Source organism: Taurulus bubalis (assembly GCF_910589615.1).
Source record: "Taurulus bubalis genome assembly, chromosome: 2".
NCBI lineage: Eukaryota > Metazoa > Chordata > Actinopteri > Perciformes > Cottidae > Taurulus > Taurulus bubalis.
This window is the reverse complement of record NC_136590.1, coordinates 24,446,935-24,519,023: the sequence shown is the minus strand read 5'-3', so window position 1 is coordinate 24,519,023 and position 72,089 is coordinate 24,446,935. Positions and strand designations below refer to the sequence as shown.

At 42.4% G+C, this 72,089-nt stretch overlaps 1 protein-coding gene across 1 annotated transcript; it reads left to right on the top strand.

The window, feature by feature from the left end:
• Positions 1-17,989: 17,989 nt before the first annotated feature.
• On the top strand, positions 17,990-70,036 carry pdlim4 (PDZ and LIM domain 4; the record flags this gene model as incomplete). Its single annotated transcript, XM_079214553.1, has 7 exons — positions 17,990-18,082; positions 27,267-27,418; positions 35,824-35,905; positions 49,853-50,193; positions 51,751-51,908; positions 64,534-64,672; positions 67,707-70,036. 7 exons carry the CDS (start codon positions 17,990-17,992, stop codon positions 67,909-67,911), a joined length of 1,170 nt encoding a protein of 389 aa, XP_079070679.1. The 3' UTR covers positions 67,912-70,036.
• Between the last annotated feature and the right edge of the window lie 2,053 nt (positions 70,037-72,089).

The following is a 72,089-nucleotide window of genomic DNA, read 5'->3' as shown; positions in this document are numbered from 1 at the left end:
AACGCATCAACATAATGCAAACCTGCAGATCTGCAGACCTGCAGCTTTCAGGGACCTTGTTCCAGATATGTAGAGCAGATCTGTCTGAAATAGCCACATAAAGCCGTACAAAAGTTGTAAATAAAGTGAAAAAAGTCGTAGATAAAATCGTAGATAAGTCGTAGATAAAATCACACTTTCAACCTTATTGTTGACTTTTTAAGATGATTTCTCGACATAATCTCTAAATTTCTTTGTGTTGTTACTGTAGTTTGAACTCATTTATCAAAGAACAGCATTATCTTGAGTTTCTATACATTTCTCATTCCTGTGTTTCTTCCCCCCGCCCCCCTCCCCTTCTTCTTTGTGGTTTGTACAAGCACGTGAGTACATGAGAGTGTGTGTTTGTGCGGATGTGTGTCTGTTCGCACACCTCATTTGACTAAAGGCTCCTGTCACCAAAGCTTTATCTGACCATTCGACGTATCAGTGAGTTACGGCTTCACCAATATTGACTCAGCTCGAAAGAGCCGAGCAGCTCGAGCTCAGACACACAAACAGGTCAGAGCCGACTGTGGAAATACAGAAGGAAGGACGCACGGCGGAGGCCGGCCCCCCAGTCCCACCAGTCAGTCCCCATCGGTCACTGGTCTGAACTCCCGGCTTCCCCGAGCCACATAAAATGTCCTGTCAGCATTCAACGTGAATCATCGTGTAACTTGGCAGTCTCACGTTGGCTAACAATATGTTGCACATTGCAGATCATTTTGGGAAAATGTATGTAATTTTACAAAACAGTCAGAAATCTCCACTTCAGCAGCTCTAACATCCAACAAACTTTGTAAAAGGTTTTTACAGAGGGGTTTGCTCATATATCATTCATACCCTGATTTATACAACATCTTTTCACGAAAAACATGATGAGAATAGATTTTTTAATGGCTGTTGACAGTATTTTCTGATTTATGGAGGTATACAAAGAGACATCCATAACTCCCTCTGCAAAAACATTTTCCTGGCTTTTTTAACCTGCCTTTTTCTAATGTTCATATTTCTGTTCTTAGCACATATTTGATAAGATAATGTATCATTTGCATATGTAAACATAACATTGCAGAAAACTTGTAACACAAAAAAAGATTGTCTTATTGCCAGTAATCAACTGGGGAAGTTTCATGGTGATATCTGCTGGTTATCTTATATTTTCCACCTGTAGTGTGAGCTCTATTGTTCCACAATGAGAGAACCACAAAGTCCTGTGAGAACGCCGCTGTGATCTGAAGCCTCACAACTCAACCCGACTCACAGCTCGGCCGTCAGGAAGGAAGGCGATCGAATCATCTCCGCCGTGTAAATCATGAGCGCGGCCGACTCCACAAAATCATTTTTGCGTGACCTTTTGGGTTTTGCAGCGCTGCCGCTCACTGTCAAATCACATTGTCGTCCAGCACACTTTGTTCTCATTTGAATGGTAACGGCTCGGGGAGGAAAACACACACTCCCTCAGACATGTGCTGAAGCAATCAAGGAGCCGGGGGAGGACGCTAATGTTTCAAATAGGAGCTCAGACTGAGAGAGAGAGCGAGAGATTCCCATTGCATACTAAAATCCACTTTAAGCCAAAAAAACACATGCATCTCAAAACCACAGCCTGTTGAAGGACGTGAGGCTGATTCCTGGGAGGAAAACCTTTGAACCGCACCAATCAGATAAGATGGCACACATTCAGTCTGCTATACAGTCAAGGTACTTTCTATATATCTAATTCTGTGCATCTGCACCATTTCAAATCCAAACCAAACATCTATCTTTAGTTATTTTTCAGTGTCCAGACATGATGTCACTGGTATCAGCAGAGCCATCTAAAGTAGCGGGAAGGAAAAACAAAACCAAATGGCAAACATTAGTGCACCTGTAACAGAATTAGGTCTTCAAGGTGGAGGGAGCAGAGATTCAATTACATGATTAACGTCTCAGCAGAAGCCCGGTGAGCAACTCTAATGGGCCCACAGTGGCCCGATTGTTAAGGTTCAGCTACTGAGAGGTTCCCTGAGTATTTTCAGCATGTGTGGGCCATCTATTTCTGTTCTTGTTCTTGTGTGAAGCACGTTTGAGATGAACTTAAATTGTAGACAAAAAAGTCCTTTGACCTAAATGTGAGAGACTTTGTCTCTGCTGGGAGCCAAAACTCAAAACACTAACCTTTTCAGAGAGAAGGAAACAAAACCTGCACACCATACTTGATGTTGAAATTACCCCTCATATATTAAAATTATTTTAGCAGATGCTATGAGCACACTGGTGTCCATTTGCACATGTTAGATACTGTATGTATAAGTCAGGCAACTTTCGGTTCTGAAAAGTGAAGACAAAACTAAAGTGTCTTAAAGCTGCATTCTCTCTACTGTCCACCAGGGAGCGACTCCTCTGGTTGTATAGAAGTCTATGCTTCATGTCTTAAAGCTGCATTCTTTCTCCTGACCACCAGGGGATGACTCCTCTGGGTGTATAGAAGTATATAAAAAATGACTCTACTTCTCTCTTGATTTATTCCCTCAGTAAACATTGCAAACATGAGTTTATGTCTCAATCTCTAGCTTCAAGTCTTCTTCAATACAGCATGTTCATTTAGTAAATTATGGACCATTTATGGTTCAAACAGAACATGAAGCAGGGGATGCTTTAGGGCGGGGCTACAAGGTGATTGACAGGTCTCTACCACGGTTGTCGACTGAGATTTTTAAACCTTTCACAGTGTGTTTTCAGTTCATAAATGTTAATCGGACTTTTTTTTGCCTAATAATGTCTTATTCAGCGTTTGGTTGTATTTACGTAGCTACGCCCTCTCGTGTCAAGATGCTGGCGGCCGGACTAGAGGCTTCAAAATGGCAAATCACAAACAAATAGGTAGTTTATGGTAGATGTAGCCTTCCGTGGGCTGTAGGTGCAAATGTTTTAGATATATGAATAGTATCATCATTAAAAATATAAATAGATTCATTAGATATTTTAATCTGAAAACCATCCATCCATTACTTCATGTCTCAGAGATCTGATCAAATCCGTTTGTATAAACTTAAATCACACATCACATGTCCATTGACATCTTTTCCTCTGTTTTGTTGATCCAATACATTACATTTAGCTGATGCTTTTATCCAAAGCGACTTACAATAAGTGCATTCAACCATGAGTACAAACTCAGAATCAAGAAAGTACAATTTCTTCAATAAAGTCAAACTACAAAGTGCTATCAGTTAGTGCCATTTAAGTGCTACTAAAGTACTTCTACGGTGCTACTTTCCTTCATTCAAGGTACAGTCGAAAAAGATGTGTGAAACTGGTGGAAGCTAGTTATACGAATGTCTCATTTTGGCCCCGGTATTTTTTGTCTGTCTTAGAAATAAATCAGTCAAACCCTTTAATCCGTGCCATAAAAAGTCTGTTTCACAGAATGATGAACTCTAGGATGGACCCTGACAGGGGAATGCAGCACAAACGATGAGCAACACGCAATAGTCTGGAAGTCATCATGGAGAGAACGTAAAACTCTCCCTCTTTGAGTCTCTGAAGCCCCCCGAAGGCTGTAAACTGGTCCTAAAAGCATTCTTCAGGGACGTCCCAGAGATGTTCAGCTGCCCTCATGCACACAACGCAAACACACATCGATGCATCCGTGAGGAGTCGTGCGAACTCACAGCAGATTGGATGTAATCCACGAAAGAACTGCAAATAATCACACGAAAGAGTCTTTAACCCGCAGGACCGTTGTTTTTTGCTGCATGTGAAGTATTTCAAGGTCTTTTCCGTAACATAACTAAATATTTAACAATCTTTTACTAAACCTAACTAAGTAGTTTTGTTGCCTACTGTTTGGTAATTCCCCTTTTATGTGTCTTTCTCACAAGTGCTGTTTGACATTCAGGGCTAGACCAACGTATGTAGAAAAGAAACTGGAGGAAATAAAAAAAAAAAGAAATATGTAGAAATCTTTATGCAATCATATTTATATAAACCTTTTTAATTTCAACTTTTGTCTTCCAAAAGCTCACAAATGCTTTTTTTCCCTCCCCACATTTTTTTTTCTTCAGAGGAATATGGAATAGGTTTTATTGATTTTCACAGTTCTTATCCCACCAGACAAGAGGCTTCACACACGTCTGAGGACAATTACAAATTGAAATTGAAAACCTCATTCCCGACCCTACCCACACCACCCCACCCACTGTAGGGTTACAGGCTTTGGAATTTATACATTTGGGTAAATTCAGGTACATTCAGGTGATGAAGCTGTAGACATAATATCAAAATAATTGCATTAATCAATCATCAAATAATAAAGTGAGAAGTTACATGTAAAAAATTAAATGGTTAATAGCTAAAGAAAACAAGAAAACAAAATTAAAATTAATTAAAATTAATATTAAAAAAAGGGGGGTTGGGGGGGCTCACTGTTGCGATGGGACGGATAGGGGATCCACATTAGTCTTTGTCGAGAGGTTCTTGTAAGGAGTCGTAGTAGTCTAGAAAAGGTCTCCATACTTTACCAAAGGTTTGGAAGGAAGCTCTGAGAGTATATTTAATTTTTTCAAGTGTCAAGAAATACATGACATCTTTGACCCAGTGGGAGAACGATGGAGGGGCACGTTGCTTCCATCTCAGAAGAATCAAACGTCGAGCAAGGAGTGTTGTGAAGGCTACGATCACATTGGCTTCATTTGGTAAACGGGTACGAAGTTCCTCTGGTTTTAAGCCAAAGAGTGTGCAAATTGAGTCTGGGTCAAATTGAGTTGCAAACATCTCACTATAAGCTTTAAAAATACTTATCCAAAAGGTGGAGAGTTCCGGGCATAACCAAAACATGTGTAACAGGTCTGCTGGCTGGCCTTTACATCGAGGACATAATGGATCAGAATTAGGGTACATTTTTGCCAATCTAGCATTAGTGTAATGAGCCCTGTGGACCACTTTTAGCTGTATGATATATGATGTATATATCAAGTCTAAAATAGAGTGCCATTGGTCATTTGTTATAACCACTCCAAGATCTGAATCCCAGACCATTCTTACATTTTCCAAGGAGTGTGAGTTGATATTGTTAATGAGCTTGTAAGTTTGGGTTAATTCAAGGCTCTCAAGTGTCACGCATTTTGGTCACGCCCTCCCGCCACACATCGTATTTCTCACGCTGAAAAAAAACTCTAGGCTATTTAATGTGCCGCAAACATGACCTGGTTGCGCTGCCCTCACCATGGAAGCACGTCTCCCCGAATCCCCTGCCAATCAATAAAAATAAATGGGCTACACGAAAAGCCAATCAGAAAAACGTATCTGTTGTATCTGGGTGAAATGTAATCCCGGCCCTGTTAATTAATCCTCTACTGTTTGGGTCCAGTTCTAGGAGGCTGTCAACATGAGATTTGATGGGCTTGTTCGGAAATGAGTCAAAGGTTTTTTGTACAAAGCTCCTGATCTGCAAGTAGCGGAAAAAAATGTTCTTTGGAAGATCATAGATTTATGTTAATTGAGAGAATGAAGCAAATGTGTCTTTTATGTATACATTATGGATTGACCTGATCCCTTTATCAAACCACAGAGTAAATGCGTTATCTGTACAGGAAGGAATAAACATATGATTATATACGGGGAGCGGGTGGAGGTTCCTTGTAGCCCAAAATGTCTCCTAAACTGAGCCCATATTCCTATTGTGTGATTTACTATTATGTTTGCACTCAAGCTATTGCTAAGAAGGGGCAGGGCTGCACAGACCACTGAGCCGAGGTGGTGCCGGCAGGAGGGGAATTCTATTTGTACCCAGTCCGCCTTTCCTAAAATTGGCCTGTCTTCAAACCAGTGAAGTAGCTTCTGGATATTGCATGCCCAGTAGTATAAGAGAAAATTGGGTAAGGCTAAGTCTCCTGCACGCTTTGGTCTTTGGAGTTGAGTCTTGCTAATCCGACTAGGTTTGGTCCCCCATATGAAAGAAGTTATATTTTTATCAAGATTAAAAAAAAAATGTTTTTTATCAGGATAGGAATATTTAGTTAGTTAAAACTAGAAGTGCATGCCCAGATCATTGAAACATATTCTCTTCAGCTGAATATTCACCATTTCCTCGTATGACTGAAATTAACTCAGATGGACTTCCTCTTTGGTTTACGATGTGTGTAATCTTTTAGCTCCGCTTCACGACACCTGTTGCTCCTTGTGTGAGGCTTCGGCCTTTTGAAGCGAGGCAACATGAAACACTGATGTGGTTTTTTGTACTAAGACGACACACTTTTTCACAGCAGAAACAAACCGTAACACCCCCACTTTCCTTTATTTCAAAAGGTAAACACTGCACAACGCTGTGTACTTATTTAGCATTCAGCAGTTGCACTGTCCCGTGAGAATCCGCAGTGTAGAGTTCAAAGCTACAGAGTAACATTCCTATAACCAACAAAAGAAGTTTCCAATGACTAACCACAATTAACAGACAGAGGGATCACAGAGTATTGAGCATGTTAAATCCCCGAAAACCCATTTACTACCGAGGGCCGTGAGCACACAGCTACTGTTTTATGCGCTATGACACACTACAGCATGAAGGCGAAGGAGGAAGTGTTCAAGAGAGGACGGCAAAACTAAAATAAGTAGTCCTGCATTTAAAGTCTGGTCAGCTCACTGAAAATATTAATTCATAACATATTTTCTTACTAAACCGTGGTGGTCTCTGGCCACGTGGTTTGGTACATTGGTCGAGGTTTCAGATTTCTGCCTCCATTTCGCTTCAATTATTACACGACTAGCTTTTGTTCCCAATCAAAGCTATAAATTACCCAGATCACCTGTTGTATTTGGGTGGAGGCAGAAAGAGATCTCAGAGACTGACATCCTGAAAACTTGACAAATAAAACCGAAACCAGATGCGCGGATGGATATCACAAAAGGTCACAGAGAAAATTGTCTTTTGGTTTGTTGTTTTTTGGGATGTGAACAATCACTGGAAAAAAAAAATGGACATTGGGCGAATCCTCCAGTTGCAAAAAGAAGTCTGGTTGTATAGAAGTAAAGCTGCATTCTCTCTACTGACCACCAGGGGGTGACTCCTCTGGTTGTATAGAAGTCTACAGTAAATTACTCTACTTCTCTCTTGATTTATTCCCTCAGTAAACATTATAAACATGAGTTTATGTCTCAATCTCTAGTTTCAAGTCTTCAATACAGCATGCTGTTCATTTAGTAAATTATGGTAATTTAGAGTCAAACAGATCATAAAGTAGGGGATGCTTTAGGGCGGGGCAACTACGTGATTGACAGGTCTCTACCACAGCGATGTCCTGTCTGGGACATACAAGTTAATTGTAATGTGTCGGCAAAAAAAAAGGGCTTCACCCTCTAATCTCACTCTAATCTCATCTTCAAAACTGTAGTCCATGAACCAACGGTGGTGTCACGGTGACTACGTCTACTTTTTTAATACAGTAAACCTGGAGCCCATCATCTACTGGTCTGACGACGGATAAGCGCTGTATTTCTGTGGTTCCGGTGTTTACAGCGGACATCGAGCCAAGACTTCCTTTTTCTTGTTTTGATTATGAACTTTAGATGATGTAGTCGGAGTTGAGAGACATTGCGTAAGGCCAGTTTGTTTCACAGCTAACCTTATGCTAATACAGAGCTAAACCTTCGCGAGCCATTAGCAGACAATACGTTCCGACTCTTTTGTTCTCCACACAAACTGTTCACCTGCATTCTAAACAAAGCTCAGACTGCAAACATAGCCATCTTCCCATTGACTACAATGTTTTTGAATGCATAATCTGTTTAGTGATATATATATCAAATATATATATATATATATATATATATATATATATATATATATAGCATTATTAATGTATAAATATACAGAGTATACTATATATTTACAATATTGGCGTACCTTGCATAACTGCATGAACTCTTATGACAATACAATTCTGTACATTTTTGGTCATTACATTTTACTCTGATGACTTCACTGAATGGAACCAGCAGGGTTGCATAGTCCGGACAGTAGTTGCTGCTAGCCAGCCTCAGGCAGACCAAATGGTCATCAGTCATGGCGAAACGGTGTTGGACTTAATATTTTTCATGTGGAAAAGGCTGATTCGCATAAATAAACTCTGACAGACACTTGTCAAGCTGCTCTGTCAAGTTGCGCACACGCCTTCCGTTGCGTCTTCAGCTCTGACGCCAGGTTTTGGAAGTTTCCCAAATCATGGTGCTGCAGCTTTGAGGACAGATGTTACATTTTTCGTTTGAATTCATTAACTGAGCTGATCATATCAACCACGGTTTTGTCTTTCCCTAGCAGCTCGAAATTAAGTTCATTCAACAGATCGGTTAAAATGCCAAGTCTAGCAGCCACTGATCGTCATTTAGTTGGTTGTATTCTGCATGTTTAATAACATGGAGAAACTCCTTTATCTCCGGACAGAGCTCTACTAAGCCATCTCACATCAGTGTGCAGCAGGAAGTCAAAGTGGCAGCAGTCCTTCTCCAGATGCGCACGGAACAGCCGTCTTTGAAGAGCTCTCGCTCGAATAGGCGATCTTCGTTGCCACATCCGTGATCTCTTTCATGTTTATCATTTTAGTGCATAATGCTTGTTGGCGTATTATGCAATGGGAATTAAGGAAGTCGGGGAAAACATCGTCCTCCCTGCACTTGGCAGACCATTGCGGGCGGAGTGTCTGTGGTGATTAACATTAATTTGCACACTGGGAGCTGGGTTTTGTCACTATTTTTTGTTTTGTTTTTAATGCCATGCGATCTACCCGATCGACATATTGGGCACCCCTGATATACAGTGTATGATTATAATGCTTGCAACAAAACACAACTGGGTCCTTGATTTTAATTCATGGTTTTGGACTGTATATGTTGTTTATGAAGTTATTATAATGTCACATATGTGTTGTATTTATACATTATGTTTATTTATGTACCGTATGTATCAACAATTGAAGGTTTACCAAATATGGACATCGACAGAGAGGCGATCCCGGACCAAAGCCTGCCAGCTGGCATGAACACATCGACTGTAAACACAAATGAAGCAGCTTATGTGCTGAACTCGATTGTCAACAGCTGGCATGTGTGCACGCGGGGGGACATTTGTTTGTCCTTCCCGGGTCAGAAACATCCAGCACGTCGGGACAAAGACTGCATTGTGACTGTGTTGATCTGGTTTCCCTTTATTTGTATTCTCTCTATGTTCACCAGACGCGGTTCAGATCCTGGTTTTAATGTATCGGTTTCTTATTACCTCCACCAGCGAGGTTGTGTTTTCACTTTGGTTTCTTTGTCTGTCTACACTGTTTATACACGTTTACGTTTTTGTTCACATTGGAGATGAGTCATTCGGCCTCAATGGAGGTCTGCGCTCCTTCTAGTTTTATTCTGTAAAGAAGACGAGGATCACACAGTTGTAATCAGCCATTTGACGAGCAAATACAACCGTGTCATGTGCCAAGTTTGTGAATCAACATTTTGGAAACCGTGCCCCGTTGTGTTTTAAAAACGGCACCTTGCATATCTCCGCAACCACATACTCGATTAAATTCATTTGAACTGCTAAAATACCGTAACTCTTGAAAAAATTCAATCAATTATCAATTATTTACGTAAACTCCCTAACATGCCGTGGCGATTTTAATGTTTCACTAAAACCTTTATAAGTACCCCTTACATCGTTGGATTTCAGTGAAAGACACATCCCATAGCATCCCAAAGACAAAACCCATAGCTAACCCCTATTACTATCTCTACATTTACAAACAAGGCCAGAGCTGTCATACGGCACATGCGGAAACAGCTTATCATTTTGATATGAGGGTCGACTGGATTAGACACTGTCTTGGCACAAAGTATGTAATTTTTCAATTTTTGAACAAAAAAACATGTTTTTTGGCTGAATATGCTTCATAACATGCCAATGCTTTCCTGGATTGTGTTTATCGTTGCAGATTTCGATGCTTTAGGACACTGTGCCCCCCAAGCCATATGAAAAGAATGTAGTTGATATTATGTTGAACAGGCAAACTATATTAAAATATATTAACATTTGTGTAACTTGGAACTGATTTAAACATAATAAAAGTAATAAAACCTTATTTTAAATACAAAACAGTATTCTGCACCAAATAAATAATAATAAATAATTAAATAAATAAATAAACGTTCTGCTAAAATGCCAATATACAGTAACAGTATATTATATATCCAAAAAATATATAACAAATTTAAAATAAATCTACTCTGCAGCATTAATTTTCTTTTGATGTCTTATTTAAAGCCTTCGTCACAACCTCAGATCGTCTCATTCTCAGCATAACGAATGGGCTTGGTGTCAATTAGGGTTTTTGTTTGTGACTGTGGGGAGGAGTTTTCTCTAGCTCGATTAGGTTTAAATGGATGGTTTGGTGGTATTGGTTTGATGAATCATCCTGGTGAGCTAAATTACATGCTCTGTGACAGAGAGGGAATCAGAGAGGGAATCAGAGAGAGAATCAGTGTGCTGCTGTGAAGCACTGGGGCTTCAGTGTCTTGCTCAAGGACACTTCAACATGGAACTATGGGGAGAACAGGGATCGAACTGGCTACCTTGTGGTTTCAGGACAACCACTCTCCCCATGAACATGATAACTTTACATAGTACAAAATTACAAAGTACACGGACATAAAACGTCATTAATAAATACATGGTGAAATGCCTGTACTTTCGTGGAAATGTTTATGTGTAATACTGATGCCTCTATGTATGACCTACAAAACAAAACCATCAGCAAGTAGACTATTTCTTTAGAAACTATTTCTAAACAGTTATTATTGTAGAAATCTGATGAAATATTGGCCACGGCCACCGCTGACAGATCCAGATCCGGCTTTGCTGCAGCCATCAACCTGCAGCCTGAGCCCCGGAGGGAGGAGGAAGAGGACCCCGCCGAGAGCCGACACCACGCCGCCGGAGGGAAGGGAGGCCCAGGAACCAGAACCAGGAGCGACCGGGCAGAATGTCAGACCCTGCTGTACTAAAATTTAACTAGATAAAAAAAAACAACCTTGAACTTGATTCATGGCTTCATTAAATGAAGCAAATTACACACTGCGTTCAAATAAGAAGGTAAACACGTCTCACAGAATAGCAACCTTCCTGCAGGTTCAGAGATACAGGATCACTCTGAACGTAAACACACAAACACGGACTACTCTGAACCCTCTCAAGAGTTTTGCACGAGATGGATTCTCTCCAGACATTTCTGTCTACAACGCTACAAAGTCACACGACTTCCTCCTTTTCGTAAAGGCCCTCGAGGGCCTTGACACTTGATTTTAAACACATTTGGGCATTTTGCTGATGCGACTGATGCTGCTGTTTCACTCGGGAGCTCAGTCTTGTAAAAAAAGGATACAAGTCTGGCACCGCTCACCCAATATGGATGAAACACCCTTCAGGCCGAAGGTCAGCATTCGAAACCCAGTCACTGTTTCATTACACGAGAACAGAACATGTGAACGAATTCTTTTTCAGGTGTGTAACACGTAGCAGGTTTAAGATGCATGTAAAGGAGCTGAGAACACACACTACCCACAATATACTGTACGTAGTCATGGTTCTTTATGAAAAGCATATGCCGGGATCATTTTATACTGCAACTGTAAAAAAAAATCTGTTCTCCAAAATGCTAACAGCAGATCTGGTTCCTGTTCTTCTGGCCAAACATGAGCGATCAGTCCATGATTGTTTGTGATTCTCTCCTGCGGTCAGTTAATAATCCATATGCAGTTATGACGATGCTTCAGTCAACTGTCGGATGCGGAATAGAAAGCTCTCTCTCATAGTGAAACTTGGCGGCAAAAGTGCAAATTCAATCAAAGAAGAATAAATCACATCCATGCATTGTGTCATAATAATATTATGTATTTTATCATTTAACTCAAGGGTGGTTTGTTCTGCCTCAAAGATGAATGGATACGTTATTCTCATATTTACGGTCGTGCACATCTGTTTGTTATTCCAACAACGGGAACGTTTTCAGCGGCACATTCACGTATTCACAGCCGGAAAACTCAGCCGTTCAATTACCAGTTTGACGATGGATTGATATGTAAAGGTGGATGTTTTTAATGCTTGGCAAACTTCATGTGTAGAAGCTGCTGTGTGCAAAGAATGGAGTGTTTTAGGGGCTAACACTCTGATTGAGAGATACTTGAAAGGGAAGTGGGCACGCACACACACACACACACACACACACACACACACACACACACACACACACACACACACACACTCCAGATAAAGATAAGTATTTCCTCCGGTATCAGTTGTTCTCTATCAATTATTTATAATCACATCCACTTGCGGATGGCTGGCGTGTAAAAGTCTGCAGCATTCTTATGAGATATCTTTGGGCCGTTAGTGGGGTTTTTTGTGCTATGAAATCATCTGTTTTTCATTTCTGACTCAGCAATATTGCGACCACATAAATTAAGCTTCATGATTTACCTCCAACTGTTTGCTTCCCCACGGGGCGCTCCAGGCACAGCGCTCTAAGTGGCACCATTGTTTCCAGCTTGTGCCGCTACACACACACCAAACGTTTTCAAAGAAGGGGACATGAAGGTATCAAATGTTGTGGGATCCTTGCATTTTTTTTACAAAAAAAAAGGGAAAAAAAGGTCTTTGTTAATGCGGCAAAGATGTTCCCAACATCTGTAACATCTGCTGCTAGGTCGGCCTGCAGCAGACTTTTGGACGTCACTCGAAATCATGGTATTGAATCGAAACCCCGCACCAACTGGGATTCTGAACCGGACGCGAGTGTTGGAGCAAAAGTTTATTTACTGTTATATCAGTCACTTATTTGGAGTTGTATTTCTGGTCACCTGTCAATTTTAAGTCCAATAGACAACGAGGATGCTTGTGATCGAGCATAGTGAAACAAATCAGTCCCCATTTATTGATTAGAATTATTTAGTTTAGGAGTTGTTTGTTTCTAATAGTTCAGAACCATATCTTTTCAAAATAACATTGTTCTTGCACAAATCATGCAGCCAATAATTAATGCACTTTTTCAGTGGGACGAAATAAGTAATGCTTGTTTTTTGCTTTCCGAGATAATCCTGAAAGACATGACACAATCCCACCTCATAACTCTAACACAAAAGCAAGGAGGAAGTTAATGTTTCTTCTTATGCGTTACGGTATGTGGTGGGGGACCCAAACGCAGACAAGAGAGTTGAAGGAGGAAATGGTTTATTTCCAGGGAAACAGCTATGGAGGACAGTCAGGGGATGACAGACAGACTGGTGAACCGGGAGAACGGATGACTGCGAACAAAAAGACAGGGTGAAAGGCAAGGCAAAAACTGTTAGGTTCGAGCTCAGACGTAATCTGCCAGGCGCAGTCTCTACCAGGTTAGTCGGGACAACAATCTGGCGACGAGTGGATGAAGAACCGCGGTAGATATACTGCAGGGTGATTAGTGGATTGAAGGCAGCTTGGTTGCTTGAGCAAGTGAGGTTAGTGTAATCAGGGAGCCACGCCCCTACCACACACAGTGCAGGCAGGCAGGAGGCACGGCTTGGCCGTGACATTATGGCCGTTTCTCAATCAGCGTTCTTCTCTGTACTTGTGTTCTCGTGGACTCGTGAAACGTCATCAGTCGCGGCCCAAGTACTGTTCCAATTCAAAAGTCTGCTTCTCGCCAAGAACGGTGAAAATGCCCGGATGTGACTTGATCCGCCCATTTTACCAGGGACGCATCAGAGCAGACTTGAGCGTTCTTGAGAGAGCCAATATCCCAGAATGCATTTCGGACCAGCAAACGGGGAACAATGACGGATGAGAAAACTCATAACTGAAAGTTGACATTCTCTGAATACTACCGTTGTTGAGTCACAACATGTAATTTTAGGATGTTTTCAGGCGAGAAGTTAAAGCATCAAATCTGTGGTCGCTTTCTCAAGAATCGGCCGACTTAAAAAGATACGCCGACGAGTTGAGGTCCTGCTCGCGGGACCGTGAGCCCCGCAGCACCGGGCCGTCAGCGCTCTGCTGCCCGCCGAGAGCAGCCTGATCTCGTCTGGACTTTTTGAAATGATCCGCTGGCTCCGATGTCTACGTATCGATTAAACATGAGATATAATTCTGTTTCGAGGATTTAACAAGCAATCATTATTATTTATTCACAGTCACATTAAATCAGTTTGACTGAGGGAAAGGTTAAGGTTTATAACTTAAGATTTTAATGTAACTTTTACTTTGAACTACAGCGGTGTCTTAGTACTTTTGACCGAATTGTTTGCAATTATATGTATATATATATATATATATATATATATATGTATATGTATATATATATATATATATATATATATATATATATATATATATATATATATATATATATATACAATTATATGTGTATCTATATAAATATATAAGTATATATAAAACACATTTATAAACATATTATATCTACATTTATATGTGTATCTATATAAGTATTTATATAAAATACATATTTATAAACACAATATATATACAATGAGATGTGTATCTGTGTATATATATATATATATATATATATATATATATATATATATATATATATATATAATATATATATATTTATAAACACAATAATATATATACACACAATATATATATATATATATATATATATATATATATATATATATATATATATATATATATATATATATATACAATGATATGTGTATGTCTGTGAAACCAGTACAAAAAAAGCAGGGTTGTCATATTTTGTTTGAATGTAAAAATACTTTACAGTGAAGAATCAGAGTAACCATGACAACAACAGCTGAGGTGGTGACGTCATCAAGTCAGCTGCTGTTCCAATTGCAGAAAGACCGTCCTGCGTTCTCCCGTCCTTGAGTCTGGACTCCCAAGTCCAGACTCTCAAGACCAGGCTCCAGAAGTTCACAAGCCAAGACCTGTGTACTTGGTATTGAGAAACGGCCTATGCTTCTTTCTTCTTCTTCTTTCTTCCTTCTTCCAAACGTCTCTTAAAGAGGAACAAGCTTGTCAAGCCGGAGTCAATCCAGACGCTCCGGACTCTCGTTCAACGCGCAACTTATGTTCGGCGTTTTGTTCAGCGCGACTCTCTCGTTCTCTTGAACCCTGACCCGGTCAACGAGTCCTAAATATCACAAACCCTCTGAGCAGAGGACCGTTCAAGGTTCCGGGTTACCTCGAAGAACCGTCCTTCTCATCACTATAATGAGGCCCCTCAAAGAAAGTCCAGTCCTCTGCCAATAATACTGGGTATTTCCTGACAACGTTAGTTATTATTAAACTCTTTTCACTACCGGCGACAACACTAAGGAATCAGTTATTGCGCAACAGTGGAGCTGACGTCACCCTGCCAGACAGCAGAGGTGATGCAGACGGCGGCAGACGGGTCATGATTACGACTCGTCTCACCTGCTTCCCCTCGGCTTGTTGTTGTCTGCGCATCACAGAGGCAGAACCACAGAGTGGATATAGATTTGTAGGGGTTTTAAAAAGACTTCTTAGATGCTGCTCCCGGGGTACGTCACATGATGACCATTCGGGGGGAAAGAACAGAACGATGGGGCCTCTCTGTAGTTAGACTCAGATTTATTGGGAGCGGGCTTTGAAGAAGACATATCCGAGACGGCTCGAGTCGGCCCGCTCAATAAATCTCCAGAGTGAACGACAGCCCTCTCGTCCTCTCTTAGTCACCCTCTGATGTGCGCAGGGTAAAGGAGCTGTAAATACAGTTCATGACACCTTCTAAAACATGATTATTGGCTTCATTTACTTATTTACTTAATACATATTACGTGTGGACATGTCTTTTTGTTTGGCTATAAAAACTCTAAAAAATGTTCTTTATAGAAAATCTTCTTGTGGAAATGTATTGTTGTATGTGTTGAATCTTGACATTTCGGAGGAAAAAAACATGTGTTTCACATCAACACAGAAATAAAATAGAAGGTACATACCCGTTTAAATCAAAGTAGCAGGATGGCCAAAGCGGCGGCCATTCCTATGGCCATCCCCCTACTCCCTACGCAGAGTTACACTAACTTTGATTAAATGTATTTTGAAGTATAATATAAACATAATTCGGACAAAAGAGTTTTGTTGTGCAGAAATGTAATTATTAGGAGACCAGGCTGTGTGTTTATGCGTCAGGTAATTTCGCCTTTTCGTCTTATTAATGGGTCATCTTCTCTTTCTCTCTTGTCCGTCTTCTTCGGTTGAAGCGATCACGCAGTCTGCATCATGACACATGACAATCACCTTCATTGACTTGTTGCGTCACAGCAAAATCAAGTTCACACAAGTGAAGATGATGATGATGATGATGATGATGATGATGATGATGATGATGATGTTGAGCTCCAGCCGGTGTGACATCAGTGCCACTGTTTTTTACACAGTGACCAGAACGGGATTGGAAGTCTGACTCAAATTGACTCAGACCTGTAGACGGAGCTCCAAATGCCAGCAGTTTGTCTGAAGGGCAGAGTCCCAGGAATGCCAGTGAGATCATTCCCTCTGCAGCAGAAGAGTCGTACTCAAGCTCAGTGACTCACTCTGCAAATTGGCCGGGGAAATGAAAGACTGGAGAAGTGGGGCAGAGATGATGCGAGGATATTTACCGACAAATGGGAGAGGTCTCTTCTGCCAGCGGGCGTCCTCGTTACAGCGTGACGTCTTCATCATTGGAGCGGATTCTCAAGGTTTTACAACTTTTTGCTTAAGTCAGTGAGTTATTGACTGGCCTTAGTTTAAAGTGCATGTCCAGATTAATCTACAAACCCCAAAGGCCAGCATGCTTATGTTTTCATATATTTATATATACATATATATATATATTTATATATATATATATATGTATATATACATATATATATTTATATATATATATATAGTCACGCCAGCATTAGCGTATAGATAGTGTGCTACAGGGATGAGCCGGGTTTTTTGGGGCCAATACCAAAAGTTTGCATCGCGCCAGCTGCTTGTACGAAAAGCCAACGGGATTACTTTATTGAATTTTGGACTATTGCAGAAAATAAGATATGTGTCAATCATACTTACATGTTTTGTTCAGCAAGATAATCTTCAAAAATGAAAACAACAAAAAAAGAGCTAACATAAGGCTATAAACGAACTACACCACGATTGCATGAGCGAGCTGCGAAGGTGTAGTCGTCGGCGTGACGGCGTTTTGTGTCTTATTTAGCAACTTGTGATGAACCGCCTTTTTAAAGCATAGATAAAGAAAGTCGTTAAACTGTTGAAGTATGAAATACTGTTGTAATTCCATCCAATTTAAAAGCTTTCTAACTTGTCAACATGGCGATAAATTGAATGGAATTACAACAATATTTCATGGGGGGGAAAAGGTAATACATTGGATTTATTGTTTTCACAGTCTTTAACTTTCTTGACTTTTAAAACATAATTTGTGTAACTCATGGCTTAAGAGAAAATATCTCTCATTGATATATACATAAATCGGATAGAAAGGAGCCCATGTTTCCTGTGTTTTCACTGACGTGCAGCACAATGAAATGAACAAGACAAGGAAAACAACTTGGAAACACAGAAGTTGATGGTGGAATAAAGGTTCTAGTTGCCCCCCATTTTTATGACGCTGCAACCTGCAGCATGAACAACAACGTGATTAGTGTGCCTCCCCCAGGCGCCGACCCCTCCCACTCCGTGTGACCGGCTGGAGGCGGAGGCGGGCAGCATGGAGGCGGGCAGCACGTCCCGTCATCCGCGCGTCAAAGGCGGCTTCGTTATTTAAACTTGCATCAAAGACGGGGAGCGGAGATCCAGCAGCCGGGCGCAGAGGACTCGCGCTACTTCACCGTTTCTTCTCGCCGTTCTGTCGATAAGGGACCGCGGATATATACATTCACCCCGCTGCTGCCCGGTAGACCTGCCGTAACAAACATGACCCAGACCGTGACGCTGAAGGGACCCTCTCCGTGGGGCTTTCGGCTGGTGGGAGGACGGGACTTCAGCACGCCGTTAACCGTCTCCAGGGTAGGTAAACCCCGCGCGCGTGTCTATTCATTGAGCCAAAACAGATCATCCAGGATGCGATTGATTTCAGTGAATGCATGAAGGGGAACGTTTTTAATGAACGCTTTCTTATTAATTCATCTTCAATTTAAATTGTCTATTATTCCGAATGGCAGTTTACAAAGTATTTTAACTGGAGTGTTGCTTTTAACAGCTGGCTGACGGTGCAGTCTAATCCCTGGCAGCCTGCAAATGGGCAACCATTAATAATAAGACAACAACAACAACAACAACAAAAGCAGTGTTATTTTCATACAACTATATTACGGCTGCAACTACCTATTTTTATTGCAGATTAATCTGTCAATTATTTTCTCGATTAATTGATTGATTAGTTGTTTGGTCTATAACATTTAAGAAATAGGTTTTTTTCGTGCACAACTCAAAGATATTCCGTCTACTGTAAAGGAGGAGTAAATATAACGTTTAATATTTATTAAGGAGCTCGAATCAGATTATTTGGATTACTCAAACTGATCAAAATAACTGACAATTAATGTAATAGCTGACAACCAATCAACTAAACTGCTCTAAACTATATTAAAATCAAATACATTTAAAAGCCATTTTTTTTGGTGTGCCAGTAAGTGACCTTAGGTGTGGTGATCTTTCTAAATAGATGCTTGTAATGAAATATTATTGTGTGCGTTATTTAATTAGTCATTGGTAACACTGACTGGTAGTAAAAAGCAGTGGGATATTGTGCATGAACTTTCCTGACCCACATAATGTGGGTCAAGAGTCAGTGTGCTGGCAGTGGATCTGGCAGTAGCCACCAGTTCTTTGCGGCCAGGATAAACAACACAGCCCGGTTCTGCTGGAGGGCTTGCAGAAGGGAGGGGGGGTGCTGACATTTGTTTTTCATCAGAGCTCTCTGGTGCTGCTGAGGGATACCAGGTGTCGCGCTCAGCTGTATCACCAGCCCCCAAACCAACCCTTTAACTACAGGGCCCTCGCACTTCAAGCTAGAGGTGTAATTTTTAGATTTACGGCGGCCGAGTAACAACTCTGAGAGGAGCAGACGAACTGCCAAAGGTCACCTGAAGCGTTCTGTTTTCCTAAACTGACCGCTGAGTCCCTTTTTTAAAAGAGTTGTGAAGCGACTGCGACGCTGAAGGCGTACTTTGACTCTTGAGCATGTGCAGAAATCAAAAGTCTCGCCGGTTGTGGTTTCAGCATGAAAGGGTCCCCTCGCTCGCTCGGCGCCTTTTGCTCCTCCAAAGGCGATGGAATTTAACAAATTAAGAAATGTCTGTGGTTAAGAGCTCTCTAACTTCATGCTTGATGTTCATGTTTGTCTCTTATGTGTTGACTCTCGAGTCCGTATCATGAAATGCAGTCCGTTGGCTTTGTATCCAGCGACACGAAATGTGAGTTTCTTTAGTGTTGTGTTGTTCAGAACGACTTCTCTTTCGGGACGACCTTGCGTTACAAAACAAATGTCAGACTTGGGCAACAAAACCACTTGTTTAGGTTTAAGAAAAACATTATGTTTGGCCTTAAAATAACTATGTACAATAAGATATAGGCAACAAAACCACTTGGTTAGGTTTAAGAAAAACATTATGGTTGGCCTTAAAATAACTACCCACAGTTAGGTTGAAGCTACAAAACAAACGTTAGCTTGAGGCTACAAAAGGAACGTCATCATGAATGTTTTTTGTTGATATTCAATACTATGTTATTAGCTCCGACCGTTGCATAGTCATGCGTGTAATTCATGTGTCCACCACACACACAAAAGCACCCTAATTGGCTTTCCATTATCATTGTGTTCGTGCTGAGCGACATCAAAAACATACAGACAATTCGTGTCCATGTACACAAAACCAATGGATTACATTTCGTGACTATTTCACTATTTATGAGAGTTTCCAGCGCAGACCATTCCGAAGAACAGCGTTAATGTGAAAAAAAAAAATAATAATCTACACTACACGTCATTTCATCTTTCTTGTGTTGGTTTCATGCTGCATTTAAAGTCTAAATGTTGTGTTGTTTTGTGCAGCTTCATCACATCTTTAGACCTTCCTGACTTCTTTAATTATTACAGTTGGCAAGTTGCAGTTTCAATATCAGGAATTTAACAATTTCTGTATTTTGCCACTTCAGTCTGTGCAGACTTTCATGACTGCCAGTGCATAAAAACCACGGCATCCGTGCATGGGGATGACTTTGCACTGTGAGCATTGCGTAACTAAGTGATGATGGCGTCAGTGAAGATAATTGCAGGTTACACTGAACAGACAGTTGCACAGGGAAGACGGCAATAAAAAACAACGCTGACATGGAATAGCTGCTCGAGGGAGTAAAAGGGAGTTTTGGCTAATTCCTAAATCTTGGCTTTAAAATTAGAGAAGGAAACAGCTGGTGAGATGCAAGCATATTTATCAAAATATGTAATGTCAGAGGCATAAATACACACAGTCTGTTTGGTAGTAGGAGCGTGTATTGCACTACCTCCTGAAGCTTTCTACTGATCTTAAGTCACATGCTCTGAAACATCAGCTGACAACACAACATGTTACTAACTAATTGTTTTTAGGCTGGTGTCTAATACGCTGGTGAATAAATCACAATCAAATTTAGGGAGAAGTAAGGTAACATATAGAATGATGGTGGGAAATGATCCTCTCTCCTCACCTCATGGGAGCTGGTCACATTCTGAACGCAGCGTGATTCATTGCTGCTGGAGTATCTCCTCCACTCGCTATTTATTACATGAGTGCAACATTCTCGCCGTAGAGTGCATGCCCAGGACGGCCATCACAATGTCTTCAATGGTGACACTGAGAGAGATGCATGGAGGGAGAGAGCGGGCGTCTCAGAAGAATGGTTTATGTCTTGCAGTATTCAAAATGCCTCTTTTTTTGGGGGGGTGGAGGGGGGGGGGGGCATTTAAGTATCATTTATGTTATATCGTTGTCCCTGCTGGAGTCCCCTGTTTATTTGGTCCCGTGCAGCCTCGTGCAGAATTCCTCAGCCATGAGTCACAGTTCCTTGAGTCAATGTGAGAGAGAAGAGGCCGATCCTCCAGAGCTCGGGCGACAGGTCTTTTCTCTAAATCCTGCGGAAGCCTCTTGCCCTGTGATTTGCTTTGATTTTGCTCTCCTGATCCTGAGCATTCATTCCAGGCTCAGAGATGCACCGACTCCACACATCACACACCAGCTAAACCTCTCATCCTATCAAACCCCTCACTGCTGCAGGTCTAACCTTAAAAAGGGACAGTTCACCTTTTACCGGTAGCGCTAATTACCAATCTAGATCTAGATAGAGTTTTGACCTCACAAAAAACTTTTTTCTTTTTTTTTAACCTGCATTCTCTGTACTGACCACCAGGGGGTGACTCCTCTGGTTGTATAGAAGTCTATAGAAAATGACTACTTCTCTCTTGCTTTATTCCCTCAGTAAACACTGTAAACATGAGTTTATGTCTTAATTTCTAGTTTTGAGTCTTCTTCTATACAGCATGATGTTCATTTTCTAAATTATAGCCATTTAGAGGCAAACAGTTCATAGATGTTAATTGTAATGTTTTGGTCATCTAAAACTGTCTTATTCAGCGTTCAGTTGTACTTAGCTCCACCCTCTTTTGTATACTTCCGGTTGCAAAAACCAAAATGGTGATGGCCGAGATTCCAAACTCTACGTTCTACAGTCCACAAACCAATGGGTGCATCACGATGACTACATCTATCTTAGTCAATGGTTTTAAGACTGGACCTAAATGCTCAACCTAATAGTTGTTTTTAAGTTTTCCTGTATTTTACGCAATCCCGTCTACTTCTCATGACTGACACACCTCCGCCCTTCTTCCTCCATTTTCTTCTGCATGAATATAAGTGAAAGCCTGAAAAACACCTGCACTTGGAGACAGTGAACGTTGTAAAAACCAGTTGTGATGGCGGCAGCTGTTTTTTCAAGGTGATAATGTCCCAGGATAAGCCCATTAGTCTCCTGCCAGTCCGCTAAGACTCCAGCCAGTTAATGACGTGTGTGTGTGTGTGTGTGTGTGTGTGTGTGTGTGTGTGTGTGTGTGTGTGTGTGTGTGTGTGTGTGTGTGTGTGTGTGCGCGCGCGCGTCAGAGAAGCAGAAACATAATAAAATCGCTAACTGCTGAAGCATTTAGCAAGGAAACGTTGAATATGGCAGCTGCGGTGTAATCGGTGTCAAACCGACATGTCGGCAGGAGGCAAGCTTGTCGGTCGTCTTCTGGACGGGAATTCACAACTGAGTGTCAGGTAAATAACTCCGACACATTTTTTTTTTTACCGTCTGTGCAGCTCTCAGACAAACTGCTGTTTGTTTCGCACACAGCGCTTTTTGAAAAATGACTTTAAAGATCTAGTCAGGATGCCTCCTGGACGCCTCCCATTAGAGGTTTTCCAGGCACGTCCAACTGGTAGGAGACCCCGGGGAAGACCGAGGACACGCTGGAGGGATTATATCTCCCGGCTGGCCTTGGAACGCCTCGGGATCCCCCAGAATGAGCTGGAAAGTGTTGCGGGTGAGAGGGAAGCCTGGGTCGGCCTGCTGAACCTGCTGCCACCGCGACCCGACCCCGGATAAGCGGCTGATAATGGATGGATGGATGGACTTTAAAGATCACAGTTTATGGACGCACCGATAGGACTTCTGCAGTGCCAATGGGGATACTTTGGGTCTCGACCGAACATCGCTTTCCTAATTTTGTAAATGTAACCAGTAATTACATAGATATAACTTTACTTTAGTTGTTGTTGACGTTTACGGTGCCGTTCAGGAAATAAATGGCACCATGGTTCTTCTGTTGCGGATGGATTTTGTTACGTCTTATTTGTGTATCAGCCATCAAATCCACCGTCAAACTGTTAAAAATACATGACAATATAGAAACAATATGCACGAAGAAACAAACCACAAACATGCCGTGAGGGAAGAAGTCCAGTTAAACACCATTAAATCTTAAAAAAAACGGGCAATGTAACATCATTTTAAACTTAAATTTACAAGCGGACTATGCTGTGTTACAAAATAAATATGCATGCCGTTTAAATAATATGTAAACAAACATATCAAATAATAGTTATAGTTATTATATAGCAGCAGTAGAATGAACTGGAATGCTAAGATGTACATGGGGCTATTGGACGTTCCACGAGATCCCGTCCCGGTCTCGATGTCAGTGATGATGATGATGATGATGGGATGTCTTCATGGCCGGCATGGTCAGGAGGAACGATTCCCCCACAAAAAACCTTTTCCATCTAAGCTTTTTATGAAAACTGTGAGGAACATGTGAAGCTGTCACGAAGAATCATCTGTCACGCTTTTTATGGAACGGCTGGTTTTCCAGTTAAGAGAAGAAAAAAACTCTATTCACATCAAGGTCGTTTCATGTTGGTTGAGCTGAAGGACATTGGAGTGTTCTCAAGAACACGTATATCTTAGATTGCATCAGCGGTTACACATCCAGTGAACTGTGTGTCCTTTGTACCCTTTAATCTCTCGTCGCACGCATTCCTGAGACGGGACATGTGACCCAAAGCCACACTGCCGGTCCTCTGCTGGTTATAATTGTCGGCTGCTCTCGTCTCCAGTAAGAATCGATTAATCAGTTGATTTATTTTTCTAAACTTATTCTACACATAACACTCCAAGCGTCAGCTGATGGTGGCACGCAAACGGCGACAATAATGGCGGACATGAACTCCCTCGACAAATAATACGGAAGCATCCCCACGGCTAACATTTCAATGTTTGGGCTACAGAAACGCTCCTTCACACACGGTCGGGATTGCACCACCTCTCGTTCACATACACTGCAGTCCCGCCACCTCTCTTCTCACTGCTCAGTATAACGTCTCTGTCCGCTGAACAGTCCTGAAGTCGGGCACAGACGCGCTGTAGTCCGGGAAATCCGCGTGCAGCCATGCTTCTGTGAAACACATGAGGCCGCCCATGTCAACAGATTAAAGAGCAGTGTGATTTGTACTTTGCTTTTATTTCTTGGAAAATACTTAAAAAAATAAATAAAATTAAGACAAACTGTTGTGACATGATTCCCTTCCTCTAAATCATGAGAATTTGTGGCAACGTTCAGAACCATTTTACTGCCATTTCAGCCTCATTTGACAATATCTCGACTAGATAAACCAGTCACATATGAAATAACAAAACACCAAGTACATTTACACTATTGGGCAGACTTCTGAAAAAACTTACATTTTTATTCGGAGCCAATAAGCACATCCAGGGCTTTTATTGTGAAAGGTAAGAATGTAAAGAGTTGATCTTTTTTTAATCTCTTGTCATGAAAGCTACTAAATACACTCATAAAGCCATACACTCAACTGTGTGTTATGATGATTTATTTTGATTACATGCAAGGTGTTTTTTTTAAGAATAGAGGAATTCTATGACAATATCTTTACTTAAGTTTTAAGGGGTAGCATAGTTTGTGCTGCTCTATACAAATAAATATCCTACAGTGTGTCAAAATGAACTTGAAACGATATGTTCATTTAGATTTTCTGGAGGTAAATCAATCGTTTGGATTATTTAACTAACTGGTAAAAACTCATTCTTTCATTCTTCGCATTTAATTGAATTATTTTGATAGTTTAAGTCAGATTTTGAGCCAATTTGGATCATTTTGTTGAATTTATTCTCTTTTTCTTCCCTTCCACCAGAGACTTCATTAGAAACCACTTCACGTTCGTTCCCATCAGCTTCTGCCCGAGATAAATCTTAATTATCTATAATTGCGGAAGTGTTTTTTAAGGCGATCGTCATCTCCTTATTCTAACTTTAGCGTCGACAACGTGAAGCGAGTAAAAGTGGATCGGTCTGATTTGGTTACTACATGTGGTTTCATGTGAGTGGGAAGGCAAAAATACAAATGTTTGTAATGCCGCGGAGTAAAACATAATTAGAGTTGAGCCATGACATCACACAACATCCGCAGTGTAAATATAGCACTTTGTGATTATGTCTGAACCACGTTACTCTGCTGTGTGTGTGTGTGTGTGTGTGTGTGTGTGTGTGTGTGTGTGTGTGTGTGTGTGAGAGACATACCCTGCTATTCATGGTCCGACCCTGAGGTGATATAAATCATTTTGTTTGGGGCGGGGGGGAATCCCTCTGATTCACTGACACACATTTCCCACAATGCCTTACCTCTCAGTTTACAGGAACTGAGTCAGGGTCATTGGGGCGATCAGAGGCCGTAAATTAGGAATTCCACATCTGAACCACACGATTCAGCTATTGGCGCTTCATGGAGCGTGAACTTGTGTGCCTTTGCTCTTAAAAACGCTCTTCCCGGTTAGCAAGGCTGCTGCTCTTGCACAAGCAGATCTCTCTGTTGGTTATTTCCTGATGATAAAATCTTAATTTATCTTGGCTTAAACTACGGCTATATGTGAGAGAACGGAATATTATTTAAACACAAGGTTTAAAAAACAATACATCTCAATGTGGTTTCAGAGGAGGCTTTCCGAGCTGTTGCGGGGTCGGGCAGTGGGTGCTCATAGGATGGTATCCACTTAAAAACCTGGACGATAGGACAACGATTAATCACCAACACTTGACATGCGAGTGCCATTAACGGGAACATCATCTTAACTCTTCTGTTCTCTGAGTGCTCATGGTTACCGGTGGTCATTCTAGCCTTTTTAGCTCTCAGGTATGTCACACAGTACTTGGCTAGCATGCTCCGCCAAGCTTTCATGTGACACAGGCAACAGAAATGATCCAAACAATGTAGTCAATGCAGTCAAAAGGAAGAGACTAGCTAGCTAACTAGCAAGCCGTCCTCTCCAAAGCTCCTGGTTCCCGGCGAAATAGCCGGCCAACGAACGTCGGGGTCGGCTAATATGGTCCGGTTGGTCCATGTCGTTCCCAGAGAGCGAGTGAACTAACATATTGAGAGAAACTCCTATCTTCTTCTGCTCCCAACAATTTGTCATGATGTTATGTCAAAAAGGGGTCTACAAATGAAATGATTCTTGGTAAAATAATCAGCACATTAATCATTTGTTGCAGCTCTAGTCTCTTGTCAGTTGCCAACAGCTGCTGCTAGATTTATATACTTTACTATAGGCACCGTGTTTAGAACGGTTAATAATATTATTGTCAAATCAAACCCTTATTAAAATGCCACAGATTGTACTTCAAATTCCTCCAAACACATTATGACAAACGGCGATTGCACCCAGCTGCTGAAAATGTCCTCACATTTAAATGGTTGGGTGGGGGGGGGAATGCAGTCAAACTAATACTCATGCGTGTCATAGTTCGACAGCACATGGAAGACCAGAGACATTATGGCAAGCGTTCACATTTTATTAAATCTTTTGATTCATTGCTAGTAAAGTTTTATTTATTTATATATATATATAATTTTTTTTCTCTCTTCAGCTTGCTTGTGTTTTACTGTGGATGTCTCGGTCTGATGATTTGACTGGTAGTTTATTCTTATGTATTTCTGCCAAAACCGACCCGGCCTGCAAGCAACAGGGACATTTGTGTGTGTGTAATAATGGATAATTGTTGTCATATGGCGCTTAGTGTGTCTGTGAAGGTGAAACCCACCCATTGGGTAATCCCTCCTCCTCCTCCTCCTCCTCCCCCACTGCCTCCCTTTATTCAGACCGGTGTGTTTCTGGAATAAATGGACCACAGAGAGGAAACCTGCTCACTGTCCAACGGCTCAAACATAATCTCCCAAATGAAAGAGATGTGGACATGTTTTGCAAGATCAAAGCGAATCAAATCGGGGGGGAGGGGGGGCTTTTAGAACATATTGAGCAGATGTTTTGCAAATTAATCTTACATTACACAGAGACAGTTTAGGTTCAAGGTTCATATGCAAACACAAGCTCATAAGGGGTTCAGTCTGATGCAATTGCTGAGCGATCGTTAGTTTTTATCTGAATTTCTAAGGCGAGGTGTGTTAAAGAAAATGTTCCTCCAAAAACAAACTTGCTCCTTTTTACGTTCTCAAGCGCCAGCAACAACGACAAAGTGCCGCCCAAGGCAATATTTCATTAATCAAAAAGAGAGCTGCCTTTGTTGAACTTGGCCTCTGCGGTGACGCTCCCACACTAATACTCCTTTTCTTTCTTTCTTTCTTTTTTTCTTTCTTTTTGTCTTTCTGCAGGTGACACCAGGCAGCAAGGCGGCCCAGGGGGACCTGTGTCCGGGCGACACCATCCTGGCCATCAATGGCGACAGCACGGAGCTCATGACGCATTTGGAGGCTCAGAACCGGATCAAGACCTGCACCCAGCAGCTCGCGCTCAACATCAGCAGGTACGGAGACACGAGAGCCGTCTGAGCGAAGCCTTTCTTACTACATCATTAGGATGCAGTTTACTGTATTTCTACTGTAATTGCTTGCAGACTTATAATTTATATGCACGTCTCAGCTCATTTTTATTTCCAACAGGATGAATGATGGGAATTGTGACGTTCAGAATAAGTGGATGTCGGGATGTAGTACCGTCGTCACGGCTTTGACCTCAGCAGAGGCTGCTTTTATGCTCATTAAGTGCCCTTTTTCCCCGGCTCTTTTACTGCCAGGAGCACACACTGTTTCTATTTCTGGTTCCGCACAGTCGAGCCAGGTCCAAGCGATCGTCTCTCTGCTACGAGGCTCGAACTCGCAGCGAGTCGGACGGCGACCTTTTTAGAAATGTACTCAGCGGCTCGCCGTTGTCACCGATTCAGTTCATGGGGCGGAAAATTTGCTTCAACTGCTCTGCGTCATTTTTAGACCCGAGCATGCAAGGATGGATGACTCGGCCTTTCGCGGAGGACAGAAGCAACGTGTTTCTGTCAACATAGCCAAGTGGAAACCATCCATCTCAAGAGATAATGACAGGGAGGAAGAGAAAGGAGGTGGGGGGGGAATAACCAAGGAAAATCTGAAATGTCAGTTGCTTCCCACATTTATATTAGACGGCTGCTCGGGGTTGCCAGAGCGCTGGAGAAGTGCCGAGCGAATCTGGCAACCTCAGATGAGGAACACTGTGCGGTTTCAGCCTCTGTTACAAGTGACAACTGCCAACTGGGTTTCTTCAGCTCCTTTTTTTTTTTAGGGCAGCAGTCTCGCTCCCGTCATGGTTTGCAGTGTGAAGTTGACGTGCAGACGCAGTGGAAAGAAGAACCACGGAGAGTAATCGGAGAAGCGAAGATTCACACATGCAGGGACTCCATAATTGGATGGAGAAGCACTTATCTCTCTGCACTGTATTTGTGTGTTTTTATAGTACGTTCTATTGGGACCAGTCCCATTAACCCCCACCTGAAGCTGTCTGTATCCTCCCAGCATGCACAGTGTTGCATTATTCTACGAAACAAAGTAAATTAACTATTGACTCATATCTCATATTCTTGACTCGTATCTCATATCCTTGAACCCTGAACCCTCCGGGACTCGACTGACATCACCTGGTGGAGTGAATAAAGCAGCACGTTGCAGCTGATGAAGTAAAACAGAAATATTTTGGTGATTGACTAACGCTCTATTCGTGGACTAGGATTACCAGAAATTATCCCCCACGTCTGTTTTTGTCAGATAAAACATATTATTATCCAGGACTTTCTGTGTTTATATAATACTCACAAATACCTCTTTCTCCGGTACGAAAGAGTCTCAATGCCTTCCTCACTCTCGACCAGGAAAGAGACAGAAAAAAACATGCAAAAGAATTGTAATTTGCGGTGACAGTTTTGACAAATGAAGGACGTGTCGGAGTGCACGGGGCCTATTTAAAAAAACTAGAGGTTCTTGATGCTTTATTCTGGGGAAAAAAAAAAAATATTCATCAAATGACCACAAATAATCCACCAAACACACCATTGTCCTGCTGCTCATCAACCGTCCTTTGTTTGCCACAGAAACCGACCAGATTGCGGCCCAGCGGGGCGGGCCGAGGCCAGCTGCTGGCATGTGACCTTTCTGCAGTTTATTGCTGAGTAATTACGGTCTGAACCGCCCCGCTACTGGACCGGATGAGGGTCAGAGAGGAGCCATGACCCTCTGGCCCCAGAGCGTAAAATGAGCTGCTGAAGAAGGGCAGGGAAGGCAGAACAACAAGCAGATGAAAGGGGGGAAAAAGATAATTTAAAAGATGAATATGATGGTTTAGGATTATTTAGAGAGGGAGAGTGGGGGGAGGGGAGGGGGAGGAACGTCGAAGCCAAGTAGAGGAGCGGTGAATCGGAGCGACCTGTTGAGGAATCCACATGGGCTTTTTTAACAGCCAACGTTTTCTGCTGGGTGCATTGCTGGAAATCCAATTACACGGTGAAGCTCAGAGTTGAATTTCTGCCCCTGAGTTAGAGGACATGAGTCACAGCAAGATTTTTTTATTTTTATAATCTTTGAATATTCCTGCTCGGTATTGTGGAAAAAGGGACACTCTTCCAAGTCAAATATAAACCAAGGCTGGTTATGAGTAAAGTCTCATGGTTTCCAATTATTTGCAACCCGTAGCACAGCGATTTTAAAGCGTGGCGTTTGGCGTCCTGGACATCGAGTGATAGGTAGATTTTTTTTCTTTTCTCCCCCACAGGACAAATGCAGCACAGGAAGTTGTGTTAATAAACAGCAACGGTCACTATGACTGAGCACACAAACAACGTGCATGAGCTCTAACTTCCATCAGGATCTAGTATGTCACAGTTTTGGCTGCTACTCATCAACCACCAAAATAAAATGGGAATCGTAAAAAATGCATAAATGGGGAAAAAGATGCACTGCAAAGCAACTGTTGTGCAGGCTTCTTGCATAATCTTTAGTTTTAGTTGATGGTTTGGTTACTCCAAATTATTGTGATTAATTATTACAATTGTCTATTTCTGTTCAGTTTTTGACACGCAGCGTCCATGTTGTTATTTTAATCGGCAAAAGCATGACTGGAGCTGCACACCAATGATTTTACTCTTTGTTTGAAAATGATTGTAGAATCTGACATTTACGGAAAAAACGGTCGCGGTTCAGCTCAAAGAATCCTTATCAGGCAGTTATGTCATAGGCATACAAGAATAACTGATGATTATTTAATTGCAGCCACAGATTCTGGAGTCCAAAAAATTGTGACTCAAAAGAAATCACGCTGAATCACTACAATATATAATATTTCTGAGGACACCAAACTTCGCCGTAAAATATTTCAAAGTGTCACAGAGGGAGAAACGAGTCGTAAAATTGTAAATATACGAGTCTACACGTCTGCTGTGAACCAAAATTACAGAACATTGGATTCCTCTGAGCCTGAAGGTTTGTATAACGCAAGAATGTCTCTTTGCAACTTCTCCGCATTTATTACTTTCATTACCCCATTTTTTTTTTTTTTTTAAATAATTCCTATTCAAAAGCAGCTCGTGAAAGCTGAGTAAGAAATAAAAGAGGCTTCAAGAAAATTCGGGCCGGCAGCTGTAGTTGAGTCATTAAAGTAGGTGTCATTAGTCTTGTTCGTCCAGTACAATCTTGTGAACATATTATCTCGGGAACGTCTTGACGTAATTTCTTCAAATTTGACACAAATGTCCACTTTTACTTAAGGATGATCTGATTCGAATTTGGTAACCTCAAAAAACGCGTTCTTTTTTTAAACCTGCGACCACCGGTGTTTCATGATGGAGGTGGGAAGCTCTGAGACTATGAGGGCCACTCCAAATTAAATTCACAACATTTCAATGCTCATCATTCGTAAGTAAAAGGAAAGATTGAAATAGAAACTGAGAAAAAAAAACTTGCTCTGAGGTCACCATTTCACCGCAGCGTTTCATTTTCCTTCAGGCCTCCGTGCTGATGTGACCTGTCGACGCTACTCTGTGAGGTGAAACGCCCACGCTACTTTCTGTTAGTTCCTGGCGTCGGTGATCTAACCGAGCAGTATCGTCTCGCTGAGGTGGAAAAATGGCCGCCGCTCCTGCCACGCACACTGTCCAAGTTCACTGTAATGTCAGAGGACCGTTGACGGACTCACAGGGCCCACATTGGAGTGTGTCACGTCTGCTTTGCTTGGCTTTTATATCTTAAGACCTTAACAGTCTCTTAATATGTGGACCAGCTGTGGAGGAAACCTCCTCGTTCCTCTTTTCATCCATCATTCTTTTGACCTTTTCAATGTCCCTGACCTCCATGTACCACCTTTCTCCTTATCCAAGCCGAATTCCCACTCCACTCATTCACTTTTTCTTCTTTTTATATCGCCTCTTCTTCCAACCTGCTTTCACCTCCCTGCAGTTTCCCTTTTTTTCTGCCAGAGCGTATTGGAGAAAGCCATGTGGTCGCAGAGGCCCGGCAGCGGTTTGGATGCGTTTCCTCCCTGGTCAGGTCGTTCGGAAAGAGTCCTGCTGGGGTGGCGAGTTGCATGGTCTGAGAAATGAGTCATGATTACTGACTTGTGTGCGTTTCTCTGACTGCGTGTCTTGTTCTTGTGAAGTAATGATGCGGCAGATGGTTTAGAGTGTAATAGGTCAGTTCACCCCAAATAACCCCAAATATACATTTAGTTTAAGTTTTGTTTGCTATGGGATTGTTTATTCTAATCATAGACTGTTTATAGATGGACGTAGTCATCGTGACGTCACCCGTTGGTTTGCGGACTGAAGTCTTGAGTTTGGGGATTTTGCCGTCGCCACCTTGGCAACCAATGGACCATAATTGAGTAAATGAACATCATGCTGTATTGAACAAGACTTGAAACTAGAGATTGAGACATAAACTCATGTTTACAATGTTTACTGAGGGAATAAAGCAAGAGAGAAGTAGAGTCATTTTCTACAGACTTCTATACAACCAGAGGAGTCACCCCCTGGTGGTCAGGAGAGAGAATGCAGGTAAAAAAAAGAAAAGTGTTTTGTGAGGTCAAAACTCTAGATCTAGATTGATAATTAGCGCTACCAGTAACAGGTGAACTGTCCCTTTTCAAGGTTAGACCTGCAGCAGTGAGGGGTTTGATAGGATGAGAGGTTTAGCTGGTGTGTGATGTGTGGAGTCGGTGCATCTCTGAGCCTGGAATGAATGCTCAGGATCAGGAGAGCAAAATCAAAGCAAATCACAGGGCAAGGGGCTTCCGCAGGATTTAAGAGAAAAGACCTGTCGCCCGAGCTCTGACTCGCATTGACTCAAGGACCTGTGACTCATGGCTTAGGAATTATGCACGAGGCTGCACGGGACCAAATGAACGGGGGACTCCAGCAGGGACAACGATATAAAAGAAACCTCCAAAGAAACCTAACCCTAACAACCTTTTCCTAAACCTAATTACGTATTTCACGATCTTTTCCTAAACCTAACCAACAGGTTTTGTTGCCTGAACCTAACCAAGTTGTTTCCTGCATAGAAAAGACTGCATGTAACAAGCGGAAACTGACTTGTGTTGCTTGATTTCATAGGAAAACCCTTAAATAATGAGGAGTACCTTTTTATTGTATGATATCATACTAACCGCTGTATGACAATACGTCGCCCAGATGCAGAGTTTTCCCCCTCAGGTTTGCTGACGAGACCCTCATTTATGTTCTTTATATTGTGATTGTCTCCCTTTGCTCACTGTGGAAACGGCTCCCGTGGTGTCTGGCGTATATGAAGAGGCCTGAAAACTGGTTTCTAATGAGTTTGACGGAGCATAGCAAGACTTCCCAGTGAACCCCGAAATTATCCGTGATCTGCCACATCTTAATTTGAGGGTACTTGCTTGTTTTTTCCAGCCGTCCGTCTCATGCTCCTCCTCGAACACGATGATGCTGCGCAGCCAAAGTAAACTCAGCCTCCTGCTCCGAAAAACCAGATCCCCCCCCCCCCCATCAGGAAATGAAACCAGGCAGGGGGAGGTCAGGCACGGGAAAATATGACCAGAGGAAAGAATAGGAAATTCATCGTGATGACTGGAGACTTTCTTCCTTTCTCCTCTTTTTCTTTCTTTCCATTCGTCTTTATTCAATCGTGACATTGATGTGTGCAGTTAAGACCAGAAGGAGAGCTGGTGGGTGAAAAACCAAAGATGAAGTTTGAAAACAAAAGAGCCTGGAACTATTCCCCTGTGTCGTATTTATCATTGTGAATCTGTATTTAGAATGTGCACAGATCTGGTCTCTCGCAGTACTTCTGGCAAAGTATCGAGACAGAGGAGGGAGGAGAAAAGACGAGATAAAGCCACTCAGTCTGCAAATGGATGATCTGGTTCATATATCATCACAAGGTATTTCCAGGCTGGGAAAGGAGGGATCGGGCAGGAAAACAGACGAACAATGAGACGAGGGCGAGAGATCCCTCACTGATTACTGGAAGACATGCTAAAGTGTCAAAGGGAATATATAACAACCCAGTTCATTGTGACCGACCCGACTGGTCTCCGTCTGCTGCGCTGCTACTTATGTTACATCACATTTAAGATCCTCGAAAACAGTTTCATCAAGTACACTTTCATTTTTTCAAAACACTGTGACAAAGTGCTCTCAAATAACACCGAACATGTTTAAAACACACGGAGAATGAAATACACGAAGAGCCAAAAGTAAACGTATAAAAACAGAGATTCAAACAAAATAAAATGATGTAAAAAAAAAAAAATAGTTTGTTTTTTAAAATGTAACACAGATTTCAGTTTACGTTATTTATTATTAACGTCTGTGTTTGAATCTGGACCTTGGTACAACAAGGAACAACGCATCCGAGGCTCCTAGGGCAATAAGAGGTCCGATAGATAACTTGAGGCCTCTCAGAACCTTTTACATAATCAATAATATCAAGCAACGGGTTCCAGCTGCTGACACCAGAGGGCCCGGAGTAACAGGAATCAAATCGATGTGTTATGAAGACGTGGAGAACGTTTTTTTTTTTTTTCTAGATATAAACTGGATTACGTCCACCGATCAATATTTGAAGTGTGAGATTACATCCAGTTGTGAGCATGAAGCCGTTTCACCGAAATACACAGCCTTACAGTTGCGTTTCAAGTGGAATGGATTAAAAAAGTTCAGACTGACCGTCAGCGTAACAATTGCAGAAGTGTGACGTAACTCAGTTTCCACCCTCGTCTCCGTTATTCTGAACGGATGCTATCAGAATGGGCCTCTTCAGACTCGTTTCAATGAGCTGTTTGTTTGTGTCGTCGCCATCGAAACCAAACAATCTGAAAATACAAAGGCTTTCTGGTGGAGGGTGGGGGTGGGTCGTCCTACACAGCCCACCAGACACTCGCCACCTCATAAGAGCATCTTTGATAGCAACACCTCCGCGGTTCTTATCAACCGGATGACATCACCGCTCTGGACCTAGAGTCTGCCGTGTTGTGGGGTCGACAGATCTGTGCACGCTTGCCATTTAATGGTCTGTGTGGAAAGGGGTGTGAAAGAAGATATATATATATATATATATATATATATACACACACACACACACACACACACACACACACACACACACACACACACACACACACACACACACACACACAGCGTGTCCTTTAGTTACCCCGCATGATGCCCTGGTGTTACCCATCCTGCAAGCTGGATGCTTTCCCACTGAACTGCCAACGCCATGGCGACAGAAACCTCCCGACCCGAGGAACCAAAGAATTCCCTTCAGATCTTTTCATTTTTTTGTGTGTGATACGACAAGCAAACTGCCACCACTTCAACTCACAACTCAAAAGTAAAAGAGGAATGCAAGCGGAGCGTTGAGCGATGCCATTGGAGATTAATCGCAATGTTTTTATCAGCCTGAGAAAAAAGTTGCACGCCATTATCTTCTCTAAAGCGTTTAATTCTCTGGAAATGCTCATGCACGCACAGTAGGAACTAAATTATGTATTTAATCATTGCTGCCAGTCAGTAAATCAGTCTTTTTTTGTAAGGAAATGTCCATTACAGGAGGGGGAGAAGGCTCAGATAGCACTAATTCAGTTATCACTACTTTTTGATAAATCCTCGGCCCAAAATGAAACAGGTTTTTCTTTTTCCTCATCGTGGAGTTATGATGTGATGATGACTTTATCTTCGTACCAGTGAGAGGAGACCAGAGCTATGCTGTATCCCATTCCTGACGTGAATACCTGCCAAATTTACAAAACCTTTTATGACCTAATGGTTTTAAAAGAGGGTTTCGTACTGGGAAGTTGACTTGTAATTGTAATTCCACAGTTTTGCTAAAATGTGCCTTGACGGCACTGCCAGTAGCCACCAACTTTCTTCTTTATTTTTTTATTTTTTCAGCCCAGTAAATATTTTCCTGTTTTGGTCAAATTCTTAAATTAATTCCCAATTATTTGTTTCTTTTTGATAAAACATATGGGGCAAGCTAAGTAAATACCTGCTTATTGTTACATCAACACAAGTAATTTGTCCCAACGCGGTCCTCACTAAGCTCAACTGGAATAACAGCCAGAACCAGCTGTACATTAAGAAAGTACAGAAGAAGAAAAAGTGGGCGTGGTCGTAGCCCCACTTTGCCAATCAAAGCTGTGGTTAACGGCATTTCATGTGACTCTAAAGTCTTCATCTTTCCGAGCTGACAGTAACTATAAGAGGATTCAGGGGAAATTCGTTGCTTTCCTCAAACATTCTCACTCAGAAATAATGAAGAATAATAATAAAGACCTGTCGGCAAAGAAAAGCAGAAACAAATGGGCGCTTCAACACTCGGGCGTTCGATGGAGCGAGACTGATCTGACTCTGTTCTCATGGGTATTGTCTTTCAGGTCGGGACCAGGAGACAGAGTGTGGTCGCCGACGGTTAGTGAAGACGGCAAGACAAGCCCTTACATGGAGCCCGACTCACAGGTAACCAATGTTTACTCTGGATTTACCCGAGCAACAAGCAACAAGGCTTTTCTTTACTTCTACACTCACACCCACTGGGAAGCTGTCAGGGCGGATCCGCTTGCATTTCTCATGCTGAAACACACACACATGCTTTTTGTTTTTAACTTTCAGTTCATACTTTCGGCGCCTTTACAAAGTATGCACTGTTGTGTGCAGTTTGCATTCAACTGCTACTTTATCACAACACTGCACATTGAACTTTGACCCTGTCGCTCATTTATCTGCTGTGCAGGGGATTGTGGGTAAGAATAACCCAAAAAGTATGCTGCAAAATGTAACCAGATGTAGTAGAACATACACAACACAGTATTGTTGGTAAACTGCATTTGACATTCTTTGTATTGGGACAAACTAAATATTTTTCTGGCATACTCCCTAGTATCGTAGTACTGGAACGCACACTAAGTCTAGCATGCATATATATATATATATATATATATATATATATATATATATATATATATATATATATATATATATATATATATATATATATATATATATATATATATATATTAACCATCAAAATGTGAAATTAAGTTTTACTGCCGATCACTATATTCAGTAAAAATATGCAAAATAGAGATCGCTACCAATGCTTTCTATTCAGTTATATTTGCTTCCTTTTTTAATTCTGCAGAACAGATCCGTGACTTAAAACCGCGTTACGATCCGAACCCTAAATCTTGTGAGCCGACCAGTGGCAGTAAATACTTCAAAGTGGCTGCTGGTGCTGACCCCCATTTCTCTAATCTGATTTATGTCATATTTGGTTCGTACTTTTGAAATGTGCTGCTTTGGAGCCGGGTCCTTTGCCACCCACCACATCAGCCACAAGAGAGGATCATTCACATCTGGGGTCATAACTCAGAAGTTCAGTTCTCTGGGTGTGAGACCCGAGTCTTCTCGCTCTGTTTACATCATAAACAGGATCCATGGAAACCGGCACAACACTTGATCCGTAAATTGCATGTACGCTATCATTCACGTGGTCATAAATGAGATAATGCCTCCAACTGTTCACTGGAAAGGTTTGTAAATAGTATCTTGATTGTTCTCGGCTCGTACGAGCTGCCAGAAGGATATTCAAGGCATGATGAACTCCGGCAGATGATCTTTTCCAAGTTTTCCAGTGCTGGCAAGCCAACAGGTTTCTGCTGTGATTATTGAGGCCGTGTGACTGAAGGAGACAGACAATGAGCATATTGTGGCTCAGACATGTGAGGGTCCATTCGTCGAGTGGTGCATTGTGGTAGTTATGTCTTTCAGCCCTCGCTGTGGAAGGGTCTCCTTGTCTAAAAAAAAAAAAAGAAAAGAAAAAGGGTGGAGCACACAAGTTTTTCGATTTCTTTACAGGAAAGTATTGTTTTCCCTGTCAGAGAAGAAAGTGAAAGAGACTTTGGCTCATGTAATTCATCTGCGTTGTTTGTGGACGGAGGATCACATTAATTCTCTCTCTGACATGATCAGCAGCTTCCCAGGAGACTTTTATTCTGAAATTACCAATCAGTAAATTGAGCTGCCAAGTAGAAACACCTGATACCAACACTGATCCATCTTGGTTTTTGGCGATCACTATCATGGTTAAGACGCACTTCTATGGTTTGAAATTCTAAGACAAAAAACACTGACCACTCCAAGACCGGACAACGCCGTGGTTGCAACCTGTCAATCACCTTGTAGCCCCGCCCCTAAAGCATCCCCTGCTTTATCTCCTTGACTCTAAATGGATCATAATTTACTAAATGAACATCATGCTGCATTGAAGAAGACTTGAAACTAGAGATTGAGAAATACACTCATGTTTACAATGTTTACTGAGGGAATAAATCAAGAGAGAAGTAGTCATTTTCTATAGACTTCTATACAACCAGAGGAGTCGTCCCCTGGTGGTCAGGAGAGAGAATGCAGCTTTAACACATGAAGCATATACTTCTATACAACCAGAGGGGTCACCCCCTGGTGGTCAGTAGAGAGAAGCCAACATTGGCTTCAGTTTTCTGACCCCGAGGTTTTCGCCTGGTAACTGCAAAGTATTTTATAAAAAACATGGAATTTGAAAGAAATAACTTGTTTCTCATTGGCTGTACTGCCAGTAAAATTGTATAACAGGACATTGGAAAGAAAGATTGAGTGTACAGTTTAACCCAGGGGTGTCAAACTCATTTTAGTTAAGAGGCCACATACTGCCCATTTGGATCTCAAGTGGGCCAGACCAGTAAAATCATAGCATAATAACGACAATATTTCTCTGTTTAAATCATTGGTGAAGGTTTTTGGATGATAAACCCTATTCTAAGGTCTTTCTACAATAAACTAAAAACATAAAGACCCAAAATTCAGACATCAGCCCACTGTTCATCTGCCTGCGCTCTCCTCTGCAGATTCCCTTGCTTTGTGATGCGTTTGTGGCGCCACTTTCATGATGTGATCCATTTTTAACGACTTGCAACACAATGCCTCGCAGGGAAAAATACAGTGGAATGTCCAAAAACTTCATCCTCCATTAGCAGCTTGTACTTTCTCCCTGAATTTCGTCACAACTCCTGTTTTTCTCCCGATCATTGATGCTGCACCGTCTGTAGCCACACTGACAGCACGGGTCCAGTCCACTCCGACACAGTCCAGCGCTTCTACGAGAGCGCTAACAATGTAATTGGCTGTAGTGGTGTCTGTCATGGGTATCAACTCAAGGAACTCCTCGGGTACCGCCAAAATCTCAACACCATGAATGCATATGGCTAGTTGAGCAACATCTTTAGTGATGTCAGTGCTCTCATCGATTGCAACTGAAAATGCTACAAATTACTTTACCTTTATGCTTCTTTTGGCTATCCAAATCTGCTGAAAGATCAGAAATCATATCCATCACAATATTCCTCGTTAGGCTAATGTTGGCAATAGCCTGTCACTTAAAAAAACCAGACATTCAAACAATAATTTCATGCCAACTGCAGCACAATACTGTGCACATAAAGACTATCTGCACTGCCATAAGTTTGATGTGAGAGAGGAACATCATCATACATCAGCAACAACTGATTATTCAAACCGTAATTCGAGAGGAGCAAATCTGTCTCTCTCAGCTCTTTTCTCCCCCATTTGTCTCTCTCTGTATCTCCGTAAAATCTTATCCAGTCCGTCCTTCCTCCCTCACTGAAGCATAAAAATGTTCCCTGGCGTCTCTTTTAATGAAGCGAACCTGGACGGCTCAGTCGGGGCCACTTCATCATCACACTCAGGTGGATTCCTCTGAGCAAAAAAAGAGGAAGCATCCACTCCCCTGGGTCACATAAAAGACAGAGGCTCTCAGTTTCTTTCCCTATTCTGACACACGGCAATGCCGATTGTTCCTCAATGGAAACACTATTTGCACCGGGACATTCCACCATACCATTTGAACCAAATCCAGACTGAACTGCCGTCCAAACTGGGTAAGTGAATCAAATCGCTGGATGAGGATGACTACACAATATTTTATTTTGCTGGCAAAGATTTGAAGCCGCCATCCAAAACCTACCAATGCTGATCCGTACCAGGACACAAAGAAAACAATTACTCTGGGAAATGGCTGCACATTTTTACGGCCTACATTGGTGTTTTTACTCTGCAGACTGACGCCAAAGAATATTGTACGATTTCTACCACTTGAGCCCAAGAAACTCTCCCGAATAGTTATGAGTCCAATGACGGCATTCTGTATTCAACGTTTCTCTTGGTTTTTAATTCATGGCCTCCTTGTTCTTGACCAACCGTCTATGTTGTAAATTCCAGTCTGGCTTGTAGGCAGCAGACAGGAAGTGAGACATGGCAGCTATGAGGTGTTTCCTTTCACCTTGGAAACACGGGAGATTCTCATAAAAGTGGATGAGGAAATGCTCTATTGTTGGTTATAAGTAAGTGTTTGTGTTTTTGCAGTCCGGTGGAACTACACGATGTGCTTCCAAAGAAATGCGCTCATGTCTTTTGGCAAGACTTTCCCACAGGCGACTGGACGTCACACACCGCCTCCTGAAAGGGAAATGATTTTGATAATGAGCGGTGGCAGGGATGAGATTATGACCAGGTGTCATACAGTAAGTAAAACAGCAAGTGCATGTGTTGGTTTGACAGGCAAATTTTAACTGTAGCTCCACTGTGTTGTTCGGGGAAGACTATTTAGTTGTGATCAGACGCTTTGCACAGTTTCCAAATTTCATGCAAAAGAATAGGGCGCACTTGAGAGACGGAGAGGCTTTTAAGGCAATATCAAGCTGAAAGTACTGAACAACCTGATCAACGAGCGAATCATTAGCTTTTTGCATCAAATACTCTTGTATTGAAGACAGAAGCTGACCTACTGAACACCTTTGGTCCTCAAACCTTCTTTTTCAGTCCCACCTTTTAGACAAAGGACTGATTATGGTATTTTAAAAACAATTCAGTTTTAGTGTTTCCTGCTTTGATTTTTAAGCTATATCTCCCCATGTTTTACTTTCACTGTCTCTGAGTGTCTGCACCACCCTCATTAGCTTCACCTGTCTCTCCAGCCCTGTAGTCACCTGTTCCCACTAACCCCATTACTCCCCATTTAAACCAGTCCAGTTCCCTTCTGGTTTGTCTTAGTGGTGGTGAGGTCAAGCTTCATGAGGCATTGAAGCTTTCTAGTAAAATGTTCCTCAAAATGCTTCATGTGCTCACAAAACCACCTGTTGGAAAGAGTGTAAAATTGGCCCATCTATTACAGATTGAGGTGGCTGTATTCGGCGCCAGTTGGCCAATGTGTGTCAATCAGTCCTTTTTTGTCAATAATTCAAAATCCGAATGGCAGGAGGGTCACTATGTGTTCAAAGTGGCAGTGAATATGATGGTGTAACTACGAAAATCATGTAGACGGGGACTTCATTCGCTTTTAGTCAGGAGCAATAATTTCTTACCGCATCGGTCCTTAACAATAGGCCCGTTTCACAGCAGCCATTTTGTAATTGCAGGGTAAACACAGGTGTAATTGATAATACTGATAACAGTTACATTTAATGTCACAGCCATTACAGTGAGCCAGCATGCACAATACCAGGGGCCCAACCCACCGAAATGGAACAGGGGCCATAATTAGATTTTTTTTTTTTACAATCACACCTGTGTTTACCCTGCAATTACATGTCAGAATCGCTGCTGTGAAAAGGGCCCAGACAAGCCTCGATGCACGCTTCACAGTGACCCTCCTAGATTCCTAGATTCCTGGATTCCTTGACACATGCCTTCGACAGCGCTCGTGACATCACTACCAAACGCCCACGAGATCAACGGCTGAATACGGCTTCTGACCTCATCTGATTTAGAGAGTTTCATCAGCGGAGATAAAGTGATCGCGGCCCAATTTTGCAAATCATCATTTCAAGATGGAAACTGCATCATGTTTTTTTTTGCACGATGTCCTTCGATGAAATAACGTCTGGTTTTCACGTTTTATTTTCCAGTGAGAAACATTTTCACTGTTTATCTCATTGTACATCTGTCGGTCCTACTCTTGGAAGAGATTGAATTCAGAGGTAAAGCGATACCACCAGTTGCTGGTTCTCAAAAGTCCTTCCCTCGAAATGTAGTCGGTGGCAGCTTCAAATAGGTGGGAATGGTCTGTCGGTCAGCGTTGAAGCCAAATGGTCTTTTTTTTTTTTTTGGCAAATAATATCAGAATGCCAAAATCAGGCGATCCTGTTACTATAGGGACGGCCTTGCTGGAAAGAATGAGGAAGCCAATCTGGATCGCGCGTCGCAGAGGCTTCCAGGAGCCGGTGGCTGAGGGCCAGTTTCTCAACGGTTAACGTTAATGGGAGCTGGCAGGCTGCGTTCCTCGCGTGATTTGCAGACCAAAATGCCTTCATGGCTTGGAATTTAATTTGAGTAATGTAAAAGAAAATGCAAAAAAAAGTCCAATATGTGTCATTAAGAGCAATTTGCCTTCAAAAAAATAAAAATAAAACAAAAGATAGTTGTAAACTTAATTTGTCAAAGCTGCACATTTATGCTGACTGATGGTGTGGCCAGTTTTCGTGCAAAGACTTAAGATAAACATGTACACCATAAAGATGCTGAATACGAAAACAATAAGGGGCCATTAAAGGGTTTAGAGTGTTCTTATTGGTTGCCAAAATATGTTTACTGGTTCCACTGCTACTTAATCCTCTGCCAGAGACCAGTTTAGCATAGCTGGGAAGTCTTTTTGAGCCGCTCCACATTCATTCACACAGTAGGTATTTTAGATCACAGACCTCTCACCCCACTTATTTAGTTGTTTGTGTTCACTAATCAGCCAGTAATCCCCAGAAATGTCCAAAGCAGTCTTTGGGTTTTTACTAATGGAGCCCTCCCTGCTACTCTCAGCTGTCAACATGTTGGGGAGTGGACCGGGGTCACTCGGAGCACGCTCTAACGGGGTGAGAGGGTCGAGAGAGACTGCACAGGCTCGTTCACATTCAGAAGATTTATAATACTTCTGGCCCGTCCTCTGTCCAACTTTTTGGGGAACAGAGTCCAAAATGGAAAAAGGTTTCTGCAAGGAACTTTTAACTGGTTATGAAACTGTCTCAATTTAATACGGAAGGGAGGCAACGGGAGAACCAGGAGTGAGTGGGACAGACTGTCAGACACCTGCTGCAGTAAAATGAGGTTTTCAAAAGGGACCCTGGTGCTCAGAGGGTGCTCATTACCGCTTTCGTCCACAGGGACCGCCAGAATCAACGCGGAATGAAAGCTTCTTGTCGTAGCTTTAACCTTCCTCTGTTGGAGTACAAACCGCTCCACGATTGTGTTATAATGCTGCAATTAGCTACTTTGTTAACAATTCAACTCAACCCTGTTGTGACTAATGGAAGTAGAATTATTTTAAAAGCTGTATTTAATAGAGTATATTGAAAAAACACATCACATTTGAGATTGTAATGCTACAGCCATCTACCAGATTCGTAGCCAGAAGCCCTGAAACTATTTTCCGGTCCACCTCGGCTCTTCTCCTCTACCTCCTCGTCTTTGGCCCGTCTGTCTGTCCACCCAGAGAGGCTTACGGGGCCAGGCCTAGGGAGCCATAAAGGGCTGGTTTGTGTTTGGTCAGCGGTGCAGAGCGCCATGGGAAAAGCTTAATTTCGAAGGGTCCGGGGGTGGATGGGGGGTGGCCGAGGTCCTCGGTTAAGGACAGGCATATGATTTCAATCAAGGTCCCCCTCCCTGTGGTTGTTAACTGAGCCCTACAGGTGAATTATTGTTTTGAACCTGTATACTGAATACTGTCAGCCATACAAATATAATTTTTTGGGAATATAATGTTGTATGAATCAGGTTATGAATGATATCCGAACAAAGCCCTCTGCAAAAACTTTCAGAATATAGAGTGGAAGGAAACTGAAGGGTTTGTCGTATGTAGAAAATAATATTAATTTAGAAACAAAAGCCTGTTAAAGATACATATGTTTGAAAGTAGGGTGTAATGATTAAGTTATCTAATATACAGTATATCACCATGAAACTTCTCCACTTGATTACTGACATCTTATGTTTAAAAATGCAAATGAGGCATTATAATGTTACCTTTTGGTGAATTTAAGAGAAATATACAAACACAAATAGACAAAGTAGTAAAATAAAGACCTAAATGTGTATTTAGGATGTTTTCTTTCCACCAGTCTGAAAGAAGACATGTGATAAAAGCTTAAAATTGCGCTAATGAATCAGTGTAAATTGAAGTCAGGTTGATGAAAAGAGGAACTTGGTGCCTCTGAATGCACATAAGTTAAATACAGTATAATACCTTTTTTTTTTTTAATACAGAGATAAATGCACATGCATGCTAAAGCAGACTTTCTTCCTCTTTCCCGGGTTTCTTTGTGCCTTTCGTTCTTCTTTTCATCCTGTCATGTCAGACCATTAGCCACACTTGGCCACCGTTGTAAAACAGGTCGGTGAAATCAGATGGCAGCCTGAATTTATGTGCACAAATAGGAGACAACACTGCTTCTCATAAATAGTTGTGGATCTCTCCCTCTCCGTCTCCTTTCCCCTTCTTGACGACTCTCGAACCCAAAAGGAATGCAGTGGAGATTTGGGGGAAAATTAAAGAGTTGCCGCGCTCAAGAGAGAGAAATTAGGGAAATGGATGATCTCACAGATGGCTTTTTTCAACAGCCTTGTTCTGTTGAGTTTCTGTCGGAGATAAAAAAAAAAAAAACGAAGCTGCTCATATAAACTTTAAACTGTTTTGACTACGTTAGGAAAACAAGATAAGGTTTCCAGGGGACTGAGGGCGATAAAGACATTCACCAGATTAACGCGACTGTCACTTTAAGACTAAATCTACATTAAACCCGTACATAGTCCAGACGTGAAAAGGTGGAATCAATCTTTTTAATGTGACAGTTGGGTTACAGCTGATTTGTGTAATACAAAAGGGGGAACCAAGCCACCTTACTTTTAGAGCAACTTGAAAGCCTGTGCAGGTCCTGAATGTTACCAAACTGGCATTTTTATAAGGCGAGCACCAGATGTGCTGCCTTTTAAACCTCAAAACAAATCTGTCTTTGCAGTAGACATGTGAGGAAAGACAAAAGGAATGGGGGGGGGGGGGGCAGTTCAGCTGAGACAGAAGTGTGTGGGTGAAAATTGGTAAACATGTAAACAACAAGGAAAACCACCTGTTAAAGTTACATTTTTCTGTATTTTTCATATGTAAAAGGTAATTTGCCTTCTACTACTCCCTCCTCCACTTGTTCCCCTTGCAATTTGAATGCATTTGTATTCTTTCTTCTGGTTTTGTGCTCGTATAGTGTTGTAAACAATGAAAGATATTTGGGAACAGCAGCTCCATAGCAGCAATCGGATTGTCTGACAGTAACAATCAGCCATGAAAACGGCCTGAAATCACATATTTTAAGATGACTGCGGTTCTGACTCGGCATCCAATAGCACATCAGGAAAAGGTTTCACTGTCACTGTAAACAACGCTCTAATTCAAGTCATGTCATTTATACACATTAGTTAATCTACAGAGTGAATTAAACCAGCAAGCTAGCTGAATAGCTACTGGCTAGCACCATGTCCATGGTTCTTGACTATGGTGACCCGCCGTCCCGGGATGTTCCCGCTTTCAAGCTGCGTTGGTCCAGAGTCCTGACATATCTTAAAAACACTCAAATGTCCTGGTTTTAAACCATATTAAAATACTAGTAATTACTTTTTCCGTCGTAAAGTACTCTGCAATGAAATGCTGCGTTCCACACACACTGAAAGAAGCTTGTTCAGTCAGTGATAATAGTGGTAATAGTTCGTATAGACTTTGGGGCGACTGTGGCTCAGTGGTTAGTATGCCCGTCTTTCAATCAGAGGATTGGTGGTTCAAGATAGTCAAGGTCGATGAGTCCTTGAGCAAGACACTTAACCCCAAATTGCTCCCCGTTGCTGTGTCTACGGTGTATAGAGCAAACATGTTGCTTTGGATAAAAGCGTCAGCTAAATGAAATGTAATGTAATAGAATATCGTATTAAAACGGACAGGTAGAAATATGCAACAATTCTCCTATAGTGTGCCAACATGTGCTCCTACATGGAGGTGTGGTGACCCTATTCTTGATATAATGTATCTTTACGTTTTAATACCTCCTGGTTAGACATGCAGTGTGGACTTCTGTCAACCTCTTCTGCACGACAATGCTGGCAATATGTGACCATCAGCTCCTCGATACTCCTCTGTGGATTGATGTAAACTTCCAAATACGCATCATTTGGTAAAACTGATCCCTCTTTGGAATCTAAATGGCTGCTTTCCTGCCTAAGAATTGATTAAAACTTAAAAAAAAACTTTTTCAAAAGCTTAAAACCATTTACCAGCTAGTAACGCTGAGCAAAGTTCCCTCTAAAACGGACGTAAGATCCTGTAGTTCAGTGAATAAGGTCAATATGATGCTGCTGCTTGTGTTGTGGAGCCCATGTGTGGTTCATTTGGAGTTTGGAGCTACGTAAACAAGACAGACTTGATTTCTTCTTCAGGACAATTTCCCCTCCGGTCAATAAAGAAAGACGGGAATGTTTTTCTTGTCCGTGCATCGATGTCGGTGTGCGATTACCTATCCTCCTCTCCGTATTATGTTTGTACAGATTAGGAGTCATGAATGAAACATCTTCCCTGTCATGCCACTGCAAGAGCATGAAACACAATACACTCGACCTGCTTTTTATTCTGCGAACACGGACGTGAATAAGCTTGCCCGACAGTCATCCAGTTATTGTACTAATTGATGTCTGCATGTTTAGCCCTCGTCTAAACATGAGAAATGAATAATGGATTCTCAATAATACTTAAAACACGTGTCGGGACAGAACTTCACCCTTCCAGCTCTCGGTTTTGTTCTCGGGAAACGAAAGAGATGAATCGAGCTGAGAAATACAAGATGGCTCGGTTCAAAAGGGCAATTTTAAAGAAATCCATCAATCCTTACATCCCTCTTTTGCTGTTTAAACACATGCAGAAATGTCCTTTTTAAAGGCCGGGTGTAGATGTGTTTGGTAGTATGGTGGTTCAGAAAGTACCAGGGCCACATCTTCAGTTGACCTTTAGTGTGGATAGAAGGAGGTTAAAGTTATTAAGTGTGCACACTTAATAACACACTTTATGGACTCCTGCGGGCTTAATAATAATCATAGTCCCACAAAACTTTGGCGCGTATCTCCTCCCGCGGCATTGCCAGCACATGCGTCAAAATACATCAAAACGTGCGGCCTGATCGGGAATTGTGTGCTATGACTTTTCTAAGCAATTCGACTGGCCGTTTTCCAGAAAAGCGCGAAAAATGGCGAGAAATTGTCCCATTGACTTGAATGGGGTTTCGGCGTGAAGAGAGCAAAAACAAGTTTAAAACGTTGACAAAAGTCTGGAGTTTATTTGCCCAATTGGGCAATTTTTGATAGCTAGCACAGTTTTCTTTTAATTATTGTTCAAGTTTAGAAAAATTTGGGGACCATTTCAGAGTTTACAATGGGTGTGTATGGCGCAGGTTAGAGTGGTGATGTCATCGCTAGAGCACGGAGGAGCTTCAGACTCTTGCGGAAAAAATATTTGTATTTTGCCATTCACTCCACAATATTTACTTTTGAGTAATTTATATATGAAAACTTTGGAAATATTGTGCTTGTGGTACACATGCGTCGTGGAATCCAACAAACGAATACTGTTTTGTCAGCAAGCCTGAAAGCGACATGAAGTCCGGCCAACTGCTCCATCAACCTCCATGTTAAATCTGACCACAATTTTCTCTCATGACGGAAAAAGTGAGCACTTTATAAACTGAAGTTATGCTCTCATTTCTAAATCCTTACAAATATATAAGTAGACGGAAACGTTCTCAGAAGTCTTGTGCTTCTCATTATTACGTTATTTTCGCGATGGGATCCACGGTTGTCTGTCAAATACAATAGTTTGAAAGGTTGTTTTCTCATTAAATCCACAGTCCAGTCTCCCTCTCAGTGACAGTGACACAGCTGCTTCCAGTTAGCCAATCGAGGCTGTCACCACAACAACCAGTGACACACATGCAGGTGGAACTGACAGTTGGTCAGCTGACATCCTGACTGTGTGTGTGTGTGTGTGTGTGTGTCTAAGTGCGCGTGTGTGTGTGTGTGTGTGTGCGCGCTCATGTGTAATTACGGTCCCGTGAACATAGCGGAGAGACAGAAGTGAATTTGATTGCTAGCATCAAGTTAGCTTTGTGTTAGACAAAGTTAACTGACTGTGTGTCTGCGCACGTAGCAATATATATATATATATATATATATATATATATATATATATATATTGCCACGTCTTACGGCAGTAGTAGCCACACTTTCAAAATTTCTTGAGAAATGTTCTAGTTAGTTATATATCACAATGAATTTCCTCTTGAGGAGGCATTTTGCCACAAAAAAAAGCATGACAATGCATTGCTAAAACAGGAAATGCTTCCCTGATGAAACATCAGTGAGACCTGGTGCAGAATGTATCTGAGGGCATCAGTGATCTTATCAAGTCGTTACTCTATATGTCCACAAAACGTAGAGGGTTCGGATCCTTTGATTAGGATCGAATGAGGTCCACCATCTGTGCAAATATGGCTAAAGATATCGAGACTGCGGCGAGCACCCGGCTTCAGAGTAACTGGTTTACCCCGAGAGGGAGCCGCAGAGAGCCGGGTGTCACTGACATCCTGCCCGGCGAGGGTTTGACTCTGTAGGAAAAGCGACATGAACCACGAGTGACTCTCTGCTGGCGTTTTCAGAATCATCAATCTTTTTTTCGGGGGAAGAGTAGAAGGTGGTGGTTTTAAATTTCTACAAAGTCACCCGTCTTAACTGCAGGAGGCAATGACAGGGCCAAGCTGTGGGCTCGTTGGTGTAGAGGAGGACGGAAAAGTGCTGATTACTGTGTGTGTGTGTGTGTGTGTGTGTGTGTGTGTGTGTGTGTGTGTGTGTGTGGTCGGTCCAGGCGAAGGCTGAGGACAGGATGACATGCAGCAGACCCATCTGTTGAAATGACAGGGGTTCTGTCTGGAGAAGCTGTGAACCTCCACCTCCTGCAGTTAAGGCACTTTAAACTTGCCCAAAACACACACAGTCACACACATGCACGCACACACATTCCAGTGGCTCGACAGTCCGACTGTTTCCAATCCCATACTGCGTTGTTTAACTTGTAAACAAGTCACTTTGTTTCAGCTCAAATGTTTATAGTCTGAAGTTATGATAATGTGCAGCCCTGTTAAGTCTTTCCTGAACGGCCGACTATCTCGGAAATTCAAAACACTCTGAGAGGTGGTGACATCACCGCGAGCCGCGCAATAAAACTTTATCTGTGAAGTTCAGTCTCCGAGACAGATGAGCCGGTCTCGCAGTGAGCGTTATCGCTGGAGTGTGCTGATAGTTGAGACTCGGTGATGTCACCGTGAAGAGTGAAGCCGATGCAGAAGTGTCTTAAAGCTGCATTCTCTCTACTGACCACCGAGGACCATAAAGCAGGGTAAGCTTTAGAGGCTATCTAAAGATGTCTTATTCAGTGTTACTTAGCTCCACACTCTCTTGTCGCTCCTGGTTGCATGAGATAAGATGCCGACGGCCAAAAACAAGGATGGCTACGGCCAAAGAAGAAAAAACAAGATGGAGACAGTCAAAAACATCTAGTTCGAGGCTTCAAAACGTCAGTCCACAAACCAATGGGTGACGTCACGGGGACTAGGTCCACTTCCTACAGTCTGTGGCTTAAAGCCACTGGGTGTACAGTGGCGTCAGGTGTCTGTGCATCTGTCCTGCATTGATCCATCAGATTCCTCCAAATGGCTCCAGATGAACATCTGTGTGGCAAGAATGTAGAAAGTCTGCTGCGGCACATCAAAAAGAAAATAATTAAATCATTTTTCACAGTATCCCGGCTCTTGTGAGCTTCTATAAACTCTTCAATCCATAAAGGAAGTAGCCAGGGAAAAACATTTTCTCAATATTTACACCACAAAAGTTAATTTGTTTTGACAAAAACATCTGCAGGACATCTAACGAGAGCTCCTTCTTAACAAGCCTCGCTGTTAAAGTGGAAAAAGCTTTTTCTCTCAATCCTCTCCGCTGCGAAGCCTCATTTAGGAACAACCACTGTTTTTCCCTTTTGTAGACTTGTGGTTTCTACTCGGGGCACCACTGAGCTTGTTTTCTCTTTTCACTATCATTTCCTGAACCAAGACATAATGGCGTATTCTATAATGGGCCCATTACCCATTTTTCTTCTTCCGAACATTATTAATTATTTCTCTGATTCAACATGCTCTCTGTCTTTTACAATTGTATCATGTTTGTCTGGTTTTCCAGACTGTTAAGTGGAGATATGTGGTGATATTTTTTTCTTTTCTTCTTCTTTCGTAGAATTTCCGTCCCATCACCAGCGGATATGGCGGTTCCAGTCACAAACCTTCGTACACCCCTGAACCCCAGTCCCCGCAGATACCCCAGTCCCCCCAGGGTCTCCAGTACCCGCAGGCTCCCCAGTCCCCCCAGGGTCTCCAGTACCCGCAGGCTCCCCAGTCCACTCACCTGAATAACGGACACCCCAGACCCAACAACGGCCACAGCTACGGTTACGGGAACGGCAACGGCAACGGGCAAGCTCAGTACAACAACCCAGCCGGACTTTATCACAATGGCAGCAATGGAGACAGATGTCTGCCAAGCAAGATGGGAGGCCTCAGTCTCAGTGCCACCCATAGGTGAGGGGTTAAATCACACCATAATGTAATGTTTTGACCAGGCAGCAACCTATGGTTCTGAAGAGGGAAGCCAATGTGGAAAGGTCTTAAGCTTGCGCTTTTTCTACATGGCCAGCATGGATTACCTTGCAGATATGGTCACTTTTGTTCGCTGGTTGCAAATGAGCCAAGATGGCAACGGCCAAATTGACGAATTTGAGGCTTCAAAACGGTGGCCCACAAACCGATGCGTGACGTCCCGACGAATTAGTAGATTAGAACGTATATAGACTCACAATAGAATAGAATAGAATAGGGCCCACAATAGAAAGTCTGGAAATGTATGCTTTTATTCATATCTTATATTATATATGGGCAGCATACCTTATGCTTCTTTTTTTTTTTCGCTATCTTGTTCTTTTCATACAATTATCCGAACAACACCAACATTCACACTCCCTCATATTTAGCTCAAAGGTGCACTGCAGATAAATGAATAAATTAAGATATTCAAAATCGGAGAAACAATTTGTTGAGGTGCTTCGCCTCCAGTGGGCAATACATGTGTGTTTAGCCTCCTTGTGAACATCCTCTGCAGCATTCCCAGAGTTCACCATGACTGGACTGCTATTCAGGACTAAACCCCCCGCTGCCCCACATACAAAGAGACTTTCTCCATACTCTCCTGTCTCTTTCTTTCTGTCTCTCACTTAGAGAAAGTCTGAGCTGGTAAAAATACAACACACACACACACACACACACACACACACACACACACACACACACACACACACACACACACTGACAGACTTCTGGAAGGGAGTCCGGAGACAAACGTGCAGTAAAGTGTGTCAGGATTTGAACACATCTGCCCTGCTCGTCTCGCGACAAGTTTAAATGTATCAAGTGAACGGGAATCCGTCCTGCCGGCTTTGGGAAAACTTGATGGATGAGTGAGCGTGAAGACCCGTAGAGCAGAGCTGTTCTGATTGAGACTTCATGCCTGTGGAATCGCATGTAGAGAGTAACGCTGCTCGGTTAGCCAAGGTTTCTTTTCTCTCTTTGGTGGTCCGGCATCTGTCATCTGTTCTTCTTTTTTTTGGGGGGGGGGGGGGGGCTAATTCAGCAGTTCTCATGCCTCCCTGGCTCAAAAATCCCATCAGGACACCACATGATAAAAGACAACAAACACAGCGGCCATATTTGACGCCAGAACTGAGACGAAAACCAAATTACCCCAATTACTTGTAGTCAGAAACCCAGCTCCTTTGTTGTCTTAAAAAAAAATAGATTGTTGTCGGGGCTCAGGGTGGAACTTATTGATCTGAACTCTGAAAAGAAATAACATAACAAGGGTGAACGTACAAAATAAAACAGGAAACGAAGGAACACAACAAACAAAATCTCTCGATGAAATAGAATATAAAAACGGATAAACTAATAACGACCATTAAAAGATAATAATGCAAGATGGTCTTAAAGTCCAAGGGTTCTGGACCCAGAGCCTGAATGTTGAACTGTCATCTAATTCCCATTAATTAGATTGCAGTACACTAATACCTCCCTTGTCTCCCTCAGCCCGGAGCCTCCCACACAGTCCCCCGGGGGTCGTAATAGATTCGACCCACAATCGGACGTCTACAAGATGCTGCAGGACTACGAGGAGCCCGTCTCTGCACCCAAACAGTCCGGTTCCTTCAAATACCTCCAGGGAATCCTGGAGGCTGAGGATGGAGGTAGGGTTGTCTGTGTGGAGGCTTACATGCGTGTGTGATGATGGAGTAAAAGAAAGCATGTTATTTTCTTGTTTTTCACCACATTATGTTTAATGGGAGGGCTGAGCCAGGCTGCTTCTTGGAGTGATGCATCATGTGCGACAAACACTTTAATAAAAAAAAAAGCCAAATTAAACCAGGGAGAACTTCAAGAAGAAAGATCGCTGGCAAATCACCAACCAAATGATGTCCTTTTGAGGATGTTGTATTTGTTTTTCTGGAATGCCAGCGATTGTGACTTTGATAGTGTTTTAATACTTGAGATAAAAAGTCTTGGTCTTAACTCAGTCTCAACCCCTCAAAGTCTTGCTCTTGACGCTGTCTCAACCTCTCAAAGTCTTGGACTTGACTCGGTCGCAACCCCTCAAAGTCTTGGTCTTGACTTGGCCTCGACCCGTCAAAGTTTTGGTCTTGGTCTCGATACATGCTGGCCTTGTCATGACTTGGTCCTGGTTTCGGTGGTCTGGACTAGTGATTTTCAACCAGTGTGCCGTGAGAGATCGCCAGGTGTGCTGTGGGAAAATGGCCAATTTCCAATTGGTCCCAACATTTTTTATTTAATTGCCGCAAATCATTTTCCATTGTTGAGAATCTGAGCCTGCAATATAGTGGCTGATCTAGTAATTTCCTATAGAACAGGTCTACACCTTGTTCTGTTATTAAACAAACTAAACGGCGGTATTTTATTGATCGTATCTATGCGACAGCATGTAATTTCTGTCTCTACATGTTTGCGTTATAACTCTTCTTTGCTCTCTGTATCGCGCATCGTGAAGATACGCCCCGATGCGCTGCACACAGGTAAGCACACAGCGGACAGACAGAGAGAGAGACAGAGCGGCAAAAAATATGTTGCGTGCTTTTCACAATGGGATTGCTGCTTTGAGCTATCACTATTTTAAGCCTAACAGTTCATGTGTTTGCAGGTCAAGACAAACAGCCTGCGGAGCTACATAAATTGAAACTTAACTTCGCATATCGAGAGGCTCTGGAAATATTCTTCCATAAGCCAGAAAAATACACTGCAGTGACAAAGCCTGCACACTTTGCGGTTGTCATTCAAATAATTTAACACCATGTTTCCTCTTAGTCAGTATTTATCAAACTGGGGGGGTATTTATTACAGGTGGGGCACAAGAGGAAATGCTGATTTTTTTTTTTTTTTTTTAAATGTTCACCGTCCGCCGTTAATAGGTCACGCTTGTGCATGTGCGACTCGCGGATTTTTGGCATTTTGCCATTTTTTGGGATTTTTTTTTATTGTAGAATATGTGCCGCGCCTCAAAAAAGGTTGAAAAACACTGGTCTGGACTACAACACCGGTGGCTGCTCTAGGGTCAACAGACTGAGTGTTGAAATGAGGAACCCTGTTAAGCAGATAAAAGGAAACTGAGTACATCTGTGTGCATCAAAGCACCTTGAGTCAAGTTTTTTTTTTAGATACACATACGGGGGAAGTTAAGTTGAGAGTAAATATTTCCTCCTGTGATTCCAGCCAGAGGAACATGTTGCTCAGGGAGCTCACTGTTTTCCACTGCTCGGTTTTACTAGCATAGTTTTCCTTTTATAGAAAAGACACAGACAGCGAGGTTGAGAGGGAAAGGGGGAGAGATGGAGGGAGAGGGAGAGAGAGAGGAACATGGAAGGGAAGCTTTAGTTTGGCAATTTACTGCAAAAACAACTTCACAAAAAGACAATAAAGTCAGAAATATGTTTTTTCCTGTCTGCCTTCTGACCGCTCAGCATTCCAGCTTCAGAGGAGGAGTCATGTGATGCTGACAGCAGCTAATCCTCTGAACTAAACACTCTTTCCAGATTCCGTGTTTACGGAAAGAGCTCGGACCTCAGAAGTGGGCTTCTGACCTGTTGGCACAGCTTGTCTATAATGTATGTGTCCCATCTGAACCCTTTTTAATAACGAGGGATTTTTACCAGCTGTGAACTTTATGAATCTGCAGGAGGCTCCATAACCTTTTCCATAATGAAGATGAACGATTATTTAAGATTATACATTTGTTGTCATGGAAACTTCTCAGTTAAATTGGAGAACCTCCTTCCAAAGATTTGTATTCAAGGATAATTTATTGTCAATATGCTACACGGGGGGGGCTTCACAACCAAACACTGTTTTATACACAAGCAAAACAAAACATAATCAGTAGTGCTTTCCTGAAGTGTATTTTTATTTTCATTTGTTTGCATCAGGAGGAATGTAAACAGCAGCAACAAAACAATTCTCGGGGCAGATGATATGGCCAACATTAAACTGTCCATCAACTTTGAGTATGTTTGAGCACAAAGCTTCGCTGATGTGAACAGGGAGTCCTGTGCTTTCCTGCGGTCCGCCCGTCAAGTGCAGCTTGCTCTGGGATGCAGCCAGGTGTCTGCAAAGATGTGGACAGCCGGATACCTCCCGCTGCTGGGTTATTTCCTCCATCTTTTTTTCCTACGACCTGGATATCAGCCAGGAGCAGGCCTGGTAGTGGAGTAGCCTTTGGCCCCAGCTGGGTTAGCTTAGCATCGGTCTGGCTGTGCGGTTGTAAGATGCCGGAGGGCTGCGATCGCCTCAAGGTCCATTCCCACGCTCCGTTGTCTGATGTTGATACGTGTGTCTCTCTCCAATGCCACATGGACTCCAGTGATAAACAAACACAAAAAAAGACAACAAATTCAAACCAATGTGGAGCAAAGTTTTATATATATATATATATATATATATATATATATATATATATATATATATATATATATATATATATATATATATATATATATATATGTGTCAAAACATGCACATTTAAACCCATTCAGATGGAAAAGCCTTTTCCTTTAATTTAGCTCCTACCATCACACTCTGAGCAACGAGTGCTGAAGAAGGAGACTGGAGACAGAGAGACACTGCTGATGGATTTAAGAGATTTAAAGGGGACTCTGTCTGGGTTGATTGGCGGGTTGACACCTCACGGGGACACGGGGACACCTCAGCTATACATTCTGATTGTTTTTATAGAAAATCGCTCTGGTAAAATCTGTCACTTGGTTATTGTTTAAAAAAAAAAGAAAAAGAAACGAGTCAAATTTACAATGGAACAGTGACGTTGAACCATCCTGTTGTTGAACGCATACCTCGCTGTCCGGCTTTTAGCTCACAGCAGTTGGTCCCCTTTTGAAGGTGAAAGGCCTCACAGGGGCCATGTTGACTTTCAGGGGCTTTTAAAGTTAAAGCAAACAAGAGTGTCTGTTCACCCAGAATTCCTCAGCCATGATTGGAAAGTGATGTGGAGTGAGAGTACAATGCCGGTGTGAAGTTTGGCCGTTTGAAGCGATATTACCTGAGGTTTGATCGATGACAGCAAGTTGTTTTTACCATAACATGTTATGGTATTACTTATTTATAAGCTAATAATTAAACCTTTACAGACTTAAAAGAAATGCACTGACATTTAAACAACTTACTGTTGAATGGGAAGATTTTATTTCATTTCTTTATCATATCCACGTTCATAAATGAGGTGAATTTAAAGGGGAGAACGGAGAGGAGACGGGGAATGTTTCTCCAAAAGTTGGAAAAATAAACAAAATTCCAGTGACCTTTTAAGGGAAACCCTATATCGTATTTTGTCCCATTCCTTCCTTCGTGTATTTCCAAAAAATTTCTTTACTGATTAGAGGACATTAATATTATTATTATTATTATTATTATTATTATTATTATTATTATTATTATCATCATTATTGATTTAGTGACGTAAATTAGTTGTTCGTAGATTAGACAACTGGACTTTAAACCGGTAGATTGTGTTTTGAGCCATGAAATGCATTTAGTGGTATAATTTAGTTTATAGCTTCAAGAACACGTTTAATTATGTTTAGTATTGTGTCCACATTGCACAGAATAGCACAAAACACCCACCGAGGGCGAGGTTCTGGAGATATGCTGAGAACACACGGACCACCGACTCCGATAGGTGAAGGTAAACATCACATCAGTCACGTGGATGTGAGGTAAATGGGTTATTCCATGGGGATCAAGACCGAGCTGAGCAGATACACGATTTAAAGCCCCAGCAAGGTTACTAGTCCAGTGGGAGTAAACATGTGACGACGGAGAGGCGGGGCTTAACCCTTCGACTGTCTATCGCAGAGGTGGGCAAACTACAGCCCTACGGGCCCGCCGAGTATTCTAATTATTATAACATAAAAAATAAATTCATTAAATAATTATAAGTTATAGTAAAGACCGCTGTAGCGCTTCTCCGTTCCCAAGTTCAGGTTCCCGAAGCACGATGACCACAACAGACCAGCGTTGATGTTTCTTCATGCTTATTTATTGCACAGCGCTCTTTAACGCCGTGTTCACACCGGACGCGACGCGAATTTGCGGCGCGACCAGTTTACATGTAAAGTCAATCCACAGACGCGCTGCGGCGAGATAGACACATTGGAGGCGGCGCGAATAGAACGTTTGACCTGGGGCAAACAAAGCGAAGGACGCGGCGCGAATTCGCGTGAGTTGAATTATCCCAACTCTGGCGGAGAAATCGTGTGACGCAAAGCTGCGGCAGCCAATCAGCGTTGAGAATCAGCGTTGAGAAGCTCCGCCCGTCACCACCGCCGTCTCCCCGTTTCTGAATGAAACTGCTGCTGCTCCGCCTGAACCAGCGCTGACAGTGGCTTCATTGAGACGCTGTTATGGGACCACGGATAATAGTATGAACCCAGACACCATGGAGTTTGATGTTCCGACATATGTGGAGTTTACACAAAAAGTATAAAGCAGAACTGGTGGTTATTTCCATGGTGGATGGCATAATCGGTATCGTTTTACGGAGATACGCGAGACGCTGTTCCTGGAGGAGTCGGTGAAATTTACCGAGCTGTGTGCGGCTACGGATGATGTTATGAACCCAAATACGAGGGCGTTTCATGTTCCGACATGTTTGGGACTTCCACAACAAGTATAAAGCAGAACTAGTGGTTATTTATTCCATGGTCGATAGCGGAAATGAAAGCTTCGTCGCTTGTCTCTCACAGAGGCAAGCAACAGAGCTAAGCCACGCCCCTTTGGTCGCGCCGCGAATTCGCGTTTGGTGTGAACACCCTCTTTCTACTCGCGCGAGTAAACTTCCGCGGTGGACGCGGCGCCGCAAATTCGCGTCGCGTCATTAGGCTTTTCGTGTGTGTTCTGCTGCAGCAGAAAGACCGCTGTAATGCATTCTGCTGCGCACACGGCTCTGCTGCAGAAGAACACACACACGAAAAGCCTAAAAGAGCGCTGTGCAATAAATAAGCATGAAGAAACATCAACGCTGTTCTGTTGTGGTCATCGTGCTTTGGGAAAATCAAGTCGGGAACAGAGAGGCGTTACAGCAGTTTTTACGTGCCGAAAAAACGTGCCGAAAAAACAGACTGCTGCCTGCTGTGTTCTGCTGAACTAGAGCAACACACAACACTTGCTGTGCTGCGCTGGTCAATTCCACCCCTCCCCCACTGATCCCACAGACAAGGGCGCCACTTTTTTTTGTTTGTTTTTTTTGATTACCGTAATATACCGCAAACTACTGAAAAATGTAAATATTCCATATTTTAAAGGATCAATCTGATGCATTTTGAGATGCTTTGTTTGCCAACGTGGGGAGAGCTGGAGAAACTTAACTTCAGCCATGAGTCAAAAATTATTATGGCCTCCTTACTAAGTATTATGCAAGCCATTTCATGCCAGCCTGTCACTGGGTCTAACATGTACAGTATATGAGGCACAATATGTTAAGGGCACCACAAATGGCTTAATGCATAACCCCCACAAGAGATGGTGGACATGCTGTAACTTAACTTGTCTACTCTTCCATCATGATTGACAGCCAATACAATGTAATTCAGATTGTAATACATTTTATTGGCAAAGATAACAATTTACAGTTTGTAATACTCTCAGAACCAGATTATTTTTTCTTCTTTGCCTGAACCACCAGTGTCTCCATCGCCCGCTTTCGCTGTTTTGCCACATGTCTCAGCCTTGCCCTTTTCTCTTCTTCAGCAGTCTGTTTCTTGGCCTGCTGAGCACTGCCAGATGCTTCTGATGGTGGTCTGCACTGGTGATGCAAGGTCCTTCGCGTTTATATTTTCATGCACTCGCGCTCCCTTCTGGCACGCGCACCTGTTCGCAGTTCACTGAATATAAATACCCCCCGACAAAAAAATTCTCATCGAATCTACACGATTCACGTAGGTCACCTATTTTGGTTTCAAAACGGCGAATTTCATGCACACCTCTCTCTGTGTGACAGTGATTATAACCGCATAACTCTATGGATTATAATTAACTAGAGGATACACTTTTTCCTACACGTAGATCTTAGACCCTTAAATAAAAACAGTAGCCCGGCCACCCTACGGAGGAAACTCATTTCGTTTTTTTTTATTAAAATAAAAAGTTGGATAAAATCTCCATTGTCCTCTCCTTATATGTAATGAGGTGTCGGTAGGTGGAACTGAGTCACCGCTCTCCTGTCTGACGCCACATGCTGCCACGGACTCTCCCCTGCCAGTAATCTCACTCGCTGTCTCTCCAACAACGTTAGCTAGCTGACTAGCTTGCCATTATAAAACTGGTGGGAGGGGAATGAAGCCGCTGTAGACATCTTAACGCTGATTGGACAAGACTCGACAGTCAAAGATCTTCTATTGCGAAGATGATCACGACCTCAGTTTTTTTTCTGTGCCCCACTCCAATCTCAGAAACGGCGGACAGTTGACCCCCCCCCCTCCCAAAAACAAAAACTCTTCGGATCTACACGATCCACGTAGGTCACCTATTTTGATTTCAAAACGGCGAATTTCGCCGAAAGGTGAGGGATTTTCATGCCTGAACATAACTAACGCACATTCGACCCACGGAACTGCGCCACCCTGCGCGCTCATGTCATGTGACACATAGGGTTCTGTCTGTCAGCCTCCTGCATTGATCCCTTCTGTCACAATGAGTGGACCCAAGAAAAGACAAGTCGACAGTGAGTGCAGAGTCTTTAATGAGGAGTGGACTGCTAAGTATTTTTTCACCAAAGTACGATCAAAGGCAGTATGTCTTATTTGCCAAGAAACCATTGCAGTATTCAAAGAATACAATATTAGCCGCCACTTTTCCGCCAAGCATGCTAACTATGCTAGTCAACGACAGAACGGGCGGCTACTGCTAAGAGGTTGGCAGCCAATTTAAAGAGTCAGCAAAATATTTTTAAATGAAAGTAAGTGAAGTAAATTAATGTAAGTTTTCTTTACTTTTTAGTTATTGGCTTTTTACTTTTACTCTTTTATCCCTGTCTGAACCATTGTGTGTTAAACCTGTGTTGAGCCACGGGTCTCACACGGCCCCCTGTCGGCCTCGCCGTCCTCAAGTGTAGAGCCACGGGTCTCACACCACCCCCTGTCGGCCTCGCCATCCTCCAGTGTAGAGCCACGGGTCTCACACCACCCCCTGCCGGCCTCACCGTCGTCCAGTGTAGAGCCACGGGTCTCACACCGCCCAGCACCCCCTGTGGCGGACCACAGGCTCCCCACCTTCCCTTTGGCTCCAATAATCTGTTTTACCAGATACTCATACTCTCATGTGGTCTGCATTTGGGTCCTAAACATTGTCCTCCCGTGACAGGTTCACACAAACACTCTCCATCCATCTGATACTGGCCCGGCCCGTCTGTCAAATGTTTTAATTCAATGTGGGCCCTGAGCCAAAAAGTTTGCCCACCCCTGGTCTATCGGCACAGAGCAATTCTTGTTTTGTTTAATTTCACTCCATAAATGCTCCCAATGCGCCCGCCGATGGCTGTGAGTGCCCATCGACAGCCGACTGAACTGGAAGGCCAACATCAACGCTGTGTACAAGAAGGGGATGAGTCGACTCTTTTTCCTGAGGAAGCTTCGATCCTTCAATGTGTGCAGCAAGATGCTGGAGATGTTCTACAAGTCGGTTGTGGCCAGCGCCCTGTACTTTGCTATTGTCTGCTGGGGGAGCAGCATTAGAGCCGGTGACACCAATAGACTCAACAAACTAGTTAAGAAGGCCGGCTCCATCATCGTCTGCAAGCAGGACTATCTGGAACAGGTGGTGGAGAGGAGGATGCTGAAGAAATTATTGTCCATAATGGACAACCCGAACCACTAGGGCTGCAACAACGAATCGATAAAATCGATAAAAATCGATTATCAAAAGTGTTGGCAAAGAATTTCATTATCGATTCGTTGTGCCGCGCGATTATTACGCCGGGCAATAAGTCGCGGAGAAGAAAAAAAAGAGCGAAGCAGAGCAACTGGCCGGCCAGCGTTTCTGAGATTGGAGTGAGACACGAGAAAAGCTGAGGTTGTGATGTTCTCAAAAATAGAAGATCTTTGACAAGTCGAGTCTTGGCCAATCAGCGTCTTCATGTTCCTCAAACTTGTTTTCAATGGAAGCTAGTCAGCTTGCTATCGCGTTAGCTAACGTGTTTGGGTTGTGTATTGTCGTTAAAGTTACGTTATGTTCCGTTACAGTTCAGTCTTGCTTGTAAAAAAACGTAACGTGATGAAACATGCCGTCACCCCCCTGGTCTGGTTCAGTTCACGCTGTCACTCGTTAACGTTAAACCTGCACACCGGAGGATCTGGCTGCAGGTTTTTGTTTTTTTTTGTTTTTTTTACTCAAAGTAGAATGAAGCAAATCACGTAGTTGGGCTTAGCCAACAACGTGACGTCGTGGTCATACCCAGAATGAAAGAGTTTAAGGAAGAGGATGCTCTATATGTAGCAGTACAGCTTCCCTCTGTCCCAGTATTTCATACATATTGATAAAGCAGGGTATGCTAAATGCAGCCTCTGGAGGGATCAATTACAGTAAAAAGGGCTCACATTTGGCAGATGTAAAGCATAGATGTGTATGTTTTTAGTGTTAGTCCATTTTGTTGTTTTAATTAACAGCTCAGGGATGTTCAAGGAGCAACCTGTTTGTGCACTTTCTGAAAATGTTTTGCACTGTCACTTCTGTTTTTGAATAAAGGGTTGGAAATGAACGCTTTTTTGATAAAAACATTTTTTTATCCGATTCATCGATTAATCGAAAAAATAATCAACCGATTAATCGATTATTAAAATAATCGTTAGTTGCAGCCCTACGAACCACCATCTCCACCACCTACTGCAGGGTCAGCGGAGCACTTTCTCCAAAAGATTCATCCTACTACATTAAAGTACTGTTTTAATGTAATTTCCTAAATTAATACACGCTGCGCTGTACATATCTTTCATCCCAGTTATTTTGATTTTTATTTTATTTTGTATATATCTTTCATCCCTGTTGTTTTTATATTTCATTTTTGTGTCTATAAGCTGCTACTCTGACAACAAATTTCCCCTTGGGGATTAATAAAGTATCTATCTATCTATCTAGAAGTTTCTGCCAACATTTTTCTTTCTCGCATTGCGACATTTGGATTGCGTGTGTGGCCCCGGAGATTAAAAGTGTGTCTTTCATTTTTCATGATCTTTCTTGCAACATAGTCTTGATAAAAAACATCTTCAAACTCCTTGGAGGAATATGACCCCTGCAGTATGTGCAGCATGCACAGTCAGGGACAAATCCAGGCTTATATATCGTTACAGCCGTTTATTTATTCTTTCCACGGTGTGATTCCCTTTCGCCATAAATTCCCCCGAGGCCTCTCATTCTGCCCCCGACAGGTTTGAGTTAGGATGGGGGCTGTTTTACAGCACGTCTGGGTGATATTAGTCACAGGGCAAGACGCACACATTGTGCCGTGAATGTTCTGCGTGGTGAGATATGTGTCGTAATTGGCCAACGTGTCAGCGTCTGTCAAATAAAATATGGTGTCTGTCTGCGTTTGGCAATAGAATATATGGCGCCTGAGTATTTAAAAATGTAGAAGCAAGACTAAACAAGCACTCATTCATTCAGCTTTTTTGTATCTATTCCTGACTGTGGTCTTACGTTTTTATTTTTGTATTAATCAACCGTCCTTTCTGTGGGAGAAAGTCTGCTGCACGTAAAACGGTTTTCCATTAGAGTGTATCATTAGGTAATGGAGACATTAATCCCAGGAATAACATACCCGGCTAATGTCGGCTCTTAAACACACTGCGGAGCCGTCGGAGGCTAACTGGTGCTGAGGGATGCAGAGGGCTTTGTGCCCGGTGCCAGGTGGGAGGCGATTAGACTGGTTAGTGGCAGATAGGTGGCCTGAGCGGCCTCTGCTGGCACGTCATCAGTAAAAGGAAGTTGTGTCGTGCACCGCTGCTCTGCCCCGGTGTACCTGTAAGCCGCTGGAGGAGCTCCAGATATCCAGCATTAAACATGCCCCTTTAATCCACTCCAGTCAGGCAAGAAGTGAACGCTTGATGATTGGATTTGATCACTCTCAATGGGGAAAAAAAAGCCGTGGGAAGACAGTCACCCATGTCTCGCACCAGGATTACCAGCCTCAGTCGCTTATTGTAGGTAAGTATTTTTTTTAAACCCTTTGTTGTTTATTGATAGGAGATAAATGAGCAACATTAATTAACGCTAGTAATGCACCTTTCAAACCACAGTTACGTCGCGATTTACAAAACAAAATCAAATAGAGATTGGTTGTATGTCACTGCCAAACAGCCACGTTGCAGTTCACATCCACGTCTGTCCAAAATGTCGTCACTGCAGCATTTTATCCGATTAAACATTTGCGTATGAATTCTTGATTTGTGGCCAAAAATTTGTTTTGTGAGGTTTCAGTGACCTTTGACCACCAAATTCTAATCGGTTCGTCTTTTAGTCTAGAAGGACGTTTGTTCCAATTTTGAAAGAAAAATCTGATGGGAAATATCATTCCTAACATAATGGCGAAATGTTTAATTAGAAGTAAAGTAAAGAAAAAAAACTACTATACAGAACAGGTAGCCAGTGTAGCGAAGATGGGAGTGATATGTTATAAGTCTGAGCCCCAAATACTGAGGTTTCCAATAATCCTAAATGTGACGAGATAAAAGCATGGATGACTCTTTCATAGTCCATTGGAGATAAATAAATATTATAATTTGTGCAAGTTGAAGAAAGTATGATTGTACTACCTTTTCAGTGATTTGTATGTCCAGACCGAGCTCAGTCCAAGATCACACCCCTGGAGGAAAGCTGTTGGTGTTTATTCTCAGCACTTTCCTCACTGTCACTTTTAATTCAGAGGCTAAAACAACACTTGCGTGTGCTAAGCGCAGCACTTTCACACCAACGAATCGTTACCCGCGTACATTTTGAGACCACCATGAAGAACGTCAAAGGCCGACAGTATTTTTTCTTGGATTTTAAGTGGTGTGCCACTGGAATGTTGAAAGAGAAAGCATTAATCTCTTGCAGACAAACACAATGGAGAGGCAGAGGAAGAGGACAAGTGGCAACATCCTGTTTTTTGAAAGCAAGCAACAAGGTTAATGAGCCGTACAGAAACACTAACCACAACCTCAGCATTAATTTTGGCAGGAGATGAGCTTCCATTTGTCTGCTGGAGCAAAACTTGCAAAACCAGTTTATTGTATTCTCTCAAGTGGTCGGTTGAACATTGTTAAATGATTCCTGTGTGGCTGCTCAGGTGTTTATAGATACACTCCTTGTATTGAGCTACAATGCTTGAGTGTTTTTTTTTTTGTCAGTAGGATCGTGCGATCTGTTGTTGGTGCGTGCATGCATGAGTTAGTGAGTCTGTCCACGGCTAATCTCACATTCTGATGCAGCATATTCTGGGGGCCAAGTTGGGGGCTGCATGCTCAAGGACCTCTCGTGGTTGCGGTCACTCACACTTTCTCAAAAGACCTTTTTATTGCCTTGTTTTCGACTGCCGTCGACTGCCTGCTGACTCGTCACTCACTACTGTTAACCGCCCACCGCTGAGTGCATCGTCCACTCCCAGCTGCTACTCTGCAACCCACATGTGTTTGGAGGGGACAGGGGGGGGAGGCGCGCTCAGCCGCTGCTTTGTGCCTCACCTTTATTGTTTTGGACAGTGTGTTTGGCTAGCAGCTAGCAGATCTACACCAACTGCTGAGTACGTTGCTGCCATGCAGCTGCTGCTCAGCGGGCAGTAGGCTCTGTGAGTTTAATTTAGTTTTTGGCAACGTTGAGTTTGAATGAAGTGGGTTTTACGTTGCCTTATTAGTGTCTTGACGAGGGCGAGTTGGCCAATTGTGGGCTGTATTCATTTAATCACACAGTAGAGCAGCAGTTGTTGTGGACACAGCTGGAGGAGATCTACACTGAACTGAGGATCCTTTTCAAGTTACTGTAGAAGGTGACGATGGTGATCTTTATATCAACCTGCTACAGACCTGACAACCACCATACTCTTGTCCACCTGAACCTCAAGGGGAATGTTCTTCAGAGTGCGAAGACCAACGCATACTTTCATGACCCTGTCTGGCCTTTACCATTTTATTACCTGGAATATGGTGGCCCTTGATAGGAAGTTGTACATTTACAGCATGCTTACTTTTAAGATATAAGCAGTCTGCATGGTTTATGTTGGTCTCCAAAGTTCCTGTTTTTATTCTGTGCTTGTTGTTTTTGTTTTTCTAGGTGTGTCCCCAACAGACAGAATGAGAAACTTAAAGTCTCCAGTCAGGTCTCCAATCCCCAAACTGGGAAGCCCCATCCCTGGCCCCATGTCCGGTCTTCAGAAGCTACCCCAATGCACACGCTGCTGCAATGGCATTGTGTAAGTACCGTGACCTCTCATAGAATACGCATGTGATTGTGCCTTATTGGTCAGAGACAAGTGCTAAGACTTGATACACCCTCAATGTTTATGCTATAAATGTTTCAAACTTCCTTTGATTTAGGGGTATTACATATAAAGGCATACAACTTTATGGTTTCAAATTATGGTTCCTGTGATCTACAATTACAGACTATTGAAGATGCAGTAATGAAATGCGTAAAAATGTGAATGATTTATTATCAGATTTGCTGCTAAATTATCGCCAACTGGAAATGATAGGCCGCTGTCTGGTTTTATCACTCCACCTGTGTTCATAAAGTTTAAAAGTTGAACTTTGTGAGGTGAGGGAAATTTCTCCAATGACTCTCCAAACAAAGAGGTTAACTTGTGCAGCTCTACCTGCAGCAACAGGCCTTGCACAAGAACTCCGATTCCTATTAATGATTAAGCCAAGCCTTCCTCCCTCCACACCCTTTCCCACGCATGTACACATCGGGAAACACACTCACACACACACACACACACACTTCTGCCAAAGTAACCACATGCACCGGTAATCCCCCCTCTATAAAGGCAGCTGCAGGTGAGCAGTGATGTCATCGGCTTACTCGTTAATAAGAGGGCATTGTGGGAGCGTGCAGGGCACAATCGGGCTGACCTGGGATCATTTTCAGCTTCATAAACAAGTGCAGAGCTCTGTATCAAGAGTTTAGACGGGGAAGGCGGTCAAAGAAAGAAGGGGGCGTATGGCTGAATGGTCGCTGGCCCGAGTCCCCAGTCCAGAAAGGAAAATCTTATTGGGAACAGTGGGAACGCCCTTAACAACTGTGTGAAGCAGTGAGCTACTAAATGCACCAGTGTTGATCAGCAGCCAGCCAGCAGAATAAATAAATACCGTTCAGCGATGATATATGATTAAATATATTCAAATACTTGCAGGGTTACATAGTCGCCATAAGGTATGATCATTTCTGATTAGCAAAGATATTTGAAAGTTAAATAAACAGTGAGTCAGTCACAAGCAATTAATCCTCCCTTACTTCCTTTTTAAGGGCTTTATGTTTTGTCCTGATGGCACTTCCCTAAAAACCGCTTGCAGTTGTCCTTATAAGGTCGAGTGTGAAATACCAGGTGGGAACTGTGCTCCAGTGTTCGTACCCAATGCTTCATATGCAGGATTTCGTGGATGTAAGTCAAAGCAACAAGGTTTTGCACAAACATAAAAAACGTATAATATTGTGACCAATAAGGCCACACAAAAGCTCCACAAGGCAACAAGTATGCCCTGTAACAGAACTCACTCGTCTCTCCCTCGGCTCGGCTTCCTCTCATTGCCGTCCTGGCATCCAAGAAGAGCGGAGACATTGTCCTGCTTTAATCCAGGTTCTCGCAAAAGACACTGTCAAATTTGTCAAAATGGGGTCCATGCAGGTCCACAAACGGAGGCGAAGACGATTATGTTTCGTATCTCGCTGGCCGGAAAATTGGCTTTCACACTCGCTAGTCATATTCGTTGTAAATGTTTTGCAAATACTGCTGAATATTAGTAAGCTTTAAAAGACATTTTTAGTGACAATTACAAGTGAAAAATATTAACGTGTTGCTTATAGAGACACCTCAGCCCTCAAATCATCTCAAGTGTCGATCAAGGGGTTTCGCACAATACATATAAACCGTGTCTTTGCGTCATTTCCCAATCATGCATTCACACGTTTGCATCTGTCTAAACGAGGAGTTCCCAATACTTCAATTTGTAATGCGGGTAGATCGCATACAATTTTAAAAAAATTTTAAAAAATTTTAAAAAACGTTATCGACAAAAACCCAGCTTCCAGTGTGCAAATTAATGTCAATCACCACGGACTGTGCGCCCGCAATGGTCGGCCGCTTGAATGGATTTATTGCCAAGTGCAGGGAGGACGATGTTTTCCCCAACTTCCTTAATTCCCACTGCATAATACACCGACAAGTATTATGCACTACAATGCTAAACATAAAAGAGATCATGGATGTGGTAACCAAGATCGCCTGTATGAGCGAGAGCTCTTCAAAGATGGCTGTTCCATGCGCATCTGGAGTAGGCTGACTCGACCACTCTGACTTCTTGCTACACACTGATGTGAGATGGCTTAGTAGGGGGAAATTTCTGCAGAGATTTCGAGAGCTTTGTCCGGAGACAAAACCGTGGTTGATATGATCAGCTCAGTAAATGCAAACAAAAAATGCAACTGCAATCTGTCCTCAAAACTGCAGTGACATGGTTTGGGGAGCTTCCAAAACCTGGCGTCAGAGCTGAAAACGCAATGGAAATCGTGTGCGCAACTTGACAGAGCAGCTTGACAAGTGTCTGTCAGAGTTTATTTATGAGAGTCAACCTTTTCCCACATGAAAAATATTAAATCCAAACACCATTCCACCATGACTGATGACCATTTGGTCTGCCTGAGGCTGGCTAGCAGCAACTACTGTCCGAACTATGCAACCCTGCTGGTTCCATTCAGTGAAGTCATCAAGTTAAAATGTAATGACCAAAAATGTACCGAATTGTATTGTCATAAGAGTTCATGCAGTTATGCGAGGTACACCAATATTGTAAATATAAAGTACATTCTATATATTTATACATTAATAATGCTTAATATAAATATATATATATATATATATATATATTTGTTTTTTGTTTTTATATTAAGCATTATTAATGTAGGTAGATCTTTTTGACTTGGTCATTTTAAAAGTATCTCGCAAGCCAAAAAAGTGTGGGCACCCCTGCTCTAAGCAATGCCACCTCGTAGTGTTGGATTGCCCACTTGGCAAAGCGAGTCGGACAAAACAGCCGATGAGCATGTTAATAACGGCCGGGGAACACGTTTCTAGCGTTGGGGTGTGATTGGCCAATAAGGCTTCAATCGCCCCGAACATGTAGTTCACCATGCTGCTCTTCTTTAGTCTGACTCATGCATCGCTCTTTGATTTACCGGATTGTCGTTAACCCTTCACAAGTCTAACGCTCCTCCTTCTCCCCCTCCAGCGGCACCATCGTGAAGGCCAGGGACAAGCTCTACCACCCCGAGTGCTTCATGTGCGATGACTGCGGCGTCAACCTCAAGCAGAGAGGCTACTTCTTCATCGAGGACAGTCTGTACTGCGAGATCCACGCCATGGCGCGCGTCCAGCCCCCAGAGGGCTACGACGTCGTTGCTGTTTACCCCAACTCCAAGGTGGAGCTGGTCTGAGTCTGATTATACTGTAACATAACTGGGAAACTAAAATATTGGAGAGTGGGGCGAGAATTCGTCAGGCTCTGTCGGGCGGGAACGCCGATCTTGGATCAGCCTTTGGGGGAATCCTATGAAATGTGTTTTTGGCGATCCAAGATCAGCATTGCTTCACTGACGGTCTTGATGAATGCCATGTGTATTGATGCATGTTGTAATATGTTGACAGAATAACGCTTGGATCTGATGAGTTTTCCCACGAGCACATTATTACCAGAATATTCATAATTCAAAAACAGGAAATGCAGCTATGGCAAACGTTTGCAGATAAACAGAACGAGATGTTACTTTTCTAACAACCAGCATGAGCTTTCTACCAGCGTAATATTTAGAAGAGGCGAAGGCGCCGTAATAAAGAGAAACTGGGTCCAGTCGTCAACAGCTTAAGCCACAAATTACACACTTAATGTTTGTCAATTTAAAAGATAATTCTGTCGCAGTTACATTTAGTGTTGTGTGAAACAACATCAGGAACACCAACATGGCCGTTAGCTTGGTTTGCTAGCTCGCTAGCTGGCTAACGTTGCTACGTTCCACGCACAAATGTAACGTTATCTTTGTGAGAACAGGAAACAGGGCATGGATCTAAACAAAAGAAAAAAACAATGATTTTAAATGAACAGCTTACTGGCTTTAGTCCAACAAAGACAGCAGTCAGGGACATGACTCCAAACAGAAAGGAGGAAACGGAAAGGAGGTAAATCAAACACAAGAACTTCAAAAATAAAACGAGAACTAAAACCCAAGATAGTGGTAATCTCACCTGATCTGTTTCATCCAGCAACTCTTTCCATCAGCTGGGAAACTAAAGAATGAGCGAGACCCCGTTGTCCAACGTCACATTTACCGTCTTATTACGTATTTATAATTATATATCCTAAACAAAGTGCCACAACAAGCAAAATTATCTTTTAAACTGACAAACATCACAATTCAAACAGGATATACAATTATCTCCGTTGATTATCGAATGTAATATATATATTTTTTTCTTTTTCTTTTCTGTCATATGGCCCCTTGGTGGTCCATCACCTCTCTCTATGTCCCATGAAAACCCTCACTCAAGCCTTAAAATAACTACACTATAGTGTGCGTGTGTGTGTGCGTGTGTGCGTGTGTGTGTGTGTGTGTGTGTGTGTCTTATGGATTATCACCAGAGAATTCCGAGTTATTTCTGTGTTTTCTTTTTCTGCCTTTCAGACTAATTTTGCATTATTATTTTGCATCGCCTTTGCAGTTTTGATAACATACATGCCACGTCGGTCTGTGTTTTGCAAAATTGCTTGATGTATAATGATATTTAAAGGTTTAAAGGGGTTTAAAAGGTTCCTCTCTGTTTAAAAAAATAAATAAATAAAATGTTACAGTTGCACATCATAATCGTCTATGAAACACCTCTGTTTGACAGACACTTTCTCTGTTAATTTTCCAGCAAGAATTCATTATAAGCAGAGCTCTAACAAGCACAATCGTGAGCGTCTGGAATGCGTCCCGGTATTCTTTTGGTGGATGGGTCTTCCCGAGCTCTAACCTCTAATAAATGACTCCGCATGCAGCTATCCAAGCACCACCCTCTGAAATGTAAATACAAAACCCTGCAGGAGACGTCCTCTGAGTTCTTCCACGACCTCGATTTATAAAATAGTTATGTGCATCATGTGGCACTAATATTCACCATGTTTAGTTTTTGGACCCACAATATAAATAAATATATATCTACATTACAGTTCCTCTTTGCAAAAGGGAAAAAGACAGAAGTTGGATACTTCCTATTATGAACTCACATTTCTGAAGCGAATGAAATAATACTTCTACATTTCCTCTTCTAGGGGGGAAACCGAGAGGGAGGGCGAGAGAAACAGGGATTTTCTTCCTGTGAAGAAGAAAGAAGTCGTTATGACTCCAATATGTGGCCAATCCTGTCTTGGCTTGTTGTGAATAGTGAAGTAAACTGGGTGGAGAAGAGTGATGTTCTTCATTTTAGAAATGTTTCTAACAACACTTTTGTATTGCTGATGTCCATCTTTTTTTTTTTATATATATATATATATATATATATATATATATATATATATATATATATATATATATATATATATATATATACAGTGATGTGTAGCTGCTGGTATGCAATCTATACTAGTTATCTTGTACATTATGTGAAAATTATATTGTTACCACGTTTCTTTGGTATTGTACATATTTGTCTTCAGCACACGATGTGTAACATGTCACTTACGAGGCTTTTTTCATACGCGGTTTCTTTGACACTCCTCTTCTTTTGTTTAACTTATTGTTCTACTTATTGTTATGGAGCTTCTTATTTGCTTGTTGTATTTTCTAAAATCTAAATAAAATGAGATGTGCATTACCATGACGTGAGCTTTCACATTCTTCACTGGTCTTAAAATCAAGAAAAATAACACAAGGAATTCCGTTTTCTTTTCTTTTACCCATAATGTCACATTGTCAGAGCACCAGGCTGCAATGCGTAAATCCTCAGACATCCACTTCACAGCTGCCTCAAATCTGGGCATTAAAATTGTCGGGGCACAAAACCTGGTCTTGTGTTGCCGCACTTTTGCGTCTCATACAACTTTATAGCCCACGAGAAGAAGTCTCCCTCCAGGTGGGGACAAACTGCCTACCCCAAGCGAAGGAGTTCAAGTATCTCGGGGTCTTGTTCACGAGTGAGGGTAAGGTGGAGCGGGAGATCGACAGACGGATCGGTGAGGCTGCAGCAATAAAACAGGCGCTGTACCGGTCCGTCCTGGTGAAGAGGGAGCTGAGACGGAAGGCAAAGCTCTCCATTTACTGGTCGGTCTACGTTCCAACCCTCACCTATGGCCACGAACTCTGGGTCGTGACCGAAAGAACGAGGTCTCGGATACAAGCGGCCGAAAAGAGCTTCCTCCGTAGGGTGGCCGGGCTCACCCTTAGAGATAGGGTAAGGAGCTCGGACATCAGGAGGGAGCTTGGAGTCGAGTCGCTGCTCCTTCGTGTCGAAAGGAGTCAGCTGAGGTGGTTCGGGCATCTAGTCAGGATGCCTCCTGGACGCCTCCCATTAGAGGTTTTCCAGGCACGTCCAACTGGTAGGAGACCCCGGGGAAGACCGAGGACACGCTGGAGGGATTATATCTCCCGGCTGGCCTTGGAACGCCTCAGGATCCCCCAGAATGAGCTGGAAAGTGTTGCGGGTGAGAGGGAAGCCTGGGTCGGCCTGCTGAACCTGCTGCCACCGCGACCCGACCCCGGATAAGCGGCGGATAATGGATGGGATGGATGGATGGATGGAGAAGAAGTCTGGTTTTTAACTTTAGATCAGCAGGTGACATAAACAACAGTAAAGAAGAAAAAAATCAAGAGTGTGAGGTAATACACACACATTAAACTATAACTAATGGGGCCCTGTTTCTGGACACAGAATATAAATTAAACAAGGAGCGAGCTTTAATTTAAAATAGTTAATCCCTGTTTTAAAAGTGTCTTTTCTGCAACACATCTGAAACACATTGTTGTAACTTCTTGATTGCAGCGTCCTGGAGTTAAATTAGATTGATTTCAACTGTCTATTTCAGTCCTTATTTTGTGGGGGTTTGTGTAGACGGCACATGGAAATAGAATAGGAGTGGAAGGTTTTCCGTGCTCATTTGGCGAATACAAATGAAAATGGTGAATTTGTTGTTGACGCGTCAGCAGGATGTAAATCAGAGACCAATGGATGGCTAGTTAGCTTGTCGGCGGAGGGACCGTTAGACCGCTGATGTTCGGCTCTTTTTCTGAAACCAGTGTAGAATAAAATCATGGCGGAATTAGAAAGCAAGCTAACTGCCCAGCTGTCCACTAATTGGCTAGCTTTTTCTGATTCTGCCGTGCTGTAAATCTACAGCGGTTACACAAAATGAGTCACACAAAGTGAGCAATGTGCTTTCCTACGTTGTGTGGATAAAGTATTAGGTTGTTAGAATTCTTCTTTATCAAAACCAGGAGGCGAGAGGTCACCTCATACCCCGTTAAATGACTTTGCACCTTCAGTAATAACTCGTTCAGCAGCTGTGGTGCCGGCAGATTTTGTGTCAACAAAGCTTCGGCGTTTTGGTGTAATCAGCATTACTCACAATACGCTAATATGCTAA